The 69,751-nt window shown below is 52.1% G+C and overlaps 3 protein-coding genes and 1 long non-coding RNA gene across 8 annotated transcripts in view; 1 reads left to right on the top strand and 3 right to left on the bottom strand.

Annotated features, from left to right (window-relative positions):
• Positions 1–14,261: 14,261 nt before the first annotated feature.
• LOC113985117 (CMT1A duplicated region transcript 4 protein homolog) lies at positions 14,262–42,594 on the bottom strand. The gene is made up of 3 exons (XM_027715705.2): positions 42,522–42,594; positions 38,966–39,072; positions 14,262–14,723 (listed from the first exon to the last, which is right to left on the bottom strand). The coding sequence occupies exons 2-3, from the start codon at positions 38,991–38,993 to the stop codon at positions 14,347–14,349; spliced, it is 405 nt and encodes a 134-aa protein (XP_027571506.1). The 5' UTR covers positions 38,994–39,072; positions 42,522–42,594; the 3' UTR covers positions 14,262–14,346.
• A 15,469-nt stretch (positions 42,595–58,063) lies between these two features.
• LOC113985115 (Golgi apparatus membrane protein TVP23 homolog B-like) lies at positions 58,064–64,927 on the bottom strand. 2 transcript variants are annotated; one of them, XM_027715701.2, is made up of 7 exons: positions 64,853–64,927; positions 63,685–63,764; positions 62,610–62,754; positions 62,060–62,149; positions 60,341–60,472; positions 60,127–60,255; positions 58,064–59,380 (listed from the first exon to the last, which is right to left on the bottom strand). In XM_027715701.2, exons 1-7 carry the CDS (start codon positions 64,853–64,855, stop codon positions 59,348–59,350), a joined length of 612 nt encoding a protein of 203 aa, XP_027571502.1. In that variant the 5' UTR covers positions 64,856–64,927; the 3' UTR covers positions 58,064–59,347. The 2 variants fall into 2 exon arrangements, with proteins under 2 accessions (XP_027571502.1, XP_027571504.1); XM_027715703.2 differs by lacking the exon at positions 64,853–64,927 and adding an exon at positions 64,395–64,698.
• A 1,410-nt stretch (positions 64,928–66,337) lies between these two features.
• On the top strand, positions 66,338–66,916 carry LOC120325052. Its single transcript, XR_005566858.1, has 2 exons — positions 66,338–66,533; positions 66,625–66,916. It is a non-coding gene; the product is annotated as an uncharacterized LOC120325052 (long non-coding RNA).
• Positions 66,917–67,686: 770 nt separating this feature from the next.
• The window catches only part of LOC113985110 (F-box/WD repeat-containing protein 10-like), an 11,984-nt gene continuing 9,919 nt past the window's right edge, over positions 67,687–69,751 (bottom strand). For 3 of the 4 annotated variants that reach the window (XM_027715690.2, XM_027715696.2, XM_027715693.2), the window contains one exon: positions 67,687–68,806. In XM_027715690.2, coding sequence (XP_027571491.2) covers positions 67,959–68,806 — 848 coding nt within the window. In that variant the 3' untranslated portion in view covers positions 67,687–67,958. Of the gene's footprint in view, positions 68,807–69,241; positions 69,575–69,751 lie in introns of those variants that run through there. The other variant, XM_039390318.1, reaches the window with a different exon arrangement.

Below are 69,751 nucleotides of genomic sequence, written 5' to 3' on the forward strand. Positions count from 1 at the left end.
GGGGGATTGCATTCCACAGAGAGAAAACCTCGGGCATTTGGTCCCGTGACCCTACAGTGGAGGAAGGGTTGGGTTCTCCCAGAGCCCCATCCAGCCCGTGGAGAGGGATATATCCACACACACAGCCCAGTGTCCTCACCACTGCTCCCCAGGGGAAGGCAACCCAGCAGGACTTGCAAATATTTTGTGTTCTAGGAGAGCAAGCCCTTGCCAGGAGCTCTCATGAAGGCTCCGGCACGCTGGGATCTGTTCCCAGCTCTCAGTCCAAAATATCCCTTCACATTAATGCTCAAGGCATGCCACAAAAAAACAATTATGTGCTGGGACTTGTGGCAGGGACTGGCTCCCTGGGAGTGTTTTCCAGCCCATTTTTAGCCTCTATATGATTAGAGCTATATTGCTTTACACATATTCTGCCTTATCCTGCAACGTCCATCACCTCTTTAAGGGGAAGCTGCACGTAGATGTGTCAGGACTGCTTCACCTAAAGGCCTGAATTACATCCTTGCAAGCTTTCCCCAGTTGGGAAAATCTGCCTTTTGGAGCTCAGATACAAAAACGATTAAAAAAAAAAAAAAAAAAAAAGAGGTAAAATTAAAAAGAAGGTAGGAAAGGCAGAGCTGGAGCCCCAAAGGCTCAGGAAACACCAACAACCTGAGAAACCAAGCAGCCCCAGCAAAGTTTCTGGACAACAGAAGGGTGGGATGCTGCAGAAGAGAGGCAAAGGAAATGCACCTTAATGGCCAGAGGCTGCACATGGAGGAGATATTCCATTATCCAGGGAAAGCACTGGGCAGGAGATACTGGTCCTGATGCTGTGGGATACCCACAGTCTCACCAACAGCCACGGGAACCCCGGGTTTGCCCCAAAGGAGCAGGTGACACAACCCCATGTAAGGTGACCTCAGACAAATTATGAAAGAAGCTGCACTCAGTGCACCCAGATTGTCACCAGCCACAGGACCAGAGGGGCAACCCCACCAAGAGAAAGGTTGGGAAGCATGCAGTGGCTTTGGTTTGGAGCTGGCAAAGTGTCCCATAGCCCCTGGGAGACCCACATCCCCCCAGAAAGCAGTGTCAGCCCTCGGAGGGGTGAGGAGAGGAGGGGAGGTGGCTCTCCTGGAATTCAGGCAATGTGGCCATTAGTCTTGGAGGACTGTGCTGCTACAGGGAGGGGGAGGAAAGAGTTTTCCAGGGCAAAAGTGCTTATTCATCACCAGAACTCATCTGGAAATTGTCCAAAAGACGGCTGCTTGAAGAAGTGAAACTTCTCAGCACGTCCCTCCTGTGACATAATTCTGAAGGAAGGTTTGTCCTCCCTGCAGGATGTGGGATCAGGGCAGAGGTTCACCCTGGGACTGTCCCTCCCAGGCACAGCTCTTGGCTCTGCTTTTGGATCACAAAACTTGTATCAGCCTCAGCCTGACCTGCTGCAAGAAAAGAAACTGAGTTGTTGGGAAATACATTAGTTGGGAAAAATCTCTTCCTGTGTAACCCACGTCCCTGTCCCGGGGTGCAGAGAGCATGGGGCAGCTCAGCTATCAAAATTGCCACCAAACTGCTCCCCAGCACTGCAGGAGCACGAGCACAGACTTGGGCAAGGCTCAGGGTGGTGGGATGGAGGGATCTGCATGAAAAAAAGCAGCAGGATGCCTTTTATCCCAGGGGGAGTCTGTGTGTGGAGAACATCAGCTGGAATGTTTTCCAGCAAACCAAGAGGCTGGAACAACGCCAGGGGAGCTGTAATTTCCACTTTCTGTTTCAGAATAATTGATCTGCCTCATTTGCAGTGCTGGAAGCAAAGGGTCTGGCCAAAATTTGGAGTGAAGTTCACTTCTGTGTGAAGTCTCACTCTCTACCTACCTCGAAATCCTGCCTCTCAATCCCCGGCTGGAGAAACAGCTCTGTCCACTCTGTCCTGGGCCAGCTGCCTGCAGGCAGCAAAGTAGGGGCTGGATTGGACCCTGATGGGTCCTCAGCAGCTTGGAAAATGCAGCAGCTTCAGGTTAAAGTCAGCACAAGGCAAGTGAGACCTTAGTGCTGCTCTGCATGGCCCAGCTGAGTGTGACCACACCGGGAATGTGCCCAGGGGAGCCATGGCCATGTGTGGGGAAGTGTGGCCTACTGAGCTTTGGTTTTAATTAAACTGATTTATTTCTTCCCCAAAAAACAGTTATTTAGGTAAACAGAGGCATCTTGTTGGATGTTATGCTCTTGGATGTACCAATTCTATTCCAAATCCCTCAGAAATGAGGAGTTGGAAGCCGCACCCAGGCTGGGACTGAGGCTTTGGGATACCTTGTGGTTTCACAGGCAGCCCCAGACTGAGTCCCCTTCCCTCAGTTTGGGCCTGACCAGCTTCCCAGGAGCACCAAACCACTGTGTCTGTCTGTTCCAGTCCCAGCAAAGACTCTGCACCAGGGACAGGCCCAATGCCACCAATCTCCCCAAAGCCAGAGCTCATCCCAGCCAGCTGCACTGACACCACAGAAGGAACCGGCTCTGCTGCAGGGCAGGAACAGACTCAGGTTCCTAAACCATCTGACTTCACCCCAAAGCATTTTTCACAGGTGAAAGGCATTTTTAAGAGTCAGCTAAAGGCATGAATCTTCCCCTGCTCTACTGCACTGCTATAGGGGCAGTGGGGTTTGCATGGCAAAGCACCAAACTCACCCCAAAATCCCACTGTCCCACTGACAGGGAGCTCTCAGGGATCCACTTGGACCAGCTTGTCCAAGCAGGATGCATTTTTCCATGCTAAGCTACAGACAGATCCCTATGCAAAACAGCATCCTACAGTGGATTCTCCAAGCCTTTTCCAGCAGGAACTTCCCCTTCCTGGGAGCAATGTGACCCACCTGCCTTTGCATTCCTGCCATGGTGCAGATGGGCAGAACACCTCGGGTGTTACAGAATCACAGAATCACAGAATCAACCACGTTGGAAAAGACCTCTGAGGTCATCCAGTCCAACCCTTGACCCAACCCCACCTTGTCACCCAGACCATGGCACTGATGCCACATCCAGGCTCTGCTCAAACACCTCCAGGGACAGTGACTGCACCCCCTCCCTGGGCAGCCCATTCCAAGGGCTGATCCCTCTCTCTGGGAAGAACTTCCCAATGTCCAACCTAAACCTGCCCTGGTGCAGCTCAAGGCTGTGCCCTCTTGTCCTACTGCTGGTTCCTGGGAGCAGAGCCCGACCCCCCCCGGCTCCCCCCTCCTGTCAGGGAGTTGCAGAGAGTGAGAAGGTCTCCCCTGAGCCTCCTCCTCTCCAGGTTGAGCCCCCCCAGCTCCCTCAGCTGCTCCTCACAGCACTTGTGCTCCAGTCCCTTCCCCAGCCCCGTTGCCCTCCCCTGGACCTGCTCCAGCCCCTCAGTATCCTGACCTGCCTTCAAGGTCACTGTTACAACAAATCTCCTCTAACTCCTGCCTCGCCCAGTTTTACAGCCTCACCTGTCATTCCCACACCATTTCCCTATCGGATCCTCCAGGCAGGAGAGTTTCTGGTGGAAGTGCTGACACGAGTCTACGGAGCCCCAAACGACCTGGCTGTTCACAGAGCACCTTTCCCTGCCCACCCTGCTCCGTCTAGACATGGAGCATGGGCAGAGCATCCCTGTTTATCCATTAGAGAGTGAATCAGCAAGTCTGGAGCCCTGGATTAGCTCTGCTCTGAAAGGGCTCACTCTCGTTATCAGCGCTGTACTTTGCCATTACCGCGCCCGAAGGAGCCTGGCCAGCGGCCCAGAGCGGCTGGGGCAGCCACAGAGAGGTTCTGTTCCCCAGCATGTTTTCATCTCCGCCCCTCAGAGCTCCCCAAGGCCCTGCTAACAGCTTGGGCTCCCAGCACAGCCCACTTCCAGCTCGGGGGGATCGATGCTAATTTAATTGCCGGAGCATCTTCCAGGAAATGTGCTGCAGGATCCGTGTGGTTAGAAAGAAAACAGGGGAGTATCAGAGTATCAGAGCCAAGGCTTGCCTTGGCTGGCAGGCTGCTGTAAAGCACCCCAAATTCAGGTGCAACCTCTCTGAGAAGAAAGAAGTGTGGCCAGCAGGGGATTCTGCCCCTCAGGTGAGACCCCCCTGCAGAGCTGCTCCAGCCCTGGGGAACAGCACAGGGAGGACATGGAGCTGCTGGAGAGAGTCCAGAGGAGGCACCAAGAGGATCAGAGGGATGGAGCAGCTCTGCTGGGAGGAAAGGGGAGAGAGTTGGGATTGTTCAGCCTGGAGAGGAGATGCTTTGGGGTGACCAATTGTGGACTTCCAGGACCTGAAAAAGTGACAGGAAAGATGGAGAGAGACTGTTTACAAGGGTGAGAGGACAAGGGAATGGCTTCCCACTGCCAAAGAGTAGGTTTAGATGGGATATTGGGAAGAAATTCCTCCTGTGAGGTGGAGAGACCCTGGCACAGGTTGCCCAGAGAAGCTGTGGCTGCCCCATCCCTGGAAGTGTCCAAGGCCAGGTTGGACGGGGTTTGGAGCAACCTGGGACAGTGGAAGGTGTCCCTGCCCATGGTAGGGGTGGAACTGGATGATCTTTAAGGTTCCTTCCCACCCAAAGCAGTCTGTGGTTCTGTGACCTTGCACAGACAGAACACGAGGAGCCCTTTCCTGTAGTTCCAGGTGTTGGGTGTGGTGGCAGACGGGCACACGACTGACTGGAACTGCCCAGTCTTCTGGCTCCTTTAGCTGCCATGACCTCTGTGGGTGGCTGGAATGTCATCCACCTCCTGAGGCTCCTAAAAGGGAGCCCAGGATGCCAGCACCAGCAGGGAAATCCTTTAATCACAGAGGAGCTGCCACAGAGTGGCTTCCAGGCACCCCCCCAGGAGGCTGACAGGTGCTCGTGTGAGGTCTGGGCACAGCCACCAACACAGGAGTGCACCAGGATTGCTGACTGCAAATCAAAAGACTTTTCCCAGCTGCTGCCTTTTGTGCCATCCTCCACCACGGCTTTGGCATCTCTCTGGCTTTTAGGGAGTGAAGTTTGGAGAGCAGCAGGTCTGACCTGCTGGTTCCTGATGACTGTAAAAAATAATCTGTCCCATAAGAGAGGGCCATGGGCTAAAATGGAACTGCCACAACTCTGTTTCCTTGGCAAACAGTCAAGCCAAGAGCCTGGAGGTGGATGGGAAGAGGTGGAACACCAGTCCCCCACGAGGGCAGCTGATCCCACCTCTGTAGGCAAGGACTGAGTGCTCTGCTGCCTCCTCCCTCTGGCTGTTCATGTTTTAAGCTCCAAATCCCAGTTTTAAGCTGCAGCAGCTCCCCAGTTCTGTGTGGACAGCTCAGGTACCTCCTGAGCCCACAGCAGACCCACCAGCACATCCATCCCAGAGGATGCCTCTTCATCTCCACCTTTGCCACCACAGCAGAACCCACCTTCCTTGATCCCAGCAGAGGAAATATTGCAGCTGCTGGGAAAGGAAAGGACAGGAGATAAGGGAGGCAGATCCTTCTGCAGTTCTGCCCTGGACAGACACACGTGCACTCCTCCAAACAAGGCTTTGCCAGGGACATTCAGCTGCCCCTGCTCACACATCACCCTGGTGGGAGAGGCTGGGAGAGCTGGGGCTGCTCAGCCCAGAGAAGAGAAGGCTCTGGGGAGATCTGAGAGCCCCTTCCAGAGCCTAAAGGGGCTCCAGGAGAGCTGGAGAGGGACTTGGGACACAGGCCTGGAGGGACAGGACACAGGGAATGGCTTCCCACTGCCAGAGGGCAGGGATAGATGGGATATTGGGAAGGAATTCTTGGCTGTGAGGGTGGGGAGGCCCTGGCACAGGTTGTCCAAGAAGCTGTGGCTGCCCCATCCCTGGAAGTGTCCAAGGCCAGGTTGGACGGGGCTTGGAGCAACCTGGGCTGGTGGAAGGTGTCCCTGCCCATGGCAGGGGGTGGAACTGGATGGGCTTTAAGGTCCCTTCCAACCCAAACCATTCTGTGATTCTGTGACTTTATGGTCTGCATCTTTTAGAGGAGACATTACTTGTTTTCAGTGCTGTTCTTCCTGAACAGGTGACACAGACTCTCACACCAGCACAGCTAAAGGTGTAGGAGAAAGTCTCTCTCCTTGCCCAGGCTCAACGAGAAGAGATCTTTTATCTCTTTAGAAACTGAAAATCTGTGGTCAAAACCCAACCAAAATCAGTTTGTGGTTTTTTAACAAGAAACTGTAACACCTTTAAAAAAGCACCTACTGTGCATTAAGAAAAATTTTAAAAGGCATCTAAGTTCCATTTAACTACTGAGAAGTTTCCATTACAAGAAAAGTGTAAAAATCCCATGTCCAACACAGACTGCAAACTCAGAATTCCCACTGCAGGACTAAGGTTGGACTCAAAGTAGATGCCACCCACTGAAGACTGATAAAGGTCACTACACCTGAAGTTTTGTGAGAGTGGGGTGTGGGGTTTCACCCCGACATTTGAGCCAGGGAAATCTCATCCAGCCTTTCAGCTTTCCTCCTGTCCTGCTGTGCTAACAACCAGCTCAGCTGAGAGATGGAGCCAGGGGGGACAGGGAGAGAGAAGAAAGAAAAGGAACAGAATGATCAGTAGGGAAAGACTGAAATTACAGGGATTAGGTTCTCCTTCCCACGATCCCCACCCATGCTGGGACATCCAGACAAGCCTTCAACACAAATAAAACCAAGAACGCAGCAAAATTCCTCTGGAAGTGTTGGTTTCACTGGAGCAGATGGGTTTTGGGGGTGGAACTGCATTTCCAAGCTACCTCTTGGTACCCAGGGACTCAAACAACGCCCGTGACCCCCCTCAGAGGGTTTTCCTGCACCCAGAGCTCCAGAAATCCCATCAGGGCTGGGATACTCAAACTTGCTGGACTTTGCCTCTGCAGGGGAGGAATCAAAATGCCATTGCTGATGCAGCAGAGGCTCTGGCTGTTGGAGCAGGGCAGGGATGCAGGAGCCAGGAAGGCAGAGCCAACCTCAGAGCCTGCAGCGAGCGTGGGGAGCCTGATGAGCTGGCACATAGCTGGGCACTGTGAGGCAAGCCAGAGGAATGGAGCTGATTGTCCTGCTCCAGCAGCTGGGAGAACATGCCAGAGATGAGACCAAAAGCAGTTGGAGGTGAGATGGAGATCTCTGGCAAGGTTTTGGAGGGTCCCCCTCGGAGCTGCACAGTGAGCACAGCACAGCGAGCCAGGCTTTAAACCCACTGCTATCAGGATTATTTGTCCTGCATTTAAAGCTTTAAGGTGCAAAAGTGAAATCCCCCTGGATCCTAGAAGAGTGATCCTGCAAGGCACTGAATCCTCTCCACCTTCAGAGACTCTCAGGCATCACCAGCCCCACCTTCCTGCCCACCTAAGCTTTTCCTTATCACAAAGATCTGGGAGTTTTACTCCCACATGAGCCAGTGTTAACCCTCCACCAGGCTGCTCTTCAAAGGGTCACAACTGATCCAAAAACACAAACATATAAACCAGCCACTCTGGTGAGCAGCATTAACACAACAGAGCCCTTCAGGCACCATCCCTGTGCAGTTCAGATTGCAGAGTACTGCCAAAAACAACCAGCACTCCTGGCTGAGAGGCAGCAGGCAAACCTTCTTGGGAAATACAGTTCACACAGGTTTTGAAGAGCCAGTGTTGGCCTTTGAAAACCTTTTCACCTGCCACCCACATCCAACCTCCCATTCCTGCTGAAACACTGGAGACAACAGCAGCTAAAGAACCTTAACACACGAGAACTGACCCAAGACTCCTTGCAAGCAAGGTCAGAACTTGAGAGGTGGTTCAGCTGTGAAACAACACCCTGAAAAAGTCTCAAAGCACTTCAAAACTCTGTGGTAAAGGCCATTATCCAAATCCCACAGATGGAAAAACACATGTAAGGGGAAATGTAGTGATTTGGACCTTCTGCACCCAGCAAAGTGACCTGATAACAACCCCCCTGATCCCCATCCTCATTATGCTGCAGAGTTAATCCCAAAATGGGGGCTCAGACTCCAGTGTGATGCAGCCCCACAGGACAGCTTTGTTGCCAGGGATGCAGCCACTGGGCACCCCGAGATCTTGGTGGGTGCTTCATGCCTGGGCTGGAAACACTTCCAGCACTGTGCTGGGTACAGGGAGACAGAGGCTCCCACTGCCAGGAAGTCAAAGCTGCCTGGACCCATCCTGAGGCTGAGGGACTGAGGGGGTGATGTGCTGTATGTTGCATTTGGTAGCACAAAGAGAGCTTGTGTTTATGCACCGAGCTATAAATATTCCTTTTTGAAAAGACAAAACTGGAAAAATGTCTAAATGTCTATTTTTGCCTCCTCTGCTTCACCCACTCGAAACATTGACATCATACCAAGCTCCTACTGAGGCAGAGTCACTCTGAGAGCTGGAGTGGCACAACTGCACCCAGAGCAAAGGCTGGGACAGGAAAAAAAAGCATCTTTGTGGCATGAGAGGACAGAGCAGTGCTTTGGGGGGGAATTCTTGCATGAAAATGGCCAGTTTTCCACTGCTCTTTAAGTCCAATAAAAATGACTCAGCAAAGCCCAGGTCCAGACTGTCCCAGCTTTGCCCTGGACTCACAGAATCACAGAATATGCTGAGTTGGAAGGGACACAAAAGGATCATCCAGTCCAACTCCTGGTCCACCCCAACAATCCCATCCTGTCCCTCAGTGTTGTCCAAACCCTCCTGGAGCTCTGGCAGCCTTGGGGCTGTGCCCACTGCCCTGGGGAGCCTGGGCAGTGCCCAACCAGCCTCTGGGGGAAGAACCTTTGCCTGAGATCCAACCTGAGCCTGCCCTGACACAGCTCCAGCCCTTCCCTGGCTGCTGTCCCTGGTCCCCCCAGAGCAGAGCTCAGTCCCTGCCCCTCCTCTGCCCCTGCCCAGGAAGGTGGAACTGCACTGAGGTCTACCCTCACCTGTGGTCTGGTGCTGTTCCAAGAGGCTTCCAGCTACCCAGGTTCAGCCTTGGCAGCCAAACAGCAAGTGATTCTCTCCAACAGAATCACAGAATAGTTTGGGTTGAAGTGACCTTTAAAGCTCATCTAGTCCAGCCCCCCTGCAATGAGGAGGGACACCCCCCCAGTTTCACATAACCCCTCAGAACTCACTCCAAGCTACCTCTAAGGAAAGAAATCCACATCTCTGTGAGGATCAGACAGTTTGCAGCTGGCTGTGACCCCCGTGGCACTCACCACAGGCTTTGTGAAGAGCTGTGAAGGATCAGAGAGCAGCAGGACTGGCAGCTCCAGCACCTCCCCTCCACCTCACAGGGTGGTGAGGACAAGTTTGAACACTGCTGTGGTATTTGGCACGAGCCAAACTACTAGTAGTAGTAGGAACTACTCACTGTAGCTTCTGGCAGCAGCTCAGTTCCACCAGGGCTCAAACACGACCCCAAGGTGAGGGCAAGGCATGGAGCACTTCCCTCCTGGAGCTGCTGCTGGCACAGGTGGCCACGTGGTGACAGATGAGTCAAGTGGAGACTGCAGACAAAACAAACCAAAAACCAAAACAAAAGTGTTGAAAAAGAGCTGTTTTGGAACCACCTCAGCGTTATCTGGGCAACTCTTGGCTCTGGTCACAACCAACTCTGGTCTGCACCCGCTGTGCTCATGATGGTTGTAAAGCACCTGGAGATGAGGGTTCCCAGTGACAAACCCTCCAACAAAACACTCTGCTTCTGAAAGCAAAACAGTGTGGGTAACTCCCAAACCTGATCTAGGGACTGGGCCCAGCAGCTCCCGGGATCAGCCCCACATGCTGCTGAGGGTTTGTCACCATGTGCCCTGCCAGGGCCCTTCCTGCAGGGCAGGTGTCCCACCCAGAGACGTTTTCCTGGTCAACAGGACACTGGTGACCTGCTCAGGGAACACAGCACTGCTCTGGAGCACAGTAACTACCCCAAAACCCTCAGCAGCTCTGCATCCACTCCATCCATCAGCCACATCCCAAAGTGATACTAAACCCCTCATCAGGGGTCCCCAAGCCACAATGGCCACATTGTCCCCAGCCTTCTCCTCCCATCCTTGGGTACTGGCATATATATGACCACACTCAGTTCTGCAGGAAATCAGCTCCTATTTTACTTAAACAAGGCAGTCAGCACCTGGCTTGTGTCTGTTTAATAACCTGAGCATCTGGTTTCCATAAGCAGGCAGGGAGCAGCCACAGCATAATAACACTCATTTAGAGCTGCAATTAGCTCTGGGCCCCCACTTGGACATTATCATGATTAAGTAGGTGCTGCTACATCTGTTGACAGACAGAGGGGGGGCAATTCCACCCTACCCCCAAGAGACTCCCCACATCTCCTCCTGTCCTCAGATCCCCAGTGTTCCCTTGTGCCACATCCAGTGTTCCGTGGATGCTCTGCCATAGCAGGGATTCCTGCACCATCCAGCAAACGTTTGCCTGCCCAGTGCCAGGCTACAGAGCAAGGCAAGTGCCCAGGGCACCTTTATGGGTTGCTTTAGGGGTTTCAGCCTTGCCTAGAGCACAGAGCTCACCCACATGATGAGCCCTCTTGGTACCCACAGTGCCCCTGCACCCCCTCCAGCACAGCCCTGGGCTCACCAGCACCAGGCATTGCTGGACCTCGGGGCTCCAAAATAGCAGGGAATGGTTTCAGCTGGAGCTGAACGGGGCTCCAAGTATTTCATTACTGCTAATGGAAAGTACAGGCTGAAACAGAATTGCCATTCTGTGATTTGCAACCCTGGAAAAGTCCTTTTCGTCCTCAGTGACAACAGAAAAATAAACATTTCCCATAAAAGTTACTAAAAGCTTAATTTAAGAATTACCAAAGCCAGCCTGTATGGGTTTTGTTGGTGGTTTTTGTTTGTTTGTTTTTTCTCTTTTGCTTTCTTCACTGTGAGTTTTTCCCCCTTTTTTCCTACCAGTGCTTTTCACAACACTTGGTTTTGCCTGCTTCCATTTTACTCTAATTTGTCACAGAGAAGCAACGCTCCAACCTTCACTGAAGACATGACGCATTTTCAACTATTTTTTAATGACAAAATCATTCAATTCCTTGAAACTTTTACACCTCTGGCCATGTTGCTGCAGGAATCTGTACTGCCAGGAATCTGCAATGCCAAAATGTTCTCAAGACAGCTCCAACACACCTGAACTCCAGTGCACAGGCACGACCCAACCACATACCCCTGACCCTGCTGCAGGGAAACTGAGACAGAAAACCACCTCGTGTGAGGAAAAGGAGAGCAAAGAAGAGCCCACAACACCTCCACCAGTCCTAGACCTGGCCATGGGACAGGATTCCCCAGCTGGAAAGATGCTGTTGTGCCCTGGGACACCTTCCCTCAGCGAGCTCTAACGTGCTCCAGCACACGTGGAAACACTTGCACGTGCAAAAGGAAAACAAGAATGTTTTCTCAGTCACCTCAGCTACTGTTTCTGGCTCTCTAGGGATGATTTCAGCCTTTTTCTCTACCATTTCCCACCACAGAAGTGCCTGTAAATAACCTGAGGAAGGAGAAGGCCATTCCCCGAGGAGGAGGAGGTGGAACAGTGAGAATGGTTTCACACAGAGCTACGAACAAGACCCTGGCAAAGCCTCCCTGCGCCAGCAGGAGGAGGGGGATGTTTTCCTTCTCCCCACCCCTGAGCCCTGCAAGTGCAAACAACTCACACACCTCTGCATGGGCAGGGGTGGCTGACAGCAAACCTGAGGGGAAATCAGGGCCTTATCCACCTTCCCTGGGAATATGGAACTGCAGAGCAAAGCCTGAGAGGCTTGGACAGGGGTTCACATCACATCCCACACCTCCTGCACTGGCTTCAGCGCTGCCATGGGACACCATCCTGGTGCCAGCTGCGAGATGGCCATTAAATAGATGCCACCCTTACAGCTGTGCCCCCCACACTGGAGCTCTGTGCCAAGGGGGCGCAGGGGGACAGTGCCCACAACCCCCCCAGTCACCAGCAGGACAGACACAGCCCCAGCTGGGTCTCTCTCCCAGCTATTTCCACCACCACCCTGGCAGCAAGGGGGGAGCACACGGCACCTCTGCCTCCCTTCTCCAGGATCCCTCCCAGGAAACTAAGTCAGAAAGTGAGGTTTGTTTATTTATTCCCATTTCCATGGCTCGTGGCCAAAGCTGAGGGTTGGCAGGAGGGACAGGCCCCTGAACACGGGGCTCATGACGTGCTGTGGGCACGAGAGTGCCCGGGCTCAAAACAGGGCAGGGAACAAACTTATTTTTACATCCATGGAAAGAGGTAATTTCTCTAATTTTTTTTTTTTTTGGTCATATTTTCTAATTCTTCACATTTTTTCCCTGCAGAAACCCAACACTGTTTCCCAAAGCTGACGAGTGGCACCAGTCCCACAGCAGCCAAAAATCCCCCGATCTGAGAGTGCAGCTTTGGGAACACCATTAGGTGCAGCAGCAAATACTGCTGATTATAAGTTGTTTATAACTTCAGTGAAGTTTTCCAGGGCAAACATCTTCCTCAAGCAAATTTCATTTTGACAGGAAGAAAAAAACACCTGCCAATTCTTTTTTTACACCATCACAAGGAAAGTAAAAGTACTTTGTTTCAAGTGCTTTAAATGCTGAAATGATCCAGCACCAGCTCAGTCCCTGCAGAAGTGGTATCTGAAAGAAGAAGGGATCACCCCTGTGGGAAGGGGTGTCTTTTGGTGTTTTCATGACAAGAATTCCCATATTTGCCAGTTAGAAACTCCAGGGAAATGTGAGGTCCCATCCCCAGTAGAGCCATATGGGGAAACAGGTACAAGTGGCCAAACTGGGCACCTCCCTCCCACCTCTGCAGAGCTTCCTGCTCCCTCTCAGGTGTCTCCTCAGCAGTGCTCTTGCAGGAGGAGATGCCACCCCTCAGGAGTGCAGGCTGGTGTAGTTGGTCACTGAGTAGCCACTCAGCATTTTTGCCCAATTTGGACTTCACTCGAAGCACAGGATGGACCCATTGTAGCAGAGCTAGATACACTGTCAGAGGGGCCTGCAGGCTCTGCTGTGCCAGCTGGAACATCCTAAAGGAGGAAGGTGGCCACAGAGATGGTACCAGAACACTGGGTTCTACCTCTAACAGCCAAAAAACGATGAGGTGGTGCCTTTGCAAATGGTTTTTAAAAGCCTGGCAATATTCCTCAGCGCTGAGGGCTGAGCTGGTACACACCAGCAGCTGGACACCCAGGATGGGCTCTGCAGTGCCACACTGGGGGAAGGACTTGCAAAAGTTCATGTCCCCCAAGCTGCTTTAACCTCAGCTCATCTGTAAAAGTGAGAAAGGAGCAGCAGCTCATCTGCCAGCTGATTAATCAGCTTTGCTGCTGCATCACTCTGCTTTTAATTGACCTGTGTCCATGGATATCACAGAATGGCCTGAGTTGGAAAGGACCTTAAAGCTCATCTCATTCCACCCCCTACCATGGGCAGGGACACCTTCCACTAGCCCAGATTGCTCCAAGCCCCGTCCAACCTGGCCTTGGACACTTCCAGGGATGGGGCAGCCACAGCTTCTCTGACAACCTGTGCCAGGGCCTCCCCACCCTCACAAAGAAGAATTTCTTCCCAATATCCCGTCTATCCCTGCCCTCTGGCAGTTTGAAGCCATTGCCCCTTGTCCTGTCACTCCAGGCCCTTGGAAATAGTCCCTTTCCATCTTTCTTGTAGCCCCTTCAGGCACTGGAAGGCCACAATTAAGTAACCCCAAAGCTTCTCTTCTCCAGGCAGAAATCCCAGTTCTCTCAGCCTTTCCTCATAACTAAAGTAGTAAATGCAGCTTGGTCAGACCTCACACCCTAAGGACAGGCAGGCAAGGAAAAAAGGGACACAAGCACAAGGAAATGCCCGCTGTAAACTCCTCTCCCTTCCAGTCCACGCTCCTTCAGCAGGACACAACAGCTCCAAGGAGCTGGGACACCAATTCCCAGTGCACTTCTCCACTCATCCAACACTCCCAGCGGGTGCTGATGCACTGAGAGTCCCCAGAGGCTGTTCCCCTCAGCCAACCCCCCCATGGGTGCTGGCACTCTGTGCTGATGCCAGCAGGGTCACAGGAGCAGAGAAGGAGCCCTGTGTGTGGGGCTGTGTGGGCGTTCAGGCATCTCATCTCCATCCCCGGCCCTCGGGGGCAGTTCTGAGCAGCAGAGCTGCAAACAGCTCCTGCCATGTGAGGCAAGACCAGCAGCAGAGGTTCTGGTCTCCTCCAGACCTGAGAGCAGAGAGCACAGAATGCATCACCACCACCTCCTGTGCTCGTCTGCTTTCATTCACACGGGGTTTTTAGGAAAAGACTCAAAAAGTTAAATGCTGTTTGCATGGGTAGTTTAATGGACTCCAGAAAACACTGAAGAGCATCTTCTTTCTTTGCTTTGCTTCCAGCTGCAGGCAGATCAATCCTTCCTGCTGGCACACTCCAGGTTGCTCCATGGCAGCACACGGGAGGGAGGTCTCCTTGCAAAAATAACCCTGTTGTAAACACACTGTGATGGCAAAGTGCTCTGAGCCGGGGGCATTCCCACGGAGTCCTTCCCACTCCCAGGGCTGCTGCCTCTGCTCAGCACCTGGGGCTCCTCCTCAGGACCATCTCCTGGAGGCTCCATGTTTGGCTCTGTCTGTGCAGGGGGGTTGGATGGAGCCTTTCTCTGCTGGTCCTGCTCAAGGAGCCTCCTGACCAGGGGCCCTGTGTGGGTGACGTAGGCAGGCCCGGGGCGCTGGATCTGGATGAGGTGTCCCGGCAGCCCCACGTTGGCTGAGGGCAGCACAACCTCTGGAACCCAAGAAACAGATACCATGAGATCCCAGCCCGGTTTCTTCCCTCTCTGGGAAGGGTTACAAAGAAGGGTGACACCAAGGATGCTCCTTGGAGCCAAAGACCACGCTGGGATCAGCGATGGCCGTGGAGGGCCAGGCAGCACTAAGGGACAGCAGTGCTCTACCCAGAGCTACTTTGCATCAAGATCCAAATAAGCCACGCAAGAAACAGAGATAATGTCCATAATTTCTAGCCTTTGAGCCTTTATTTCTATCTTTGAGCACAGGAAGAGCTGCAGGAGGTCAGTGTTACACCAAGAAACAGTGGGAAAGAAAAGGGGGTGGGGTGGAAATCAGCAGTTCTTGTTTCTGCAGCACTGACCAATGGCCAAGGCAAGCCTGCACTGAAGACCTTCCCAGTCTCATCTTTCTGTACTAAACCCCTTCATCACTCAAGTCTTGCACCTCACACACAAAGCCACAAGGCTGGCAGAAATGGCTGGAGCAGTTAGACTGAGCCTACTTGGGAAGATGTCTGTCCGAGGGAGGCTTCAAAGCAGAAAATCCAGGAAAAAAGTCATGCAGGAAAGGAAGATGCATTCAGACAGATCTTGGAAAATGAGATCATTGGTATCAGTATTTTTAGATACAGAGTTTTCACCTGACACAAGGCTTGTCCTTACCTCTCATTGTGCACTATTTTGTTTTTTCAACTGGAGATAATTCTGCCCTTCTCTCCTGCAGGGGGCCAGTCCTTTGTGAGCCAGCTGAGCATGTCAGGGAAACACCCAAAACAGCAGCACACTGGGGTTTGTCAGGGCTCTGACATTCAGCTGCAATACCCAGGGTCCCCTCAAAAGTGCCAAAAAGCTTTGGGTGCTCAGAGGGGGGACGGCAGGGTCAGAGCTGGGAGTGGGGTTTCTCCCAAGGTCCCACCACAAATTAACACCAAAAGGCTCAGAGCTCCAAGACAGGGTTTTAGAGAAATGAGAGCATTTAAAGACTGTAGTAAAAGATAATCTGAAGCCTTTAAAGTTGTAGGGACAGAAGGAAGGAGGGAAATTGTATTTTCAGTGGTGTCTGCACCGAGCCACATCCATCAGGAAAAAATTTTTTGGAGAGAGAGTGATTAGACATTGTAATGGGCTGCCCAGGGAGAGGGTGGAGTCACCGTCCCTGGAGGTGTTTAAGGTGAGACTGGATGTGGCATCAGTGCCATGGGCTGGGAACCACGGCGGGGTTGGATCAGGGGTGGGACTTGATGATCTCGGAGGTCTTTTCCAACCCGGAATTCTATGAAATAGAATTCATAGACTCCATGTCCAACTCTATAATTCTATGATTCAGGCTTCCAAGCCTGAGATCGTGCACCACACTGCTCCTGCACCTCTGTCCGTGCCAGGGCTGGCTCCAGGTGGGCTCTGGGTGTGCGAAACGTCAGGAATGTGCTATTCCACAAGCCGTGCTCCCACCTGCGCTGCGGGAAGGCGGCCGTGCTGTCCCGCGGTCCCGGACACAGGCCAGCGCTCCCGCCGGCAACTGCTCCCATGGCAGCCCGAGGGCTGGGGTCTGCTCGCCTTCCCCGTGCTCTCCAGGAACAGCGATCCATCCTCCCCGCCGGGAGACGGCCGCGCATCCAGCCAGGACACCCCTGGGAGCACCGCCCGGCAGCGGCGGTACCGGGACGGTCAGGGCAGCCCGGGCTCTTCCCCGAGCTAGGAATAGAAACAGCCTGACGTGTTTGCAGGAGAGGGGGAAACAAACAAAAAAAAAAAAAGTTTCCATACCGAAAAAGTTTTAGTGCAGTGAAACTCTGTACCTACCCTGTGCACACACGCTCAGCCCGAGCAGGGGGAAAAGCCCAGCCAAAAATAGTCTTGGTTTAAATGATGAGATTTCGGACAGTGGCACACTCTGTGCTTGAACAGAATTTATTTTGACAGGCTGAGATAGTCCATGTCTCTTGGAATGCCTGTTCTGACTCACTGTTTGGAGTTTTTAACCCTTGTTGCAGCACTGTTTTACTGCTGAGTTCATCAGGCTGATTGGGCAGTAAAACCGCTACAGGAGGGTTTAAAAAACTCTTGTTAAAGGACAGTTTGACTATTTTCAAAGTGTTTCTGATGACTGGGGAGTTCTGGCTCAGCCCATTCTCCAGAGAGCTGGGAAGGACAGCGGGCCACCCCCAGCAGAAGGAATTGGGGTCCCAGGAGCTGCTCTGAACAGGGACCCATTGGCTTGATGATGAGTGTTTTCATGTGTGAGGTAGAGCTCTGCAACCTGGTAATAAACCAGCAGGATCAGACACAAAACAATGCTTAGTGAGGCACAAAAAGCTGATCTGGAGCCTTTTCCCCACTTTTATAGGCCGTTGTTCATGTCTTTGTAAAACGAATAAACACACAGATGCCACCCAGGGCTGAGCTGTGGGGATAACAGCAGAAGCACAGCCCATGGAAGGAGTTCCATATACCCCAGAGATGCAGCAAATCCCTCCCACCTGCTCCCAGCAGGACCCAGAGCCAGTGAGACGGGTGCCAGGGGGGACGGAGAGTGTGACAGTGGGGGCCAGAGCCAGAACAGCACCCCCAGCTCCTCACCATGCAAACACAAGCCTAACGTGGGGGAGAAGTTCCTGTTCCTCACCACCAAACAAAGCTCTCCCCATGTTCTGCAGAGCAAACAAAGATCCAGCTCAGTCCCTCACCCTGAACCACCAGCTGTGCACTGGAAAGGCAAGGAATGAGCACAACGAGGTGGTGGAGCAGGGAAGGACAAGGGTTCTGGTGCTGGGCTGTGGCTCCAGCTCCTCTCACTGCATGCCTGATGTTGTCCTTGGAGCCTTCCCTGCCCCGAGCCAAATGTTCCCAGCTCAAAGGGCTCCTGATGTGAAGACACTGGCTGAGCTCATGGGTCCAGGACAGAAGGACATGTGCATGCACCAGGCATGTCTCCTACATTTTGTTTAATCCTGGATAAATCCTGCTACTCCAGGGATATTCATGTAGGCTGGGGTTTCAAAAGAGCCCTGGGCTCAGTTGTGTTGCTACAGCATCATCTCACAGGGCTATAAAACCTGATGGACAGCACCCCCAGTTTGGATATTTGATGATGTGGGAACATTGGTGACAGGATAAAGTCTGGATACCCATGAGGGGAATTTACCTGTGCACTTGTGAGTGCTTGGGTGCAAAGAACCTCAGACAAGTCCACAAGGTCTGCCAAGTTGCCCATGTTGGAGTGATGAGACAGAGGCTGGTGCAAATCCCAGATATTTCTCCTCTGACCTTATCTCTAACCCTTCCCAAACCAGCAGTAACTAAAGAAGCTCCAGGGAAAGGACACACAGAGCCTGGATTCATCAACTTTCCTTGGATTACATCCCTGATGTGAGGCAGGCCACCCCAGAAGGGACTCCTTCACACCAAGGGCATGACAGGAGAGAGCCAGATGCCACAGCAGCACGGAGCTGAAGATGGGAATGCAAAGATGCCAAGGGAAAGCCCAGAGCTGACAACACCTCGGAGCAGAACAAGAGGGGATCATCAGCCACCATTTGTTATTTACAGCCTGTGCTTGGCTACTGGCCTGGAAGGGAAATGGCTCCACAACATCCCTGGGAATCCTCTCAGCATAACTGAGCGTGAGCTCCTCTGCCTCAGAAGCACCTGCCAGAGAGTCCTGTCTCCAGGACTGTCCTGGGAAAGGCTTCCCAGAGCAGAATTGGGTTGGCTTCCATCCCACTGGAGACAGAGGATTGTTGCCTGCCATTACCTCCCCCTGCCTGGGGTCTGTCTGAAGCTGTCCACACCAAGAGCTCAAATGGGAAGTGCTCCAGGCTGGACATGGCTTGGAGCAACCTGGGATAGTGGAAGGTATCCCTGTCCTTGGCAGGAATGAGATGATCTTAAAGGTCCCTTCCAACCAAACTTTCCTGGGATTCTATGATTCAGTCCAAAACTCAAATCAAAAAGCCTCCTTTGTCCACCACAAGCTCTGCAGGATCAGCAGCAGCCAGGCCAGAGCCAGGGACCCACCTGAGACCCTTCCCACTGGTTTGGCAGCACAAGCCTCCAGCCTGCTCTGTCCAGCCAGGCTATAAATCAGACTCAGGTTGTTTGGACACCAGAGGAGCCCACTCTGGAGAGCAGAGTTTAAAAGACTCAAACACTGATCCTTTTGTGACACTAAAAATGGGCAATACCAGAACTTTATAGTTAATTACAGAATTACAACTCCTGTGAGAATGGGGACGCACGTGGACAACTTTAAATCCACATCAAAGGCTTCTGAGCTTCTAGTGATTGACAGTGAAAAGTCCAAATTTCTCTGACTACATCCAAAACAGCACCACCAAAGCCAGGCACTTCCAAAGTGACACAGAAGAACTGTCACACAGAGAACACAGCTTGTCTTTATTAACCAGAACATAAAGCACATGCTAAGTCCTGTTCAGGCTGTCCCCAAATTTCAGATGTAATTATCAATTCATGGCTGTGTTATATACCTGCCATTGCATTAGGTCTCATTTTTTTCCTTTACCTCTCCATGATGAGGAGGAAACTCGAGACAAAGCCCTGTTGCTAAAAGCCTTGGTCAATAAACATCTCCCTCCTGATCTACAACTCTCCACTGATAGCACACAAGGGAGGCAGTGGCAGGGCAATAGCAAGGTAACAACCACTGCTTATTTTGTTTTTATTTTCTCCAACTGCAGGTCGAGATATTCCCTGTAATAAAAGGAAAAAAAATCTCCCCAGAGGAAGAAGGGAGGGTTGCTTTTTATGAGAGACATAAAGCACCCAGCACTTTGCTTCATGCTACAACTCATGTGAATTTGCAGAGAGTTGCTGGCACTGGGACAGTTTTCACACTCTTATATTTAGAGAGACTCGCCTGAAAAACAGCCAAAGCTGTCGCTTATAAATCAAGTTGTTCTGACAGTGCCCAGAGCAAGCAGTAAAAGCAAATAGAGGGAAATGAAATTACATGTTGCAGAGGGGACTCTGTGAAATAATAAGCTTTTATTTTCTGCTTTTTAAAGTTCAAGATAATTAGAACTAACTCTTTCCCCCCCCCTCTGTTCTCTAACTTGTTTCTAAGCCAGCCCCTGCTGTCGGGCTCTGGGCCCCCAGCCCCTGCTTCCCAGTCCCTGGGCTTTGGACATGTGGTTCCCATATTCTTGGCCGGGGTACACAGGCCTGCAAGAACTGACATCTCCACAGGCTGGGGTGGAGAGGATTCCACATGGGGTTCACTCTGGACACGGGAACCAAGGAACACACCCCTCCCCAGCAGCTCGTGGGCACCCAGATTGCTGCAGCACAGTCAGGCCACGGGACACCCAATCCAGTGGAAAGAGTCCTGAGAGGGAGACCCTGGCACCTGGGGACATGGTGTGGGTGGTGAACAGGGGGGTGCTGGTTCATGGTTGGACTTGATGATCTTAGAGGTTTTTTCCAACCTTAATGATTCTGTGATCTTCCACTGACATGGGATTTCTCACTGGAACTGAAGCATCTGTTTTTCCTACAACCAAACAGAAGTGTGGCACAGAAAACCCCTGAACTCCACTGGGAAGACATCAGGCACTACTGGGCACATCTTAACCCTCTGTTTTACAACCTTGGTTTAGCCTGCATTTCTGGGGGATCCTCAGGAGAGGAATTTCCTGCCTCCAAGGCTCCTGTCCAAGGGCTTTGCAACCTCTCAGCTTAAGCAACACAAAGAGAACCAAGTGCTACTCTGCCAGAAGTAAAATTCAGACCTTCCTCGTCCTATAGAGCTCAACAGTAGTTTGCTCTCAGCTTCAGCAGGACTTTAATTTGACACTCAGCAAGAAGCCAGAGAGAACAGCAATTGCAAGTTCAACTGCTGGGAATGAAATAAAGCTGATGAAAGGATAAGAGCAACAAAAATCCCCTTTATTCATTCATGTGATTTTACTGTTTGAAGTTCTCCATGAGCTGCTTCCAACCCAAACTCCTCCCCATCCATGTGAATTGGAGGCTGTGATAAAGATGGAGAGATGATCACAGGCTGTGAAAAGGGCAGGAGAAGGAATGGATGAACAGAAGAGGCAGCAAGACAGATTTGGGAAGTCAGGATCCCATGACAGATTCCAGGCAAGGTGAAAAACCTTGTCTAGGTGTTGAGGCCACAGTGAAAAGCCAGTAGGAGAAACAAATAGCTTGACAAGTGGTTTATTTCTGTTTATTCCAGGGTGGACTTGATCCAACATCAGGTGGAGTTGACAAGTGCCCATCCATTCCCTTCCAGGGGCTTTGGATCCACTGGACATTGAACCATGGGGTGAACTACGATGGTTCATTAGCCAAGATCCTGTCCCAGGCCAAATACTTCTAAATGGGTGCTGAAGTGAGGAATGAATCCATGTGGATCCCCGCCACTACCTCAGCCACCCCAGGATCCACTTTCCAACCCTGAGTTTTGAAAACTGCCTGAGGAACATGAGAAAAAACCATGAGGGCTTCCCCAGCAGCAGCAGTTTGCAGGCACTGCACCCCCCAGGTTATTTTGGGTTTGATTTTGTTTTTTTTTTTCCATGGGACATGTTTGACAATGCTCCTGGTGACAGCTCAGGTTTCATGGCACAGAACAGGACAGGGAGCAGCCCAGCTCAGTGAACGATACCCACAGGAACGCTGCTGGCATTTTTAGCCCAGCTGTGTTCTCTGCAGACACAACATTAGTCCTTCTTTCACTTCTAGTTTTTCTTCTCATAAAGGGGAAGAGAACATGGTGAAAAGAAAAAAAACAAATAGAAGGTGGAGTCCAGGATAGAAACCTCTGGTGCTACACCCGAGACGCTCCAGTGTGCACATGCAAACAGCAACCAAAATAGAAGGGGTGGTTTCTCAGCTGCCGCTGTTAATTTGACAGTCACTTTAAACCAGGGGAACATCTGACCCCAGGGTGGGATGGGTGATGCCCCAGCAAGAGATACTGGGCCAGGCTGGTGTAAACAGGGATGAGACACCAGGTCTATAAGCACAAGCTTGCCCCTGCTATCAGAAAAGCAGCACTGGCTCAAATTAAAAGCAGCTCAAGCTGCTGGTTTGTCTCCCAGCCTGCCTTTAGTCACCTTTCCTGCTGATCTCTGGCTGGTATCCCCCAGATATCCCAGCATCTCTGCTGGGAGGTGGTTGACAGGGACAGCTTGTCCATCCCATGGGTGCCGTGGAGCAGGGGGACACCCATCTGGGGGAGCAGCCAGAGCACAGAAATTCAGCTAAAAGTGCTTGATTATGTGAAAACACAAGGAGGCAAATAGTTGACATTAAGCTTTCGGGAAGGCTGTGGGACTGGGCAGTTCCTTTCAGCCCTCACACAAAGGCACCCTTTTTGTCTCACTGTAAAACAGAAATGAGATTGAAGAGTCTGTGGAATTCCTGGGCATTTTTTCCCCTGGGAGACGCAGTGGCCCCACAGTCCAATTCCAGTAGGATGGAAAGGACGAGATGTTCATGTGTGACTCCACATCCACCTCCTGCCCTGCTGCTGCCACAGCCCCCCAAACCCTTTACACCCCCAGAACCCCCTCCCTGCTTGCAGCAGATGGAGGGGCAGAGCCTGGAGGTGCCTCCCCTCGGGACCAGGACTCACAGCTACACCCACACCTGGAGGTGGTGGAGGGAGCCATTGCTGAATCCATCCCCTTTTGGAGAGGGGACAGCAGCTCCACAGCCAAGCTGCTGAGCATCTCCAGGCCAGCTGATACACCAGGTTTCAGGTGTGTCCTGGGAGCCAGGACAGGTTCCCTTGGACTCATCAGTCCACACAAACCTCCAGACCTTCCCCCAATGAGGGGCATCAAGCCCACACCACCTTCCAGCCTGCCCAGCTCCCCATCCACGTCCATGCTCCTGTCCCAGCAAGGACCAGGAGATGTCTGCTTCTCCATCAGTGCTGTTCCCAACAGGGCTGAGGATTCCTCTCTGTTTTCTTCATGGAAGTGTTACACAACAGTTTTGCCCCCCAAAGTTTTGTGCCCCAGAGTGCCCCCAGAGGGCTTGAACCAACCCAAACCCAGCATCTGGCTGTGGACAGGGCACCTGTGGAACACAGCAGCGCTCTTACTCCACCTCATCTTGCCAAAAGCACAAGGATTTCTCCAAGTTCATAAAGACATGTGGATTTGCCTCCTACCTGACCCTCTGTGAACATCTGCCACCTCAAAGACTAAGAATTTGGCACAGACCCCACCACCCTGCTCATCCTGAAGCTCCTCACACCCCCAGGGCACTTTCTGCCCATGTATGATGTTCCTGGCAGGCTCTGCCATGGGTGCTGGTAGAACAGGGATGGGAGCTGAGATCCCTCACCAGCAGGGCAGCAACACCTCCGTGCAAGTGAAATACTGGATAAATCCAACCCTGGCACAGCAGCCACAGTTTCATGGAATCACAGATTGGTTTGGGTTGAAAGGGACCTTAGAGATCCTCCCTGCCATGGGCAGGGACACCTTCCACTAGCCCAGGTTGCTCCAAGCCTCATCCAACCTGGTCTTGGACACTTCCAGGGATGGGGCAGCCACAGCTTCACACCACCCTCACAGGGAACAATTTCTTCCTAAAGAAGTTTATGGGATAGAAGTCCCATTAACACCAGGACTCAGTGCAACTCCTGCTGTTTGCAGCCATTTCCCCACCCTACCCAGTGAGCAGCAAGGGGAGAAACAGAGTCTTCCAAGTTCACTTGGAAATCCAGCACATTTTCCCCTTCCTGCCCATGCACAGCACACAGCCAAGGGCAATAAGGTCGTCTCAGGACAGCCCTGGTTCAAAGGCTGGTGACACAGAAAATAAAACCCCCATTCTCCTGCAGCATGACCCCCCCAGTGCCAGCAGAAGTGTGTCATCCCACCAAGCACAAGGAGGGAACAGCAGGGCATTGTGCCCACAGAACAGCCCAGCACGTGCTGGTCAGGGGGAGCACCAGGACCTCCCGTCAGGGCGGGCAGAGGAGTTGGCAGAAGAACATTCTCCCAGTTAACTGTGAGACTCCAAATGAGGAAAGAAAAAATACAGATGCACAGCCACATCTGATGGAGGCACTTTGGAGAATAACCAGTCCCAGCCACGCTGGGACTGAGCATCAGCTCCCATTTCCCCAAGGAACTGGGAACAGCCTCTCTCAGCCCTCCCTTCCCCACCCACCCACTGCACAGCACGTGCTTTACTTGAAATCATAGAATCTCCTGAGTTGGAAGGACCCACAGGGACCATCCCGTCCAGCTCCTGGCCCTGCACAGACACCCCAACAATCCCACCCTGTCCCTGAGAGCGTTCTCCAAACCCTCCTGGAGCTCTGGCAGCCTTGGGGTTGTGCCCTGGGGAGCCTGGGCAGTGCCCAACCAGCCTCTGGGGGAAGAACCTTTGGCTGAGATCCAACCTGAGCCTGCCCTGACACAGCTCCAGCTGTTTCCTTGTGTCCTGTCTCTCCTCTCAGAGAGCAGGGATCGGTGCTGCCCCTCCTGAGGGAGTTACACACAGCTATGAGGTCTCCTCTCAGTTCCTCCTGTCCAGGCTCCTGAAGCTTCCCCCATTCACTTTTAACTCCTGGAAAGGATCCCAGGGGTGAAGAACAGCCACCTCCTCTGAGAAGCCAGAGGAGCCCTTTCTGCTCCCCAGCATCTGGCCAGGGGCCACGTCCCCAGCTGGTTTTACACCTCTGATCCCTCTGGAGCACTGTGCATCCCCAGGGAGAACTGAACCTCCTTGTTGTCCACCAGAAACAAGATCAGGGTTGGGGTGTGGAGGAGGAAGCAGTGCTGGGGTGGACAATGGGCTCTTTGTCTGCCTGGGAAGGGAGACACAACAGCACCAGCAGTTCCATGCTGGGCTGGTGGGACAGAGCAGATCCGCCTGTTCCTCCTTCGCTTCCCGGAGGCCCCTGCAAGAAATCCTGGCATTGCCACTGCAGAGCAGGGCTTTGCTTGAAGGAAACTTGTTTCAAAGCTCCGAGAAAGCTTTCTGCTGGTTGGAGCATTCTTAACTCCCAGTTTGAGTTTCCCTAATAGATCCCAGATTGCTCAACTTCCACAGCACTGGGCTATGAGCTCAGGCAGCAGTTAACCCTTTGCAGCTCCAAAAGGAGGAATAACCTCGTGTTTTATTTGCCTTCAGTGACTTTTTTGGGATAAGCTGCTCACTAGGGAAGGAGACAAATACAGTATCCATCCCCAACCCAAAATCCAGCACCCCTGCAACACAGCACACAGATTTCCTGCAACCTGTACAAAGCACAGGGCTAAAGGGGCTCCAAGAGAGCTGGAGAGGGACTTTGGACAAGGGCCTGGAGGGACAGGACACAGGGAATGGCTTCCCACTGCCAGAGAGCAGGGTTAGATGCGATATTGGGAAGAAATTTTTCCCTGTGAAGGTGGGGAGGCCCTGGCCCAGGTTGCCCAGAGAAGTTGTGGCTGCCCCATCCCTGGAAGTGTCCAAGGCCAGGTTGGACAGGGCTTGGAGCAGCCTGGGCTGGTGGAAGGTGTCCCTGCCCATGGCAGGGGGTGGGATGAGATGATCTTTAATACCCCTTCCCACCCAAACCATTCTGGGGTTCCATGATTAAGGCACAGCTGTTTGTGGCAGGGAAGGGACGTATCCAGCATCGTGTCCTCACATCTCTGACCTTCTCCTGCACCTTCCAGAGGTGCTGCCTGGAGTGGCTGTGGAGAGACTTAACTGATCACAGCAAAGCAGGAAAAGCAGGGAGTGCTGCCCCAGAGCTCTCAAAGCACTGATGGCCATAAAAGCCTTCAAAACCTCTACAGAAACAGCCTCCTCAGCATTTTCCTCTCCATCCAGGCTTCCCTCCTGTCTCTTCCCACTGCTCCTTAGTCCAGTGCAGCAGGCTCAGCTCAGGAGGAGACACCAGCTCAGCAGAGGCTCCTCACCCTCCTGCAGCACCCAGCTCCACCAGGGAAGAGCCACCACCATCACAGCCCAGCTCAGACAGGCATGTCCTGAGGCCAAGGGGACAAATCTGGCCCCACAAGCCTCCTCCCCAGCTGCACTCCCAACCTGCCTCCCCTCATCTCTCCCCTGACTGACTCCAACCCCAGCAGTCTGGGGGCTCAGGCTGTGTTAAAATCACCCCACTGCTAATCCTGTTATCCACTGGGGTCTCTCATACCCCCACTTCAATTCTGATGTTTGTAAACACCCTGCTAATAAAAATAAACCCGGTGCAGCAGAGCCATGTACCTGGAATCCCAGCCAGAGCATCCCCCTTGGAAGCCCTATGGATGCTCCACTCCACAGTGAGGAAGAGCCAGGATACCTCATGTGTTTATGAATAAGCACATGTAGTTTGAGCTACACTTGGTGACTCAGCAGGATTTTCCCTGGAAATGAGCTGGCCTGGGGAGTTATTTTAGTGCAGCTTCTCTTTTTAGTGACTCTTGCAAGACTCCCACTGACTAAGCAAGGCAGCAAACCTTGCTGTGAGCTGGATCTTCCTGAAAGCTCCCTCACCCATGGAATTTCACCCATGGAAACCTTCCCAGAGGAGTCAGGGATGTTGCTCCCTATGTGCAGATCAACATGCAGAGTTGGAGCTTTCATAGTTCCCCTGCACTTGTGTCCTCCACTAACACAGGCATGGGACACCCCTGTGGTGGGTCTGCAGGAAAACATATCATAAATCCCAGTGTTTGTGCCTTTCCAGTCATGTGGGGCTGTGCTTTCTCGTGTTGACTCCCAATTAATCCCCCAGGAATGCCATGGCACTTCCCCAAGTGCTCTGGCTGGTAACCCAGTGGTGCCAGGGCAGGGAGAGCATCCAGACACGTGGTGACAAGGAGACCAAGGCCACCCTGTGACCACTCCCAAGGGATGCCTTATTTGTGACATCCAAAGGCCATGCCTTGGAAAGCTTTCCAGGGAAAGCTCTTCATCTCCCCGCTCCCCAGCCCCAAATTTCACCCTAATGTCCCTTAATCAGCAATAAGCTGATGGAAGTCATTACAAGCCTTCTTGGTTCAGCATCACCCTGTTCTACTTCAGCTGTCTGATGGTGGGGAAAATCAGAGCTAAGTAGGGTCTTAGTGCTACTGAAGAACAAGCTTTGACCACATTTTCTCCAGGAATCATTTTCCTAAGATATTATCCAGCATGTCCCTGAAAGAACAGTCAGTTTTCACTTCAAGGTGACCAGTTCAATGGAGCATTTTCCATCCTTATTTCTCCAGCAGACACACTGTCCCTTGCACAGGGCTTACAAGCACCTTAGTGGTGATGCTCCAAGTCTTGGAGTTGGAGCAGAGCACAGACAAGGGTCCTGTCCCACCAAGGGGGTCTGCCCCAAGCACAGCTTGTGTGCAAGACCCCAGCAGCTCCAAACCAGCAGTACAGGCTCTTTCCAACCTTTCCCAAGTAGAATCATGGAATCCCAGAATGGTTTGGGTTGGAAAAGACCTTAAAGACCACCCAGTTCCACCCCCTGCCATGGGCAGGGACACTTTCCACTAGTCCAGGTGTCTCCAAGCCCTGTCCAACCTGGCCTTGGACACTTCCAGGGATGGGGCAGCCACAGCTTCTCTGGGCAACCTGTGCCAGGGCCTCCCCACCCTCACAGGGAACAATTTCTTCTACAAAGCAGAAGTAACCAGATCAATATTTAGGTAGCAAACCCTGAGCTTCCTGCTGTCACAGCCACATTCCCAGGCTCCTCTTGCACAGGGATCACAAGCACATGGAGTTGGCTTCAGGGAGGCTGTAACATGCAGTCACCTGCAGTGTCCTCCCAGGCACTGACACAGCTCCAACACCTCCAGTACTCATACAAGCAGTAAAAAACACAGTGCTGACAGTTAAAACACACCCTGCAGAGAGGAGGGACTGGATTTGGGATGAGATGAAATCACAGACCTGAAGGGAGCAAGAGCAGGCTGGCAGCACGGGCAGGGACAGCAGCTCTGAGGATTAGTCAGAGAGTCAAAAGTTCATATTATTCCCACAGAAGGAAAGTGCTGTGAGGAAACTGCACTCAGGTTAAGGACTTAAACACAAGGGAAAGGGGATGTTCTTGGCCAGGGCTTCCCCCTCACCACACATCACTTGCCCTTTCTCCATGGGCATGAAGCCCCAGGGAAAACTTGACACAAGGCAAGGCCAAACCCAAAATCCAGGGAGAGATCAGCACCTCCCAGGCTGGGATCTCAGTCACCATGGCCAGAACACTGGGCAGCAGCCCACTGAGTCCCATCACCCAACAGCACATGGATGGGGCCATGCACCCAAACCACGTGGAACCAACCCTGCCTCCACACCACGAGTTCCACACGGAGCAGAGCCACGGGGATGGGACAACCTCAGGGATAATGCTCCAAATCCAGAGGCTGAACATAAAGCTGGGATGAGGCTGAAGACTGGGAGGACCCCCTGAAGTCCCTCCTCACCCAGAGAAACAGCTCAGCCCCCAGTTCAGAGGGATGTTTGCAAACCTCCAGCTCGCCCGTGGCCCTGCACAGCCCGGCTCTGAAGGGGCTGCCAGGAAGAGAACAGGCTGAACAAGGGGGATCTGGGGCAGAACTAGAGCTGACATCAGCCTGTGGTTCTCAGGCAGCAAATGGGAGTGATGAAGTTGTTGGGGTGGAGAGCAACAAGCCTGGGACACCCAGTGCTGCTCCCAGAGGGCCTTCCTGCCTCCTTCCCTGGGAACTGCCCACCCAGAGCATCCCTGTGTAAAAATTCAGCACATTTTGGATATGAAGACAGGCACCTTCTCCAACATTTAATACAAATTCAGGTACAGAGAGATGCTGAAGCACAACAAAAACTCAAATCCAGGCACAAATCTGACTCATTTACAGTCAGGTCTATCTATAGCACAATAAAAATTAAACCCACGGACCAACAGGAAGTAAAAGAGTGTTTTCTCCTTCCTCACATCCTCCTTACTGTTGGGTTGTCCTCAAACACCCCAGCAAATGCCTGAACAATGCAGGTTACAGCAACACAACAAGGAGACTTGGCCCAGATCCTCACCCAGCATAAATCAGCACTGTGTTAGCAGAGCCAGAGCTTTATGACAGCAGCAGATCTGGCTCAGGCTCAGCCCACAAAACCAGCTGCCACCAGGCTAATGCAACACAAATTAAGCATAAGGTTTTCCAATCGAGCCTCACATCAAAAGTAGAGCTATCTGATTTAAGTTACAGGCACAGCTCCCAGCTAATATTTGTTTTACCTTAATTACTGGGCTATTAGCCTCTGCAGCAAACTGAGCTTGATAGGCAAGATCCTGCTGGCAGCCAGCATGAACTGCTGAAGAGTCATTTCCACTGATGCTCCCCCAGTCACCCAGTGCCACAACCACAGTTGGCTCCATCTGCCCCGTGGAATTCAGATCACTTTTCCTGTGAAAAAGCTCTTGGCTGGGATCACATGCACCCACACATCTGTGGAGCCCAGCCCAGAAGGACCCAGCGCTGCCAAGGGGTCCATCCAGCTGTCAGGTGGTGCCTGTTTGACATGTAAAACACACACAGTGTTAATTTGAGCATTGCTGGGCTTCTGGCTGCTCCTGCACCACAGAGGAACAAGAAGGAAGCTCTGGGTTCCCGCTTTTCCTCCCTCCCTACTTTGGTGTCTGTGATCCCCACAGAGTTTCACAGAGAGGAAGTAGATGAGTCAGGGAAGCCACATATTTCTCCTTTACCAAGACATACTATAACATGACTCAGTAAACACAAGGGACAGAACATGTGCACCAGTCCAGAAAGGATGGGGGAGACTCCCAGGGTGGCTCAGACCCAGACTCCAAACTCAGCCTGATAACCCCGGGGGGTTCAGCTGGCTGAACACTCGGAGCTTGCTGAGGAGAGCCCAAAGCGTTCCCACTGTGTGCTTCATCAGCAACTCAAACACTGCTCTGGCAAGTCCCCACTCCCAGCTTGTGAGCAGCTGCTGGAGAAACCCTCTCCAATATCCATTCGAATGGACATCCCCATTTCTGTCTGGGAATGGCTTCTCACTTGCAAGCTGGACAGAGACCACATCAAAAGGCCTCACAGAAAACATGTCCCTCCTCACGCAGCAGCCTGGCCTGAGAGGCAGGGTGACACCTGCTCCTTCCTAGAGTGTCCCTCAAGGGGACACTTCCATCCTGTCAGTCACTCACAGCCCCTCAGCAGTGTTGGCTGCTGTTGTCCCATCAGGACATGGCACTGAAGGGGTCTGTGCTCCCACCACAGCCTGGCACCCCCCAGGGCTGAGCTGCAGCAAGTGACCTGCCTGCTGGGCAAGGCACTGGGATAGAAATCCATCTCAGAGAGGAAGGAATCTCATGTACCTGGGCAGGTTCAAGCAGGTGACAACTAAAGGATGAAGTTGCTCTTCCATGGATTTCCTGGAAGACTGAGACAGCCACAAAAATCAACTTCTCCACACCTCTGTGATGGGGAGCAGGAGGCAAAGCTTTCAGCCAGGCTGTCTCCTCTCTTCCCTGCCTACCCAGCCTAGAAGGAATTTGGACAAGGACTTGCACAGACCCCAACAGACCCCAACCCTGCAGCACAACACTCCACTTTTCCCAGACTGTTTTGGAAGCTCCATGAAGGAGCTGTGCTTGCAAACCACTATCTCCAGAAGCGGCCAGAAGGAATTTCACCGAGCAAGAGATCAAGCCTCTGGGGCTTCCAACACTTCCCTTCCACAGGGCAGCCCCTAATCAAAGCTCGTTGCTTTATGTGCAGTGGTTCACAGAACTGCTGAGGCTGGAGGTGCCTCTGGAGATCCTCTACTCCAACCTGCCTCCTCCCAGCAGGGCCAGCAGCAGGTACCTCAGGAGAGCCTGGGCAGATTTTTTATAACTGAGGACGGAGACTCTTCTGCTTTAGGTTTTTTCTGCTTTAACTAAAATCCCAGTCTCTGATCATGGAAAAAAGGTTTTTGTGTGAAGGCATTCAGATCAGGAGGCATCCAACCTCAACAGCAATAATGAGTTGAGCTGTCTGAAAGAGAGTTGGGAGGAAAAAAGCTTGAGCCTGAAACTATTTTGCTGGAATAAATCTGCTTTTCAGAGCTCTTGACTTTTTGACAAGATGAAAAACTCCAACTGGAAAATATCCACTTCACATCAAAAACCTGATCAGGCAAGAGAAGACTTTGCCTTTGAGTGAAAAGGATCTCTCCAAGTGGAAAATTCATACTGTTTGTTTTCATTTTGTCATTAAATCCTCCTTAGCACAGGAAAACATTCCCAGACAGTTCCACTGATTAGCAACTGGGCTGCTCTGCCATCCTGAGAAGTGACACCGTGCCCCAAGCACAGCATTCCTGCCACTGGGCACTGCTGGCCCCACGTGCCTCTGCTCCTGGCTGGGGTTTCTCATGGCCCCAGACTGCCTCCTGCTGAGCTGGAGGCCCACAGGACATGTCATTGCCCAAATATCTCCAGGGCTTCGAGCCAAGCTCTGCGCTCAAAAAATCCCTGCTCCAGTTCAGTTCCAAGCCCTGCTTTTGGCTTTGCTGGACCCAGAGTTCCAACCCCCCCAACCCCCCCACCCCCACACCCCCCCCCCCCCCCCCCCCCCCCCCCACCCCCCCCACCCAACCCCCCCCACCCCCCCCACCCCCCCCCCCACCCCCCCCCCCACCCCCCCCACCCCACCCCAAACCCCCCCACCCCCACCCAAACCCCCCCCCCCCCCCCCACCCCCCCCCCCACAACCCAAACCCAACCCCCAGCCCTGCATGAGCAACCTGGCCCTTTGAAACCACAGAATCAACCAGGTTGGAAAAGACCTCTGAGATCATCCAGTCCAACCCGTGACCCAACCCCACCTTGTCACCCAGACCATGGCACTGATGCCACATCCAGGCTCTGCTCAAACACCTCCAGGGATGGGGACTGCACCCCCTCCCTGGGCAGCCCATTCCAAGGGCTGATCCCTCTCTCTGGGAAGAACTTCTTCCCCATGTCCAACCTAAACCTGCCCTGGTGCAGCTCAAGGCTGTGCCCTCTTGTCCTACTGCTGGTTCCTGGGAGCAGAGCCCGACCCCCCCCGGCTCCCCCCTCCTGTCAGGGAGTTGCAGAGAGTGAGAAGGTCTCCCCTGAGCCTCCTCCTCTCCAGGCTGAGCCCCCCCAGCTCATGGATTCATTTGGGTTGGAGAAGCCTTCTAAGATCACAGACTCCAACCATTCCCCCAGCACTGCCAAGGCCTCCACTGAGCCATGTCCCAAAGTGACACTAACACAGCTTTTAACCCCCGAGGGATTGTGACTCCCCCACTGCTCTGGGCAGGCTCTTCATGGAGCAGGAGTGGATGGGCAAGGTCATCTCGCCCCCCAGCTGCCGTGAACGTGCATGTTGTGAGAGCCCAGCACACATCCAGGACCCGCCCCGCATTCCCTGGAGATGCCTGGCTGGGAGGAGCGGGGTGTGTGCCTTTCTGACACGAGCTGTTCTGGACACAGCCTGCAACATGAGCCAGGGGCTGGAACAGCAGCTGTTTTTAGCAGGAAGATGCTGCAGGGCTGTGACAGCCCTAAAAATGCGAGGTGGGAATGTTCAGTGTGCGGCCAAATCAGCCTCGGGAACCAAAACACCACTTGGGACAATTCATCTTCCACGGGAAGGGAACATCCCCCAGCCCGCCCTCCTGAAACCCAGGATGACCCAAATGGGGCTCCCCAGTCCCTTACTACTGAACAACAAACAAGAGAGAACAAAGACATAAAAGGAAACCCCACACAGACCCCCCACCAAATATAACCCAGGAAAGGATCAGAGTGTCCGAGCAGCAGGAGCTCTCCTGCTTAGTTCATCCACGTGGATTGGCACATTTATCTGCTCCAATGACTTTCTGAAGTGGTTTAGCTACAGCAGATCCTCACTTGCGTTTTGTTTTCCCCCACCCCAAGGTCTCCAGTGCTGCTGCTGGAGCAGCAGTCACTGCACACCATGATAAAGGTTTTACAGGTCCAGGAACGAAATTCCCTCAAGTAGTTGTGGTTGCTGAGTTATGGTGGGGTTTGTGTGTTTTTGGGAGCCTCCTGGAATGACCTGAGTGATTGAAGCACCTCCTTGATGATTCATTTTCCTACAAGTCCCTGATGGATGCTGCACACCCCAGAACAATTTATCTTCAAAAGGAAAATATAGGCCTGTATTCCATCAGGAATGTCACAGGAGCACAGCAGAAGGACCCTCCCAAGTGAACTGGGGTTTGTGCCTGAGCAGCCCTTCCCAAACCAAACCTTTCCCCTACGATCCAGGGCTGGGAAGTCAGTTTTAACAAGTGAAGCTGAGAACAGCTCTGTCAACAAGGAAATAGTCAGAGCACTTGTGTCACCGCTCGCGTGACCCTTTCTGTATCTGCCATCTGCAGCAACCTTCTGCCAACCACCAGCTTCACTCAGCACAGGAAATTCTCCCCATTTTCAGACCACAGCTCATCAGAAGGGAAAGCAGCTCTCCCAGAGCCCTGCAGCCCTCCCAGAGTCCTGCAAACAGGCCACGAAAAGCCAAAACAAATGCTTTCTCAGGACACAGGGTGCTCGTGCTTTTTGCCTGCGGCTTGGTAACTGCACACAAAGCTCCAGAAATCTGATGAATTCCCGCAAACAGACATTCCTGTGACCCTGCTCACCTACAGAGACCAGTTCTGGCTTTGACCAAGACTCCCCTGAGCACCATCTGATTCCTATGAACAAACCCAAAGCACACTTCAAACCTTTTTTGAAGCTAAAAGAGGGTCAGTTTAGGTTAGACATAAGGAAGAAGTGTTTTACAGTGAGGGTGGGGAGGCCCTGGCACAGGTTGCCCAGAGAAGCTGTGGCTGCCCCATCCCTGGAAGTGTCCAAGGCCAGGTTGGACGGGGCTTGGAGAAACCTGGGCTGGTGGAAGGTGTCCCTGCCCGTGGCAGGGGGTGGAACTGGATGATCTCTAATGTCCCTTCCAACCCAAACCAGGCTGTGATTTTCAGATAGCACAGCCACATTTGGACTGCCCCCAAATCAGCACAACCCCAGGCTCCTTTCCCTAGGATTGATGCTGGAACGTGAACAGGGACACACTGACCCAAGTGCTCACCACCTCCACGGTTCTGCAGCTTCAGAGCATCCTTTCAGCACCCTTTAGATGGCAGCAACTTTCTGAAAGCTGTGGGAACACTTGGATAAGGGAAAAAAGATTTAAGTCTGGGAGATCAATCTGGGTGAGCAGGAGGTCAGGGCTAGAGCTGAGTGTGCTCACACTGCCCAGACATACACACAGGCTTGATGGAGCTGGCCAGCAGTGCCAAATAAATGCAAGGAACACATCCAAAATGGTCCAAAGAGCTTTGTGGTGATTTCTAGAGGAACTGTTAATCCTTTTCTACACAAGTTGCTGTGTACAAGCTGCTCCATCAGCAGGACTCAGCCCTGGGCCCATGTGGGCTGACAGGGGCCACCAGGCAGCAGCTCAGCGGGGACAGAGGTACCAGCAGGACACGTGTGAGCTCACATTGAAACCTTCAGATCAGCCACCCCCAGTTAAAAATGTGCACTGCTTTTTCCACCAGGATGCCCAAGGGATTTGCTTGCAAGTTTGCTGCATCTCTCACACATTCCTGCAAGGAAGCTTTTGATATCATTTCCAAGAGAAGCAAACACCAACTCAATCTGGACACCAGCAACACAAGATTCCTAAGAAATATGAGTGTCCACCACTGAATTCATCACTTCCTGCATTCTCCTTCCTGAGCTGTGCTCAAGACAACATTCCTTTGAATTTCTGCTGAGCTGTCCCTGGAGAACAGCTCAGCCCTCCAGAGTTCAGCCTTCCACCACCCTCTGCTTGCTCCTGCCCTTATCTGCATTGCAGAAAACATGACAGTGAAAATCAGAACACAATCTTCCCGGGGCTGCAGAGACAGAGGGCAAAAGCCAAAACCAGTAGAACAAGTGGCCCCCACAAACCTGCCTTTTCCCTGAGCTGGTAGGAAAGGGATGTCTCAGATTAACACTTCATAAAGCTGGTTGAGTCAAAAAAAATGAGGCACCCTCAAATGAAAGAACAGGCCACTATGTCCAAAAGCATCCAGAGGTTTTTGTCGCCAGCTGTGACACACCCTTGGCTGGAGCTCCCTCAGCAAAAGGTTCAGCCCCTCTGAGGTGCTGGGCTTCCAGAGACAAGTCCCTTCCAAACCATCAGCCACATCCAGCCCATCACCTGTGGGACTCAACCCTGCACAGGAGACATTTGACACCCCAAACCACCCATTGGATCTTAGATCCTCCTTATTCAGAGGAGCCAAATCGGGGCATTTGGATCCAATTAGTTTTCCTAATCTGCCCTGAAAGTCAGCCAGGGCTGAAGCTGCTCCAGCTGCACATATGGCTTAGAGCAGGAAAGGCACAAGTCCCTCAAAACATCCTCTTCAGGATATATTTCCCAATAGTGCTGTTCCTCACTCCAAAAGCAAAATCACTCCACTGAAGTTTTCCTTCTCAGCAAAACTGATCATGTAGCAACCTTTGTTTCCCATCTCCAGCCACAAATTAACAAAACCCTTGGTAGGTTTGTAAGGAGAGCCTATGGCTGAGACAGAATAAAATTCCTTAATTGTTTTTTGGGGCTTTGGTGTGGGGTTTTTTGGGGGCTTTTTTGTTAGGAGCAAAGAAACTCCCTGCTGCAGAAAGCCATCCAGCTCACACAGACACCTCCCTGTGCTGCAGCAGTGTTCCTTTGGCACATCCAAGCTGCAGCCAGGAGCCAGAGCTGGGAGGAATGTCACACCCCAGGGGCAGACACAGGCAGCAGTGTTTGGAGCCAGCCTGGGACCACTGGTGCTCCACACCAGCACCAACCCAGCTGGGCTGGGCACAAACCCACGGCCCCTGAACATTTGGCATCACGAGATCTCACATTTTGGGGAGGAAATATTTCTTTGCCCAGCTTTCCCTGCTGCTCCTCCATGCCCTGAGGTCAGCAATGAAGGCAGCCTAGACCCAAAAGCCCAAGGCAGACCTGCTGCTCTCCCATTTTGGCACATCACTGCTCACCTGACCTGGCACAGGGCACCAGCAAGAGCTGGCACTGCTGTCCTGTGGGCAGAGCAGCTCTTGCACACCACAGCAGCACTGCCAGCACACCCCAGGGGCTGCATGGCCCCAGAGAGATTTTAATTAGGACCCTCTTTCATGGTCCAGATACATCCCTTCCTGTCAGTCCTCATGGTACAGGGAACAAGCATCAGGTGGCACAGCAGAGGACAAGTGAGATAATTCCTGCTCCTTGGCTTGTGGAAGTGAGGAAAGTTTGTGGAGCCCAGCTGAGGATCTCACCCATTTGGGTCTTTCTTTGGGCTGAAGTTCAAGGAGATCTGAAGGTTAAACCCTCAGCTTTTGTCCAGCTCTGGGATAGATGGAGAAGAACTCAGATAACCAATGCTGAAGATGGAAGAACTCAGATAACCAAGTGGTGTCTAAGGAATGGGTGGGGATGGGTCTGGCTGGGCAGGACAGACTCTCAGAGGAGCACCCAGCACACCCAGCTGTCTCCAGCTGGCCTGTGGGTACCTTAGAGCAGCCCCCAGGCTTCCTTGAGAATAGGGAAAAGCAGCCAGAGCATCTCAGTTTCCTGATCATGCTTCAATTCCTATTTAACCTGCCTTCTGGATCCCTTTTTCCACTATCCAAACTCCAAAATGAACAGACATTCCTTTCAGCAGAAGCAGCCAGGGCTGCACTGATCTGCCTGAGCCCCTGCAGAGTTACTGACTCCAGCTCTGGCCAACCCAGACCACAGAGGCACGGGAGGAAGTGAGGGCCCATGGCTTATCCAGCAGGTCCCAATCCAACATCTGCTTCCTATGTTCCCCTGGGCAGGGCTCCAAGTGCATGGAACACATACATCTGCCTGTCTGTCTGCATGCAGCACATGCCATTTGTCTCCTCCAACACTCCTGACCACCCATCCCAGCAAACCTTGGTGGAGAAGAGGAAAAAGCAGCTCCCCAAGAAACACACCTCATCCCTTGGGACAAAGTCAGGCTACCAAATCAGGCTACCAAATCAGGAACAAGCAGTGATCCCTGCCCAAGAAACAGGGCTGTAGAGCAGCTCAACCTCAACAGGCTGAAACCAGAGGCACACAGGGCATCCTTGCCCACAGCAGGCAGGGCTGGCATAACCCTGGCTGGCAACAGAAACCTCTGCAGCTGGTGTATGGACAGGGCTGGAGGATCCAGGGGAAGCAAGGAGCCCACAGGGAGCCAGTCCCACCCACCTTGAGATGTCTGGAGCAGGACTGCACCTCAGCACGTTGTTTGGCTTCAGGACAGCCTGACCCCTCATCCAGCCCCAGCCTGGGGGAGCCTGTGGGCTTGTGGAGTCCTGATGAAAAACAACTGATCCCCTTCAGGATGGCAAGTGTCTCACAGCCCAAGGCCAGCTGATCACACACACAGTCAGATGTGGTGGCCTCAGCTCAGAGCAGCCTCAGGGCTCAGCACCCCCAGGGCTCCCTGCACTGTCACTGCAAGGGGCACAGGGGGCTGTGAGGACCAGGGCAGTGTCCCAAGAGGGGACAGGCCTTGCCAGCTGGCAGGGGACGTCTGCACAGCACCCAGGGACACATCACCTGAAGCCCACAAGCCACCAACAGGCAATTCAAGAGCTGGTTGGAGCTCCTTGAGCTATTTTCTTCCACAGCACACAGGCTGAAATACCCTGTTAGAGGTGGCAGAGGAGTTTGGGCCTTCAACAGAACAGCATCAAGCCAGCTCCCAGTCCTATGGCAAAATTACAGTCATGGCCCATCCCAGCACCATTTTCCAGCTATTTCATACTCTTTTTGTTTGTATAATCTTCAAACTTTAGTTGAGCAACTCATGCAAAAAAAATATACCCTGGTGATCTGTGAGTTAATGAGTGAGCCCAGCTACACAGAACAACTACATACCCATTTCTCTGGGGGCAGAGAGAGCAGCACCCAGCTTTTTAAACCAAAACATCAACCTCTCTGGATGGAAATGTCCTTGTGCTGCAAATTCTGCTGGGAAAACAAGGAGGGCAGCCCAGGATCGTGGTCCTGCTTTTGCACTTGGAAACCACATGTAGCCCTGGGATTCACTGGCCAGAGATGGCAGGAAATGTTGCAGGAAGGTCCTGAGAGTGGGAGAGAGACAAGGATCTCTCAGAGGTCCCACTACAAGGCTGTGGCACAACAAGAGTCACCTGCAGCATCAGGGACCCTCTTAGGTGGAAGAGCATCTCTGCCTGCACACACAGCCCCACATGCAGCCACAGAGGCTGAGCCAAAATATTCCCACCCCCAGGTAGAGGTCTCAAGAGCATGTACAGATGTAGCAGGTACATGCAAATACATGGCTGCAAGAAGGTAGAAAACATCCAGGAAAATGCAAAACACCAAGAATTAAACTACAGGTTCCACCATCACTTAATTACACTGTAGACTCCATCATCACCTCCTACCCAGAGGTGTAGGAATTACACCCCGTACACCCACGGGCAGGCTCTGAGGGCTCTGCAGAGCCTGGTGAACACACAGAGTTTGATGTCCATACTACAAGTACCGCACCAAGCCACACAGAAAGTGATTTTTGTGTTACCTGCTGCAAAAACAAGTTCCCTGCCCATTTCCATTGCACGGGCAGCGAAGCCTTAAACGAGCCACTAATGGCTCCAATTAGCCACTAATCAACCTCAATTACTGGGCATCCCGGAGCGGGGAAGTTGCACCTCGGGAAGCACCTGCTACAAGAACTTAAATGAGCCTCACTGTTTTCTGCTGAGCTACCCGTAACAAAATCCGAGTATTTTCAGCTATTTCAGGGCACGCATCCCCCGTTTCCTAAGGAGGTAACTCCTGACTCCACTGGGAGCTGCAGGACACGCACGGCGAGGGCTGGCCCGGCACAACTAACCAGGGTCAAACAGAACATTAAACCTTATTTAGCACAGCAGAGCCCCCAGTTCCCAGCACAAAACCTTCTCCACGTGGGCAGCCACAGACACCAAAGGTGCGGCTTCATCCGCGTTCCTGCAGCCGAGTTTTAAGTTTCAGCTCAGTAGATATTTAAGACTGTAAGAAATCCCGGAGTTTTGCAGGAGACCAGCGTGGGTGAAGTGCCCTCGCTGGAGGGGCACACCGTGGGCATCCTCCAGCTTCCTCTGCTTTATCCCTGCCCTGGGCAACAACCGGCAGGATCCTGCCCATCGCCCCGGCACGGGGCACCCCCTCCCCGGGCAGCCCGTACCTGTGCAGAGGCTACTTACTGAAGGTGTCAGCAGGAGGTTGTTCCATCCGTGTCAAGTGGCCAAATTCATCCTGCTCTGACAGCTCCAGGATTTCCTTTAAAAAGCTCCCCTTTGGCTCACTGAATCTGTAGTGGGGGCACCAAGCAAGCAAATCAGCGTTTGGCGAAGTGGCCAAAGCTTTTCTTTCCCTTTCCCCCCCCTCAGGGCCACGGGTGAGGAGCAGAGTGCAGGAGGTGCCCTGCTGCCAACAAACAGGGTTACTGCAGAGATGTTATGGTGCTCTCCCTGCCCGGCCTGGGAGTGCAGCTCCTGCCTGAAAGGCTTGGAATGGGGCTTTGGGTGCTGGGCAGTGCACACAGAGCTCACAGCGCTGGAATAGCACTGGGCAGGTGGCAAAGTCATGCATTTTAAAGGAAAAAAAACAGCACAATGAGAGAAATTTCGGCCTCACCCTCCAGTGCTGTGTGTTCCTTAACACACTCCACACTCAGACTGGCAGTGCTGGGACCCAAGTCCCTTCAGAGTAGGCAGCTCCAAGTGACCCCCATGGGTGTCCCCCTTGACTCCCTGCACACCCCACACTCACAAGGTTCCCTCACCAACCTGGCCCCAGGTTTCCCACAGCATAGTCACAGAATCCCAGAATGGTTTGGGTTGGAAGGGACATTAAAGATCATCCAATTCCACCTCCTGCCAAGGGCAGGGACACCTTCCACCAGCCCAGGTTGCTCCAAGCCCTGTCCAACATGGCCTTGGACACTTCCAGGGATGGGGCAGCCACAGCTTCTCTGGGCAACCTGAGGCCCAGACTTCTGGTTTCTTTAAGTCCCTTCATTGTGGTGCAGTGATACAATAACAGCTCGAGCTGGTGCCTCCAGGGAGGGACCCCAACCAACAGAATCCCTTGGCTTTTGTTCCCTGACAATCAACATACCCATTCCAGGGGTTATTTTTGTGTCTGGGGTCTGTTCCCTGGCTCCTGCAGAATCCCAGGGTGACTGACCAGCCCTCAGCTGGCACCACAGGGCCTTGGTTGGTGCCAGTTCCCAGTTCCTTGCCTGGGGTTCCACAGGCAAGTGCCTGGGCACACACCCAGCTGCCTGCACTGGGGGTGCTCCTCATCTCCAGTTACCCTATTGCACTCACTTTTCCACCTCTCCTTACCCAGAGCACTTGGCTTTGCACCACCAAAAAAACAAGCATGTAAAGCATGGGACTGCTCTGAGAATCCCAGTCTCACCCCCTGCCAGCTGGGAGCTGGGCAGTGGGCACAGGCAGGGGCTGCAGACACTCCTTTGTTTTCCTTTTCAACACCCTCCCTCCGGGCTGCTGATCCCTCAGACCCAGCTCACCACTCCCTTCTCTAAGTCACCTTCCCTTGCTTTCTCCTTCCAGTCCCAACCTCACCCATCCCCATTTTCATGCCCTCAGCCCCCAGTACCTGTGGATGCTGCAGCCAAGCCTGGAGCAGGGCAAGTTCTGCTGGAATTAGGCCCCAGGACACACCCAGGAATCCAACCGTTGTTGGGTGCCTATGACAGCACAAAACTACTTCAGCAGCAGCACCTGATGAAGTGAGAGGTGGAAGTCAGCCCAGCTGCTGGAGGTGCTTTTATCCCCCAAAGCCACCTCCTCAGTCAGAGCCATCAGCTAAGCCCTACTCCAGCCCCCACTGCACACCTTTAAAAGGGCATTTGAAATGTCTTGGGGAATTTCTCTGCTGGGTTTCAGCTGGATCAGCCAGCTGGATAAAGGCTACCAGGGCAGAGGCACTCAGTGCACTGCTACAGAGCTCATTTCCTTAGGAAGTAACCCTAAAATCAGCCTGGATGTCTCCAGTTGTTCCTGTTGGCCTGTACATGGCCCTTGTACAGCCTCATCTGTCTCTCCAAACTTTTCTTTCTCCCCTGGTTACCTCCCCACAAGGACATGCATTTGTCTGGGCAGCTGATCCAGATCCTGTGTGCACTCCTATGGCAGTGCAGGGGCTGTATCACCATCCTCCTCCCACACCAGCTCTCCAGAAACTACAAATCTTGACTAGAAAAAGTCCTTCTGGTCACTTCGGTGCTGCTCCCTCTGTGACTCTGCTCCTGAAGCCTGTGCTGCACACACAGTTCAACTGATACTGAAAGAGGACAGGGTTAGATGGGATATTGGGAAGAAATTCTTCCCTGTGAGGGTGGGGAGGCCCTGGCACAGGTTGCCCAGAGAAGCTGTGGCTGCCCCATCCCTGGAAGTGTCCAAGGTCAGGTTGGACGGGGCTTGGAGCAACCTGGGCTAGTGGAAGGTGTCCCTGCCTATGGAAGGAGGTTGGAACTGGATGATTTTTAAGGTCCCTTCCAACCCAAACCATTCTGAGGTTCCATGATATGATGCTATGATATCATCCTTCCTACATCCTGTATGAACAAAATACCCACATCCAGCCCTCTCAAAGCAACACCAATTAAATGCCTAAACCAACACTGGCCCATGCACACCCTGGAGCAGGTCACCAATCCATGGATATTGCCCCCCAGATAATTCAGGTGAGTCTATCCCATGGTTATCACACCTGCCTGAGTGTTCAAAAAGCTGGAATTAATCTGTGGCTCCATCCAGCAAACATCCTATTTTGCTGACAGATTGGAAGTTTAATTAATAGCAGGAATGTATGTTAAGCTGCTCTGCACAAACAGGCTTGGTCCATCAGGGGTGATACATCCAGAAATGCCTCTGAGATTTGAGGCAAGAAAAGAAACCTTAAAAAGCCCCAGATGTTCTCATGTTATGAGCCCGTGCTCAGGGACTGCTCATGCCAGGTGCTGCTCATCAGCTCATTCCTTTGGCTCCCAGAAATTCGGGATCTGAAACCCAAATTAAACCCACCGTTAACCAGAACCTGCTCATTCGACACCACGTGTGCTACAGGGAGGGAGGGAATCCCACCCAGAAACTCCTGCAGCCTCAGGAGACCAGCTGGCCCAGTTCTCCCAGCCTCCAGCAGCATTTTATACCCTTCTGCAGGCCAGTGTGCACCAAAGTCAATCCCAAACATCTCAGCTTCCCCTTTCTGGATGCATTAATTACATGAGCATCCAGACAGCTCCTCCCACAGTGCCCACTGGCTGTTCTAGTCTTGGGAGAAACCATGTTTGCTGTTGGAGACTGTGGAAAGGGAGGCTTTGAGGGGCTGTGTGGGAAGGACACACATGAACACCTGACTATCTTACATCTCCATCACACACTGGTGTAGGAAAACCACTATAACAAGGAGAACATCCACACAGAAGCAAAGCTAATACATATTTTGGGACAAGACAAGTTCTGCAGGCACAGGGAGCTCGTCTTGGGTCCTGTAAAAGCTGGCTACTGGTCTAAACCATGAAATAACAGCCCAGCTGCTGCCTTTAGCATGTCTTTGCATCCCCACATGCTGGACATGGGTGGGTGTGTCCATGCAGAGGGTGCAGAGCAGCACCAAACCCCAGCACAGCCACGGAGCACTGCTGTGGATCAGAGCCTACCTGGCTCAGTGCTGGTTGTGTATCAACTCACAGACCCTTGGGACTTCTAAATATTCTGCTTTTACCTCCATGTACTTAAAGAATATCCAGCCTGGCCCCAGGAGCTGCAGCCTGCTGGAGCAGGAGATGGATTCAGGGCAGATTCTGTCTTACACTGAAAAGCCACAGAGGGGAATGTTTTGCAATAGGAGGAGCAGGAACGGGGTGACCTCATAGATACTCCCTACACAAAGCCTTAGGGAGCTTCTGATTCCTGCCAGAGCTTCCAGTTTGCTTCTTATGACAAACTGGAGCTTGTGATTCTTCCCAGAGCTTCCATTTATCTTCCTATGACAAATTGCAGGAGAAGTGGAGTCTGTGGGAGGAGGCTGGGCAAGAGCCCGTTCACCAGGGAGTTACAGGGCTTTCATCCTGTCCCTGATCCTCCTTCCCTGCTGCAGTGCAGGGATGTGTGTGCTCTGAACCAGAGCTGCTGTGCTTCCCTTTTCCTGGTCCCTGCATGGGGGACAGGAGGGGACAGGAGGGAACCACTTCCCCTGCAGCCCCTCACGCTGTCTGTGATGTCCCACCAGGTCAGTCCCCCCCCACAAGTGCCTTTAGGCACAAAAATAGATGTTTTCTGATGTTTTCTCTCTGGAACACGTTGCTCTCATGGAAGGAGTTGATTTGCACCTGCAGCAGGTGGGTGAGGGCTCCCTGCAGGAAGCTGGGTGTAATTCTTACCCGATTGCACATGGGATAGGGATTTGGATGCTCATGCTGTGTCTGGATTGAGTAATGTCTCTGGCAAGAAGCAGCAAGTTTGGGAAGTGTGTAATGGTGCCTCTCGTGCCATGAGAGCCTCGAGGGATTCCTGGCTGTGGAGGGAGGAGAGGACAGACCACCCATGCAGCCACTGCCCGCCCCAGGGCTGGGCAGGACTGGTAATGCCAGGACAAATCCTGCACCCAAACCCGTGGATATGTCTCCTCCCTGCTGGCCTCCCCTCCCATGGGATCACCCCTGAGTGGCCAGAGGAAGCAGCAGTGTGACCTCTCCATGTCCTCAAAGAAAGGGTGAAGGCTGAGCCAGATGGGGAGGAGGGAGAGCAAACCTTCATCTTATTTTTGGGCAGATTTTAATAACCACAATCCTGAGCAGTGCAGTCAGACAGAGGGAGGGGGACGCCCATGGCAGGGGCAGAGGGTGGGAGCCGGAAGGGACCGAGGTGGGGCAGGATGGGGAGGATGCTCCCAAAGACAGCAGGCAGAACCCAGCAAATTCAACTGAGCCCAACAATTCCACCTGAAACAACCCCAGGAGAGGGGCTGGTTATCCACCCAGAGCAGCCCCTCTCTGGGACAGGCAGTGGTCAGGGATTACACGAGCTGTCACCATCCCCATTACCAGCAGCTGTGCCTGGATACAGTCTGGCAGCTCTATCCCTCCTTCCAGGGAAGCTGGGGGCTTCTGCAGCTGAGCCTCTTTGGTAGTGACAGTAACTGTTTTCATGGAGCATGGTAAATAAAGAGGCGTTTGGTGAACACCCAGGGGCAGAGCCCTGAGGCCCAGCCAGGAGTTTCGGCGCTGAGGTCACCGCTGTCCCAGCCCCAGCGTGTCCCAGCCCTGTGCTGGGAGGAGCAGGGAGGGAGGCAAGGAGGGCTGGTGGGTGCACCCAGCTCCCCCCAGCCCAGGGGAGAAAGGGTGAGGGGAGGAAAAGGGATTAGAGCTTCTGATGATGTTGTTCCACCTGAGAAAGCTGCGAGTCGCCTGCACTGTGGATGTTGTTTGCCCATCCCAGAGATGACAGCAGAGGGGTGGCTGAAAGGAACAGCTCTCCAAGGCAGCTGTGATGGAAGAAAAGCAGGTCTCCATCCTGCAAGGTCATATTAATGAAAGTAGGAGGATGCAGTTTCAGAATAAGCAAAAGGAGGGTTTTTTTCAGTGTGTAGTTAAACTGCGACAGGTCCTGTAGGTGCTGAGCTTGTGCTGGTGTAAGAGCAGCAGAGAAGTTCAGGGAAGAGTTTCCACTGGGATGATTTATCTACACTCCTGGAAACCAGTCCTTGCCCTGGGAGAGCCTGTCCCTGTGGAGGAGGAGTTGGCAGCTCTGCAACCACCCACCTCTGGCCACTTTGGGACAGTGCTATTCCAGGGATCAGCCCAGCCTGGAGCTGCCCAGGCAGCCTGGATGGCACCAGGCAGTGATGCCAAAGGGTTCTCTGGCCCCAAAGGACACAGAAGTCCAGCACTGAGGAAACACATTGACATCAAGCACTAAGGAGGTTTCCAGGAGCTCTCCCTGGTTCACACATTCCTGGAAATGAATAATCACTTCCTCTGGGAGCCCCCAGCCCCGGGAAGAGGCGCTCCAGCCTTGCTCTGGAAAAAGCAGCATGAGGACAATCTGAGCCATCGTGGCTCCAGGCTGGGCTCTGGCAGGGCAGGGAGCCAGAGCCCCTCCTGGTGTGACACGGATCCGGCCCATCCTGGCCAAGCTGGGCCACATCACTTCCACTAAACCCTGTCCCTGCAGAGCCGGATCCACCACGCAGCACTGACCCACACCATCCTTCTTCCCCGGGCTGGGGCCCTTTCCAGATGCCTTTGCAGTGTGCAGGAGGGATGTAACCACTTCCAGGATTTACTGTTCGTAGCCAGAGGTGCTCATTCTGTGCACAGCGAGGGGGATCCAACAGGGCAATGCCTGTAGAGCCAGGCTGGGTCCTGCTCAGGATCACATCCCAGAGGTCTCACTCCAACCCAAAGGTGGGTGTGGTGGGATGCTGGTGTGATCCAGACTTTCTGAAGAGGGGGAAAGCACGGTGGCATTGTGTCCAGCACAACACTGTCCCTGTGTGCCCTCTGCTCGTGCGAGGTAGGTACACTGGTAGCTCTGTTTGGGGAAACTGAGGCAGGGAGCCAAGGCAGCCCAGTTCCTCCAACAGGGTCAAGACTGGAGCTGTGGTCAAAGCCTGGAGATCTTCTCATGGTCAGAGAAAGTTGCAAGTCAGAGGAGTTGAGCTGAGGACATCCCCAGCCCCAGAAAATCCCTTTCTGTCCTGCATCACCTGCATTCCTCCTCCTCCATCTGGTTACAAGACCCTCAGGGCTGGGCTGACACAAAGAAGGTCTCCAGTCACAGGGAAGGGCTGGAATCCCACATTTGAGGGTGTCCCCAGCAACAGGAAAGTGCACTCACAGTGTCAGAGACACCAAAGCTGCCTGGTGGTAACGCTGCCAGGTCAAGATGATATTTTGTGTGTGTTTGGTGGCGTTTTTTTCCTAAATTTGTGCATTTTGCTCATTTCTCACACACCTTGACCTGTCTAGATGAGGTTTGCCTCCAACACAATGGGATAATTTGGGGCAACATGGAGGATGATGGCCTGATGTCCTTGTGACTGGTGAGAAACCATCCCCCCCCTCTGGGCAGGAGCACAGCAGCCAGAGGACAGGGACACCATGGCAGAGCTCCAGGTGGCAGGGAACGTCAGCAAGGGATTGGAGAACCCAAATGTCACACTGGTCACATTACAGGGAGGAAAGAAAACAACTGGCCACAGATTAAAAAAAAAAAAGGAAGCCATGAAGAAAAGTGCAAAATTCTGGCCATGGCCACAGATCCTGACACAAGGTCTCCTGTCAGCCCAGAGCCCTCCCCATAGTCCTTGGTTAACACAGAGAGCAGACCCCCACATCCAAGAAAATAAGAAAATAACAAGGGTAATAATTTGATGATAATAGTGTTGGCTATCTGCTTTGATACCCAGGCCAGGCCTGGCAAGGCCAGGTTGGACAGGGCCTGGAGCAGCTTGGGATAGTGGGAGGTGTCCCTGCCCATGGAAGGAGGTTGGAAGTGGTTGGTCTTTAAAATCCCTTCCAACCCAAACCATTTGGGACTCTACGATTCTGTGACACTGAGTTTCTCATCCTGGCTTTCCCAGAGCTCCAGCAAAGCCCTCAGCATTAATTTCCACAGTGTGATGGAAAAATGATGCCAGAGGGGTCCCATGTCACGACACACTCATGGAAGTGTCCCGGAGCTTTCCGAGGGGTTTCCAGGACTGGGCAGGATTATTTGGCCATGCCCAACTGAACATGTAACTCTTTGCAGTTCCAGCTTCTTCAGGAGGGGCAGAGGAGGGGCAGGACTGAGCTCTGCTCTGGGGGGACCAGGGACAGCAGCCAGGGAACGGCTGGAGCTGTGTCAGGGCAGGCTCAGGTTGGATCTCAGCCAAAGGTTCTTCCCCCAGAGGCTGGTTGGGCACTGCCCAGGCTCCCCAGGGTAGTGGGCACAGCCCCAAGGCTGCCAGAGCTCCAGGAGGGTTTGGCTGATCCTCTGGGGCACAGGGGGTGACTCTTGGGGATGGGCCTGTGCAGGGCCAGGAGTTGGACTGGATGATCCTTGTGGGTCCCTTCCAACTTGGCATATCCTGGGATTCTGTGATTCCCTGCTCAGAGAAGCTGAGCTGGGACACAGACCTGCACCGACCTCGGAGCCCCCCAGGTCACTGTGGCCCGGGATGTGCCACATCCCCCCAGCCCTCCCCAGGAGCGGCTCCAGCGGCTTTTCCAGCCCTCGGGGGGTGTGGGAGCCGCCGAGCCAGGAAACCCCAGCAGGCTGTGAAAGGGCAGAGGGCAGCCTTTCCAAGGGCCTTTCCAGGGGCTGCTGCTTCGCCCTCACTGCCGAGCGAGCGCTGGGCAGGACGAGATAAGAGGATCTCCGGGAAATCTGAGTCACCCCCGGCCGCTCGGCGGGGCGGGAGCGGTGGGAACACGCGTCTCTCCGTGGGTGTTTCGGACAGTTCCAACGCCTCTCCCGACACATCAAAACAACTTCTCGGATTGCCAGGGGATGGGGGAAGTCAAGGACCACTTTTCCTGTCTGTGAGCAGCGTGAGTAGTGATAAACAAGCAGCCTCTCCAGGGTGATTTCCTCCCCTCCTCAGCTGCCTCATTTATTCCCTGTAGGAAACGTTCCAATGCAAATCAGCCCCACTCCCCCTCTCCTCATTCATGGCTTGGACTTTTTCTTGGAGGAGCAAAGTGCCAATTTGAGACTCAAGACCTCATCTTGGCAGTGGCATCTCCAGAGGATGGAGGCTCAGGAGAAGGTCTGGGAGATTTAACCAGGGCCCTGGCACCCGCTGGCACAGGTGGGGAGCTTTGTCACCCAGGATGGCTGTCATGGCCTTGCTCTGTCCACCCATGGCCACATTGGCCTCTTGTCTTTCACCTTGTGCACCCAAACAAAGCCTGTCCCTTCACCCACATTTGGGCAGTTCCCAAATAAAAACCCAGGATAAAAGCCTTCAGCTCCGTGGCTTTGGATTGGTCCAACACAACGAGCCCATGACGACCTTTCCTCATCATGGAACTACAGGAACTACAGCCAGGGCTTCCCCCAAAGATCCCATCCCAGGGAGCAGAGGCAGAACCTTTTCTGGAAGGCTGGGATATACCCTGGTTTATTGGCACATCCTCAGCTTGTGTTTGTGTTGGTGGGAAGAAGAGGTGCAGCCAGGAGATGCACAGCTCTGTCCTGAGTAATTAAATATTGAGAGTAATATTCTATTCTGTTGTAACTGGGGAGAAACAGGCTCTTTGGGGAGTGGTTTGTCACATCTGGAGCTGGGCACCTCAAACCCATCTGGGGCACCACAACTCCTTGGGTGTGGGTGGGTGCTCGTGGGTGGGTGTTCATGGGTGGTCCATGGGGTCAAAATTCGGTGAATTTGACTTCACCTGTATGGGATTGGTTTAAACCAAGTGACTAAAATGTAAATCAGTGAATTTTAACCTTCTGCTGTGGTTGCTGATGGCTGATACTGTTCCACTACCAGCCAATGTATGTCATGAACTGCCATAAATTGCCCATCTTAGAGTGTCCAGCCAGCACTTCCACATGGATCCATGTCCATGCTTTAATCTCTCCAGACACTGAAATCCTTCCCATTTCCCCTTGCAGCTGCTGAGTCCTGCAGACTTGCAAGGTTTCAGCCTTTCACTTGTGCTCATTTTTTTTTTTTGCCCTTTCCTTGAAGGACTGTGACACATCCCACACATCCCACACATCCCCAGCCGTGTGCCTGCAGGCCCCCGAGGCTGCTGGCTGCGCTCACTCGGGCGTTGCTAATTCATGTCTTAAAAAAATAGCTCACAGTGTCCCCACACAGGGCTGTGAGCACCAATATTTGGCTTTTTATTCCGAATGACACGGGAAAAACGGAATGTCTCCCCCCTGACCCCGGGAAGGGTCACACAGATGGCTTCCAGGCCCGGCAAAGCTTTAGGACATGGGATAATTCCCAGGCACATGAGCTGTGCTGCTTCCTCTTGTGTAACTACAAGATATTTGCAGCTGCAAGTCAGAGGTCCTGCGTGCTCAAACCACAAGAGCAGAGCCGAGAGCTTTGCCAGGAGGGGCCTGAGCTGGAATTTCCTTCCAATGCATATTTAGACTAGGAGAGACCTGAGTTCCTGTGGAGTTCACATCTGGGGCTGCTCCCAGCCAGGAGAGGATGCTCAGGAGGCAGAGGAGGGCTGTGTCTGTAGTTATCCACCCGGGGAATTGCAAAGCTCCTGGTGCTTCCACACCTTTGGGTGTTGTTGAGCCTCAGTTAAAGCAGTTGCTGACATTCAAAAAATGGATGAAATCCCTACCAAATCCATGCAAGCTGCACAGGGCCATGAAACCCCTCTGCCCAGGGGCTGAGCAGGTGAGGAACAGGGGGAAGGTGATTTCAAACTGAAAAACAGCTCCTGCTGTGAGGGGAAGTACCCCAGAGCCCTGTTCTGTGGGGCTCCTCTGCCTGGCTCTCCCAGCTGCAGATGGACACATAATCCCATGGATGATGTGTTCCCACCTTCCAAACTTCACAGAGACATGGACCTATTCCCAAACCCCCTTTTCCTGGGAGAAATCCTGAGTGCATGCACAGGGAGGAGAGTGAAGGGATCCCAGACCCTCGATACCCTCCTGCAGAAAATGTGCGGAAAGTCGAATTTCTCCTGCTCTCAGCAGCCTCAGGAATTTATTTTATAAGGGATTTTTCAACATGAAAAAAAAAACCCAGGCAGACTTTTTGGTGTTTCAGAAGCAAAGGACACCAAAGGCAATTCCACTGCCTTTCGTGGTCCCCAGCACGGCACAGACCCCGTGAGCCCCCTCACTGCTGCACACCCTCCCCTCCCAGCCTGCCAAAGAGCCAGCAGAAAACAGGGAAAAGTTGTATATTCCTAAGAAATCTGCCTTCACTCAACCAGATTTGCATAGGTCAAGGTGGAGCCAGGCAGCCACAGCCAAACTCCTTGCAGCTCGAGCGTGGATCAGCCCATGGATCAGCCCATGGATCAGCCCATGGATCAGCCCTTTCCTGCCCTTTCCCATTAGTCATTCCCTGCCTGGGCTTTATTCTTTTTTTGCAGAAATACTTTGAGGATGACAGCTCTTCCTACAAATGCCTATATTTGCTTGCAAACTTGGATACAGATGTAAAATCCTCCCTTAGTCATTTGGACTCTCGTTTTAATGGACTTTTCGACCTGAGGACATGAATTTGAAGATGTTCTTAATACAAATTATGAAGCGAGGAGGGAGTGATTTATAAGCCAGCTGGGCTTGCCTGAAAGCAGAGGCTTGATTTGTAGTCCAGCTTGGTGAGTTTTATGCTTGAGCCACTTTTAATTTCAAGGGCTCAATGGCATGGTGTGTTTGGCTCAGGTGTGGGGCTCTGATTTTCCTCTGTGAAAGGATCTCACTCAGTAGCAGGGTGAAAAGCAGGATAACAGGCCATTGTGCTATTCCCTGCCCAGGGAGTCAGGCTGTGAGCAGGGAATACCTGCTGCTTCTGGTGTTTGGGGGCAGGGGGGCAGGTGGGATATCCCTGAGCTCTCTAGTTGCTTGTGGAGAAAAAGCCACCCTGGTCTTTGTCAGGCCATGAAATCACCTAATTCCAGGAAGAATCATAGAATTGTTAAGGTTGGAAAAGCCCTCTGAGGTCACAAAGTCCAACTTTTCTCCCAGCACCACCATGTCACCACTAAACACGTCCCCAGGTGCCACATCCACATGTTTCAGTGAAAATATTTTCCCTAAGAGCCAATCTAAACCTCCTCTGCCACAATTTGTGGCTGTTTCCTCTCATCCTGTCACTTGGTAGAAGGGACCAACCCCCACCTGGCTCTACCCTCCAGTCAGGGAGTTGTAGAAGAACCCTGGGGAAAAGAGAGTCTGAACTTTAATGTGATACAAACCAATATTGCAAAAAGAAAGTCCTGTGAAATGTAATCCTTGCAGGGCTCTTTCCTCCTGCCCAAGCAATCAGGACTCACTTTCTGCTCTTGCCACAAGCCTTCTTTGCTTTGCTTCCAGTGTCTGTGGGGTTCCCACGTGCATCACACAGGACTGGGCTGGCAATAAAGCTTACACTGAAAATCTGGGCACAGGACAGCCTTCCTCAGCTTTGAGGAGGGAATGGATTTTCTTTCCTCTGCCAGGGTTGTCCTATGGCCCTGCAGGACGTGTCCACTGAGCTCCAGGTCTCAGCCTGCTCTGCAGGTCCCACCTCAGTGCCTGCAGCAGCTGGAGCAGCTGTACTTTGGGGTCAGTCCCTGGTGGTCATCTCCTGGTGGTCACGGGGCTGGTGAAGACACCACAGCAGGGATCCCAGCACAGGCAGGTTTCGGACAGAGAAGGTCCCAAGCTCCTCTCCACCTGTGCCAGCAAGTGCATCAGCCCAGCCTAAAGATGGCAGCTCCTTCCTTGCTCACCCCACATCTCCTGGGTGGCTCTGGACCCTCCACATGACATCAGTGCAGCCACCCAAAATCCCCAACGCTCAGCAAGGGCAGTGAGCAATGGGATGGGCAACAAACTGCCTGGGCACAGACATAAACTGGATGGAAATCTTGAAAAGTCCTTGGCTTCTGATGTAGTTTCCTCCCTGCTAAAAAAAAGAGACCTTAAAGTTGCGAATGAAGAGCAAGAATTCAGAGTTCCCCCTGTAGTGGTGGGAGGAGGGCAGGGAACGCTGTTCCATCAGTGCCAGTGTTCACAGCCATCCATGGGCACTGATGGCAACAGGTCACAGGGGAGAGGAAATCAATTCTTGCTGCTTTTAATAAAAATATAAACCCCCAAGCCCTGCTGAGGCCAAGTCCTGTGTTACACACATGTGGCCCCAGGCCTGGAGGGGGACCTGAGTGAGCAGCAGCCACGAGACACACGTGGTCGTGGTGCTCATGGTGCTGGTGGGGGATGAGGATGAGGATGAAGGTGCTGCAGGGCTTGGCATGGGTGGGGGTGGCAGCTGGGTGAGGCTGTGGTGTGCAAACTGTGGTCCCACCTTGTAAAAATGAAATGCAAGGCCTGGATAACAGGTTGGTTGTTGTGTGGATGCCCTAAAATCATGTAAGAGAACTGCAGGGTCTGGTGGGAGCGAGGTGAGGGGAAAGCAGCCACATGGAATGACAAGTCCTGGCGATGGATCTGAAGCCAGAAACTTTGACATTGCCAAAAATTATCCTGAGGATGTTTGTACTTGATGGCTCTGGGTGAGACCACTCGAGTAGGGGGGCTGAGCTGCTTGCTTGGAGCACAAGGGATGAGGAGCAACTGGAAAACCACGATGGATTTGGGAGCTCATGGGTTGGAACTGCCTGTGGCAGAGGGGTGTGCAGGCCTGATGAGGGGTGACAGCTATTCCTCACCCATCATCAAAGACAGCCACACCCAGTGCTGTGAGGGGGAGGCTTGGGATTGACCTGAGGGAGCCGAGTCCTTCCCAAGGACCTTCTCTAGCACCTTGGAAAGGACTTGAGGGAGCCAGGTCCTTCCCAAGGACCTTCCCAAGGGCTCTGGGGACCCAGGCTCAGGGCTGTGCAGTCCCATGGTTGCCAGCTGAGGAAAGCCACTGAGCTGGGACAGATGTGCTGGGAGCAGTGTTGCACCCACACTGAGCAGGGCTGGCACATGGGATGGGCTGGGAGGGAGGAGAGGTGCTGCCCTGGCTCTTCATCACCCATTCATGGATCATGGGAACATCTCCCCCATCCCTTCCCATGCAAAACAAAGCTGAATCTGACACAAAAAAGACCAGGGTTGATGTGCTTTGTGTTGTTGAGCCAGGCTGAGTGCCCCAACATGACATTGCTGCACCTCCCTAGTCCAGGGGCCGTGACCTGGCAGCCAGCGGTGCCAGGTCATCTTATCCCAAGTCCTCTCATCCCAAAATGTCACCATTTGAATGGCAGGGAAAGCATCCAATTGTCACTTTGTAGCACCGATGGCAGGTGCTGGAGCCTGGAAGCACCTGAGACAACTTTTTTGTGGTGTCCAACAATTAAACCTGCCCAGCTCCCACTAAACCCGACGGTAAAATTCCCTCCTGGTTTCTGGCAGCAAAACTGGGGAGATGGTTGAGTTTTGCCAACCTGGGCAGGTGCCAGAGCGCTGGATCACTGGGGGAGGTGGAGCAGCACTGCCCAGCTTTAGCAGTTCAAATCCTTGCCAAGGTGCTTCCAAACAGGACAGTCCCTGGGATCTGGAGCAGGAGGCTGCGCTCGGAGCTATGGAACCAGGAGCAGGGGCTGGCAGACCAGGAGCTGGCCCGAACCCAGAGGTGCTGCTCCAGGAACACCCAGCCCGTGTCCCAGGAGGGGTGCTGGACCCACAGGGGTGCAGTGGGGCACCATGTGCCCCTAGAAATTTGGGAACTGGCCCCGGAGCTGAATGACTTCCTCGGGAACACTGATGGAAATCGGGACGGCCCCGACGCCTGTTCGAGGAGACAGCCCCGCCAGCCGGTCCCACACACACGGAGCTGGCAGTAAATTCACTTTTTACTTGCTTTTTCCAGCTCCAGTGGTTGCTCACACCACCCTGTAACACCAGGGCGGTGAATCATGTTCCCGTTATATCCCGCTCTATCCCAGCGCGGCCCCAGAGCGCTCCGAGGTGGTTTTGGTGACCGTTCCCCTCTTCGGAGAGGAGGGGTGACACCCGGGGAGGTGACACCCTTCCCACCGCAGTCCCACGTTCCCAGGGGATGTGTCGGGCTGGCAGGTTGCTCCTGGAGCTTCTCACACGCCGCAGGATTGATCCTCGGAGGCGTTTCCAACCAATCCTCCCAGAAAACTTTCATTGTTCCATTTTTAAGTTATTATTTATTTAATTATTCTTTCAGAAAAAAAAAAGGAAAAAAAAAGAAAAAATAAAAAAGCTTAAGAGCTCCCTCTGCCGGGTTTGGACGGGAGAGGGATGGGATGGGAGAGGATGGGCTGAGGTCTGTGGGAGGGACTCGAGGGCAGGCTCGACTCCAGGGCCGTGGGGGTTGAGGAGGTTTTGTCCGGGGGATCGCTGGTTGACAGTTCTCTAAAGGCTGCCCAGGGGATGCTGCTCCACAAGCGGAGAGAAAAATCCCCCAGGGATGTTACAGATCCTGCGGTTTTGTCCTGTTGTGCTGAGGCTGCTCTCGGGAACAGCAGGATTTGGGGTGTCCCACTCACAGCAGCCGCAGAAGAGCTCGGGGGGATCAGTCTGAGTGTGGCTTGTGATGCCTGATGAAGGTCCCACATCCTGGGTGTCAGTGCCAGAGCCCCCAGACTGCCCTGGTCACTCTCCTGCCCCAGCTCCTGGCTGAGCCCCATCAACAAGGATCTGCTCTGTGAGCCAGGGATGGAACAGGATCCAAGCAAAGTCCCCATCCCCTCCTCCATCCAGTCCAGATCCCAATTAAACCAAATTTCTGGGCACAACCCCGCTGTTTAAAACATGAGAAATCAGGTGCTCACGTACCCTGGAGTTGTGTGAAAAGGGGGGTAGTTTTGTCCTCATCCAGAGAGATTTTAGGTGATGTTTTGGGTCAGGACCTCTGCCTGCAGGTGGGTTTGGGCACCTCCAGTGGGTTCTCAGGTGTTGGGAAGTGCATGTGGGACCAGAGGTGACACAAATTCCTTCTGCTACAGGGTCCAGATGTGAGGGAGGGCTCCTACAAAAGCAAAACATCGTCCAGCTACTAGTGAAAAGAAACTGGTATGAGTTTTAAACTTTAGAGGAGAGGGATGGATGACAAGCATGGGAGGTCCCAGAGAGGTTGAGGATCTCTCTCTAAGGGGGAAAGTTACACAGACCATAAAAAAGGGCCGGACTCAACACTGGTACACTCAGTAGGAAACCGTGAGTAACTGTCTCCTTTAATCTGGAAACACAGGAGCAGGCAGGAGCAAGGGAGTATGTCCTGTGGCAGAAAAGCTGAATGACTCATGTACTCCAGAGGTTACTATGGAGTTGTTTACATGTTGCTTTGGGATTGAAAAAAAAATTAAAAATAAAAAAAAAAAAAAAGAGGGGGGAAAAAAGCTAAAGAACTCACTCAAAATGAATTAAATAGGAGGAGGTTTGTAGCTGGTAACACGAAAAGGAATAACTCAGCAGGCCAAAGAGGTTTCCAGCAGGAGTCCAGAGGGCTCAGGGATGAACTCTCGGAGTAACTAATCCCCCAACCAACTGCTGCTCCTGGTGCCAGACGGGTGGAAGGTGGCAAGTGTGATCCTGGTGTGTCTTTAAGGATTCTTGAAGGAATATGAGGAACAGCAGACCAGAAGGCCCAGCTCCCATGATGAGCAAACTGGAGTTCTACAGAGCAGGATTCACAGAGAGAAGAATCACAGAGAGAAGAGTGTCAATGTGGCTTTTGCCAAGTCCCACCTGGCAAATATTAAAGCTGTTTGAAATGTGCAACGAGCCGCTGGGGGATGAGATGATCTGGCTTGAACAGCCATTAATTGGATAATGTACAAATTAATAGTTTGGGGGAAAAAAATCCAAGCTGCTCCAACGAGCAGATCCAGCAGGATCCCAGCAGCAGTTTAAGTCTGTTCCTGGAATTTCAAAGCCCACGTTTAAAGCAGTGCAACCCCACACAAAACTCAGTGTCTCTGCCATATACAGCTGCAAACACAGAGGACCCCTGGCCTTCCCTTCCCTCTCCAGATGGGCACCAGATTAGGTGGGAGGCAGTTACCACACGAAGGAGACGCAACACATCTTTCCATGGACACTGTTATCTGTGGAGCTCGCTGCTGCAAGACACTGCAAATACCAGGAATCTCTATGGGCTTGGAAAGGAATTGGCCAAATTAATGGCACCAAAATCCACCAGGTGACGTTGAGGGAGCCCCAAACCTGTGGAGGTACAAAGGTGCTCCTGGGAACGTGGCCTTGCTTGCCATTTCCACACAGCTTTGCAAGGCACATGGGATTAGCTGCTGCTCGAGGCAAGCCTTGGGTTTCAGGGGTGCACTGTGACCCAGGAGACATTCCTGCAGCTTCAGGACACGGCTGGGAGCAGGGAGAGGGTGCTGAGAGCACCACAAGTGATGCTTTCCCTGAGGAAGAGGAGTGGAGTTCAAGCCTCTGAGCGCTGTGGGCGAGTGGTGGAAACCAGCACAGCGTGTGCCCAACACCAGCCACACACTGGCCCTGAGGAGGAGAGGAAGGAACTGGAATGGCATCCAACACACCCAGGGTGCTGCCAGCACACACTCTCAGCACACACAGGCCCACGTGGCCTCTGTGGCACGAAAATGCTGCTCTCAGTGACACAGAAATAGCATTTCCTTTCTCTCTGCCCTTCGCTGCCTTATCAAGGCAGTGGGGAGGCGCTTGGCTGGCGGTGGGTTTGCAGGGTGGGAAGGGCTGCCTGCTCCCAAATTGGGGTTGTTTGCTCAGGAAAGGCAGGAGGGAAGCGAGAAATTCCTTCCTACAAGGAGCCCTGGAAGCGGGGCTGGGTCCTGGCCCACAGCCACCCTCCTCACGGGCAGCTCTCCCCAGAGGTCACACTCCCTTTGCTCTCCCAAAGCTCACACGGCTTTTTGTTTAGGAAATACCAGCTGGGATGTCCTGTCCCTTGTGAGCAGGGCTGATTGTGGCCTTGCCAAGCTGCTACAATAGACCCCTCCCCTGCAGGCCTCCAGCCCCAGCAAGTCTCCAAGGAATCCATGGAGGAAAAGACAGGCTCCAAGTGCCCGGGGCTGCCTGGCACACTCAGCATCCTCCTGTGCCCTTCCCCAGCACAGGGGGAGGGGAGATGGGAAAAATCTGCCTTGAAAGCTTTTGTTTTAGAGCATCCAGGTGCATAATGGTAACATGTTAAAGCACAGGGCTAGGAAAACCACTGCTTGTGTCCCTGAAATCCTTCCTTGTGTCCTGGCACCTTCCCAGGGGGATCCAGCACCCAGCTGGCTGCACGGTGGGGGAGGGCACACCACAGGTCCCTGCTGTGACCAAACAGCCCCAGAGCAGCTCAGGACACACAGGAAGGGTGAGACTTTGTGCACCCCAAAAGCAAGTGTCCCCAGGGCCCAGTCTGTCCCCAAGCTCCTCGCTGGCCCAAGGCACTCTGCTCCAAGGACTCAAAAATGGAAAATGAGGATGATTTCAAGCCCACCTTTCCCCCGTGTTCACAACATCAGAGGTGTACTTTGCTATGTCAGAGCAAGGAGTATTTTATTATTATTGTTTTTGGAGTATTTCTGCTCTGTAAAGCCTCAGAGTTCAGCCCCCACCCAGCTCTGGAGGGCTGAGGTGGGGCCAGCATTACACAGCTAATGCTCAAGGAACTGGCTTGGTGTGGAGTCCTGAGGCTTGTGGTAAAAAAAAATTAAAAAAAGCACATTCAGAGAATTTCTCTGCTCTGTGGCAACTCCCACTTCCTGCTCCCCAGGAAACCCCAGCACACAGTGAGTGAAAATCAAACAGGACTCACACCCAAGTGCAGCAGCGATAAGAAATTTGGTTCCGATCCACACTGGGAAGAAATGCAATTAACTGCCAGTTTCTCAGAAGCCAAAAGACTGAATGTTTGCCAAGAGGCTAAAAATAAACCAAAGAGGGCTCTATTTAAAGGCACGTCCTAAGAAATGCCTCTGTCCTTGATTAAATAAACTGCGACTTCCAGTAAAGCACTATTTTCCAGCAATTTGGGGGGAGCTTTGGCAGCGGGAGAATAAACATTAAGTCCAAAAATTTTAACACTTTTGAAAAGAACGACCTCGTGGCTGGAGCTGGGCCAGCGCCTCTGACCAGCAGCAAACTGGGGCTCGCTGGCTGGAGCAGGAGCAGGAGCAGGAGCAGGAGCAGGAGCAGGAGCAGGAGCAGGAGCAGGAGCAGGAGCAGGAGCAGGAAGGATTCCTGTTCCATCACGTCCGACCAGCGGCCCCGTGTGGCTGGAGAAGTGTCTTTACTTCAGGGTTTCACTGAATTTTGCCTGTTTACATAGAAATAAATGATCCTTTCCATGTCAATGGGGTCTAAAAGTTCCCACATCGTGGTGCCACGAGCATTTCCAGTGACAGGCCAGAGACCTGAGCAGGGGGCACCTCTGACTGCTCTCAGAAGGAGCATTTCAACCTCTCCAGCCAAGCCTTAAGAGACTCCAGCACACTCAGGAAGAGAGTGTTTCCACAGGGAAAACTTTCAAGACCCCTGGGTGAAAGGAATTGTGCCCAGAGCTCATGAAACAGCACCGTTTGACTTAAGAGTTTTAACCCCTGTTAAAGCTACATGGCAAGAACATGGTGTTAGAAACAGAGCTGAGCCATGAACCACAGAAGGAATGTCTGCTCTGGTTAAACAAAGCATTATTTTAATTTCAAGATTTTATAAATACTTATTTACAAAAGGAAGGTATCAATCCAAAGAGTTAAATGTACAGCTCCCAAGTATTGCTGGAACACAGGGAGAGGAACCATGTGAATGCAATCCCACAATTTACAACACCCACTATTCAAAGAGAAACCCACATTCTTCATTTAAAATACCTCATCCAAAGTTTTCAAGCACAAATCCCACAAGAAGGAACAGACCCTTTTTGTACAGATTTTTAACTCCACACACTGAACACACCACTCTCTGCCATCCCAGTGAACACTGCAAGCCAACGTCTCATGAGCCTACAAAAGGCTTTTTTGCCAGCCCACAGACTCCTCAGCACACCACATGGATTCCAGGAAGGTAAAACCCTGTCAGTCACATTCCCTGCTGATCCCTACACCCTCCTGGCCTGAGGAAAAGCCCTGTGGCCCCAACACACACTCCAGGACAGCCGATGGCCTCGCTGTGACAGGTTGGTCAGACAAGGGCTGCTCTCACTCCCCTCACTGCAATGATGTGTGCAGCCTTCCTTGGAACTGCTACACTCTCCATACAGGCACAGGCCCACAGGGAGAACAGGGATTCCCATAAATCCAGGGCTTTGGGATGTTACTGAGATCTGTGAATGCTTCACATAAACCAGGGCCTGGAGCTGCTCAGAGTTCACTTTCTGCAGCTTCCACGAGACTTCAGTGATCTTCCCACTAATCCAACAGCTCCAATTCCTTTAGATGTCCTTCACTGCAACCTCTCAGTGCTGTTCCAACCACGGAATGAGGGATGCAGGGCCAAAAGGTCACTACCTAAACTGGAAAAGAAGCAGCAGCAACCTCCGAGAGCAAAACACAGTGATGTCCACGACAAACTATCTGAGGCACCAACTGCTGGAGGAGTTGAGGAGTTCCCAGGTGACAGAAGGCTCAGCTTGTGCCTGGTTTTTCTGAAGAATCTCCAGCAATTATCTCTTAATTCATCCAGTAGCTCTAAACCTGCAGGAAACCCACCTAGGATGTTTTTCGATTTAAAGTCTAAGCGAATTAATTCTCATTAACCAAACTAAAGAAAGGACTTAAACACAAACTGCTAGTGGAAAATGGAATATAAGTTGCCAGGAGCGTTAACCTCAAGTCTTGCACAGTTTATTTACTTCTTTTGATTCACACCTCGTGTGCAGCTCCCAAATCTCACGGTCTGAGCAACGTTCTCTGTTGGTCACTGCTGTGAATCCAGCCTGGCTTGAGGCTTCCACCATGCTCAGGATGCTGTTTGGTCCTCTGTAGCCACAGTCTGCAGGAGGCAAAATAAAAGAAGAAAAGGACAGGAGAACTATGAGTCACTGCTGTGATTTTGGGGGCAAGACATTCATTTCTGCCAGAGACTGAGACGGGGCTGGGCCTCTGGGTAACCACTGCCATGGTATAAAGGAAGCAAATCAAGATTTTCAGAAGCAAATCAAGCTACAGAAGAGGATGATCCCAGCACAGAGTGCCAAGAAAGGTGATCAGTGTTTGCTTTTCTGATCATACTGGTGACAGTAATTCCAGCAAATATTTGTGAACTTGGGGCAGCCAAACCACCTCTCCCCAGAGTCATCTAATACAGCCAGAAAAACCAGTAAAGCTGCAGTTAAATGAAGTGGGACAGGGATGGTTGTTCCTACAGCTGCAGGGCCCCATGGAAGGAAGAAAACCCTGTGCTGGGGCAGAAAAGGAGCTGTTGAGAAGAGCTGGGTGGAAATGAGAAAGAACATAAAGGGCAGTGGCAGCCCTTTTAGCTAAGAGTCTTTTTTCCAGTATACCAGACATATCCCAATAAATCCTCTGGCACTTGTCCATGGCACCAGCAAAATACACAGTGCTGCAAATGGGACTTGATGACAATAATTAGCAAGAGACTCTGACTTAACTGAGGGAGTCCAAATTCACAAGGAGGCAACGTGTGAAGGGTCCCACTGCAGAACCCTAAATAACAACTCTTTTCTGGAGCCACACTATTATTTTTTCCCAGGGTTTCCAAAGCCCTGGGAATCTTACCTGCCGCAAGAACTGCTTCCCAAGGTAGCTGGTTGCCATGCTGGTCAGGTTCTTCCTGCTGCCAACTTTACACCTGATGTAACCATAAAGGTTGGCTCCCTGGAGCACCACCCCCATCACAACCACTGCCTGTGGCACAGGAAGATAAAGTCAGAGTTCCACCACCTTGTTTGTAGGGTGCAAGATCCGTTATGGAGCTGAGGAGGGAACTCACCAGCCACTTGACTTTGAAAGAGAAGAGAGCACTGAAGGCAAATATCACCCAGATCATGGGACAGGTAATCAGGCCTAACCAGAAAATTCGGGACTCTGCTTCAGATGAGGTTTTACTCCCTTGTGCTGATACCTAAAAACAGGAATGGAGGTCACAGAAGCACAAGGATCATCGAGTCCAACCCTGCACAGCACCATCCCCAAGAGTCACACCATTGCCTGGGAGGACCAACAGGCTGCTCCACTGTAGAGACCTCATTGTCCTCAAAAACAGTGCAGAATCCCTGTGCTCCTTGGTTTTTGCCTCCACACAACAGCGCTGGGTGATTTCAAGATTAATTTCATTATTAGTCACATAAAGACCTCTCAGCACCAGAAAGTGTTTCCATTTATGGGATCCTTTTGTCAGTTTTCTATCAGACACAGTGGAGGCTGCAGCCTCAAATCCTCTTGTAATGCCTGGGGCTAAAAGTTTGGGAAATGTGAATTTACTGCATGGTTCGCTTACAAAGCTTAGAAACAGGCACAGGGGGAATCTTCTACCTCCAAAAACACAGACAAGCAGAATTTCACTAATCCTAGCACTGGTAGAAATAAATAGTAATATTTTTAGGCATCCAAGGAGGGCAATTTTTCCTTTACAAGCACAGAGGTCTGACACACACTGTTGATTTTATAAAGTCCGTACATGGCAGGAGACCTCAAGCAAACACCTCCTGTAACAGCTAAAAAGTCTGGACTGGATTAACATCTCATAGGCAAGTTTCCACCACCAGTTCACACCACCAGCAGTTCAGCTCACTTTGCCCCTCTCCCAATGTGTTTTAGCTGTTCTAAACTAGCACTGTTTTGAGAAAGAGTGTGCCTGCAGTGAGTGCACAAACCGAGCTGGAGAAAGGTTTAGGTTCAATCCCTAAACCACTGCAGTGCTCCCATGGGATTTAGGAAAGGATGTTTATTGCACTCCAGATCTGCTCCATCCAGAGATCAGGGAATCCCAGAAGGGGTTGGGTTGGAAGGGATCTTAAAGTTCATCCAGTCCCACCCCCTGCCATGGGCAGGGACACCTCCCACTGTCCCAGGCTGCTCCAACCTGGCCTTGGACACTTCCAGGGATGGGGCAGCCACAGCTTCTCTGGGCAACCTGTGCCAGGGCCTCCCCACCCTCACAGGGAACAATTTCTTCCTAATATACAATCTAACCCTACTCTCTTTCAGTTTGAAGCCATTCCTCTATGTCCTATAACTAAAATAAGGATCCAAAGTGGCAAATATGTGACATGTCTGACAGATGTGACACCAGAGAGGCGTCAGGAACACAAAGGCAAAGCAAAGCCAGGACCAGCTGTGTGTTTCTTCCTATTTCCAATAGTTTTCCAAAGCAGCAAAAAGCTACATCAGCTGTTCCAAGCTCACACTAGAAAATTTGTAGGATACTGATACAGCATGGGAACCTTTCTTGCCTCTCATGTGGGACTTTTAGGTTACTACCATTAAGCTCAATACATTATGAGAACTTTTAAATAACTCAGCAATCCAAAAGCTCATCCAGCAGCCTTTGGGAAACAAGCCCATGGTGACAGACCTGTGGCTGGAAGTAAATGTAGATTGTGCAATCTACCTTCACAAGCACAGCCACCAATTAATAGGGGGGTTCATAAAACAGAAACAATTAAAAGATTACAAAAAAGAAAAAAAAAAAACAAACAAAGGAATTTACCTTCCTGGCTTCAAACACCCAGTGACTTCTACCATCATCATCCACCTGGTTCCACCAGCGAAGGCCAACCATCAGTCTCCCTGTGACATTCTGAAACAAGAAGAGCAATCAGCTTGGTGTCTCCTGCTAAAAGAAACCTCTTGCCAAAGTTCAGCTGCCTGGGTTGCTGTTTTCCATGGTGCTTGTGTGCCTCACATTTGGGAAAACAAGATTACAAGGCCCTTATGCCCACAGCAATCTGTTTTCTAGGATGTCCAGTACAATGTCAAATGACTGATTTCTGCTGCTTCAAAAGTGATGTGATAACAAAGCTTGTGCTGCCTCAAAAGAAAGTCTAAAACATATTCCCTATTTGGTTTTCAAAATGAAACCAAGTACACAGACTTATTATTTCATAACACTTTGCAATCCATCACAGAATTTGAGGGTATTTTTGGGCATCATTTTGCAGCAAAGGCACAAAGAAGTTACTTTTTTATGACATGAATATCACTGTCAATTATTTTTACACAGTAAGGCAAAGATAACAAAAAGCATAAGAGGAACTTACCTTTACAGCCCAAAAGTCACAGGACAAGAGGAGGATAATGGTCACCATGCAGGCAATAAAGCTGCTAGTTAAGAGCTCACAGAGCAGATAGACAACTATGGCACTGACTCGGAAGAATAAGTGGAAAAATGATGCCACTGGGTGCCTGGAATGAAGGACAGGACAGTCACAGCTCCTTCAGACAAATGACATTGCCAAGAGATCTCCCAGCATAAGGATCAGCATCATAACATGAACCCAGCGTGCAACAAGTTCTGAAAATATGGGACACAAACTGAGTGGAAAGTCACCACAAGGAAGAGACATTCTGCATGCAGGGATATCCCACATGCAGGCAGGATTTGGGGTGGGAGGGGACAGGGAGCTTCACCTGGTGTTCCACACATGGCAGTTTTTATGGGGTAAATTTAAAGAGGTTCTGACAGAGAAAACTCCTCTGAAGGAAAGATGTCACTTCCCAACACAGCAGTCGCCCTCCTTCCTGATTTCATAGAATCATGGAATGGTTTGGGGTGGAAAGGGCCTTAAACTCATCGAGTTCCACCCCCCTGCCATGGGCAGAGACATCTTGCACTAGCCCAGGTTGCTGAGTTTCTCTGGTTTCCAGGTCAGAAACGAGAGCCGAGGTCACAGCACGAGGGATGGACAATGCTCCAGGGGGGTAATTTTGGGCAGAACAAGGAAGGAGCCAGCTGGACTAACCAGGCCAGGACTTGGCAGAGAGCAGGGCAGCACAGAACACATTTGGGGGGAGATAATGGACCAGCCCAGACCCAGCAGCTGACACGGTGAGAACCCCCCGTTACACAGAGCTGTGTCACTGTGGTTTCCTCACACACGGGGATTCAAACACAGATCAAGTGTGGGGGCACCCAAAAACATGAAAACACAGATCTACAGATTCCAACTGAGCTTCTGGAACTGGTGAACTCAGTTATCCAGAAATTGCTCTCCATAACTTCTACATCAATGAAGAAAGTATTTGCCATTACATATTTTGATGCAACATGACAGCCCTTCCTTCCTCACACTTCTGCCCAGAGCTCATCTAGAAACTCCCTCTGTGGCCACTGACCTTATTTTTGACTTTTTTGATCTCCTGGATAAATCATCATCTGCATCAAAGAGAGACACGTCCTCAATGTCATCACTGTCCTGAAGAGGGGAACAGAGAAGTTACATGAGAAAAATGAATCCATTTCTAACTTCAAGTAGGGACAGTTTTGATCACCCAGAAAATCAGAGGCACCTCAGGATCAAAATTAGTTAAGGAAGAATGTGAAGATTTAACCACATACAAAACAAAAAAATGCATAGAATGGTAGAATATCCTGAGTTGGAAGGGACCCACAAGGGTCATCCAGTTCAACTCCTGGCCCTGCACAGACACCCCAACAATCCCACCCTGTTCCTGAGAGCGATGTCCAAACCCTCCTGGAGCTCTGGCAGCCTTGGGGCTGTGCCCACTGCCCTGGGGAGCCTGGTCAGTGCCCAACCAGCCTCTGGGGGAAGAACCTTTGGCTAAGATCCAACCTGACCATGCCCTGGCACAGCTCCAGACCATTCCCTGGTGCTGTCCCTGGCCACAGAGAGCAGAGATCAGTGCTGCCTCTCCTGAGGAATTAGTGTTTTGAGCCCCTCGTGCCCCCACCAGTGCCAGCCCAGTCCTGCGGCTCTAGAGCTCCTCACAAACACTGACTGTTCCCAGTGCTTAACCAGCAGCCTCGGAAACCTGTTCTTCTTGCCTGAATAACAACCCAAGTGGAAGCATATTCCGTTACTGACCCTCCAGAGAGAATTCCCGACCCGAACTGCGGCCAGGGTGGGAAATTGCTGTGACTAAAGCCCTGCCTCTTGTGACCCTGTAAACAGCGGGCCAAAGTGATGCCTGAAAACCTACATAATATAGATTTTAAGGCATCATATGTGACACCCCCGAGCTCTCCATTCCCATATCAGGGAATGTGTGTGTGTCAGACCCCGGGCGGCAGCGCAGCACAACAAGGGCTGTTGGTAACAACCAGGGGCTGTTGGGATGAACCGCCTCGGTGTCCCGGGGCCCGCAGGCTGCCGCCCATATCCCGGTACCGCTGCCGGGCCTGATCCCAATCCCAATCCCGATCTTGGTCCTATGCCCAGGGCCCCCCTCCGATCCCGATCCTGGTTGCGGCTGCCCGATCCCGGTCCTATGACAAATGCCGAGGGCCCCGTTCCCAATCCCACCCCGACCCCGATCCCGGTACCATGGTCGGAGCCGCCACTTCCGCCCCTCCGCGAGCGTCACCTCCGTGGACCAATCGCGGCGCGTCCCGCCCCGTGACCCCGCCCACACCCCGGTCTGGCACACTCGCAGACCAATCGCGGCGCGGCCCGCCCCCGTGACCCCGCCCCTCCCAGCCCGCGCGTGCGCGCTGACGGGGGCCAGGCGGGAGACGTGTCCGCGCGCCGCTCCCGCCAAAGGCCCTGAGGGGAACGGGCGGGGGGGCGGAGACGGCACCGTGTGAGGGACCGCCCGGCCCCCGATCCCAATCCCGGACCCCGATCCCGATCCCGATCCTGGCCCCGATCCCGGTCCCGATCCCAATCCTGGCCCCGATCCCGGCTCCCGTTCCCGACCCCGGCCCGTTATGACGCGACGCAGCAGCACATAACGTTCTGTGTTAAATTATCCGGAAGTCAAAAAAAAATAAAAATGTAAAAAAAGTCAAAAATTCCGCTGAAAAAGATCTCAAGGGAACAATCTTGCCTGTTTGGGGTTTTTGGGGGGATTTTATTGGATGGAGGTTTTTTTGGAGGGTTTTGGGTTTGGGGGTTTTTTTGTGGGTTTTGTTTTTTTTTTTTTTCTTTTTACAGCCTGCGGCCGAATGTTTGCTTGGAGGACAAAACAAAAAGAAAATGAAACAACAAAATAATAATAATAATAATAATAATAATAATAATAATAATACAATAAACCCCTAAAAACAAACAACTCAGAAGTACCCCTGAAAAATATCTGAAGGGGGCAGTCTTGCCTCTTTGGGGGTTTTTTTGGAGGATTTTGGGGTTTTTTTTATTCTCTTTGTGAAGCATCAGGTATTTCTGCTGAAATGGAAACGCTTCCAGCTCTGGCCAACACACGTTGTTCAAAAACACCTGTGGAGCTGCACAGACAGAATTGCTGTGACATCAACGCTGTGTCATCACATCAGGGTAACATCCACACTTTGTGGGTGACAGGTACAACACGAGTGACACCCGATTTTGGCAAAACTTGCATGAAAACTCTCTTGGCACCCCTCTGAGTGGGTTTCTCTGCTCGCAGGGGTGTCACATCCTGCACGACCCAGTTCTGCCACTGCACCCCGGGTTGTCACCTCTGCACGTGTGAAGGTTCAGGGGACAGGACGGGACAGTTTAATTCGGGAGTGAGTGGTTAATGTAGTAAAACTGATGGAGAGTAGGTTTAGATGAGATATAGGGAAGAAATTGTTTCTTGTGAGGGTGGGGAGACCCTGGCACAGGTTGCCCAGAGAAGCTGTGGCTGCCCCATCCCTGGAAGTGTCCAAGGCCAGGTTGGACGGGGCTTGGAGCAACCTGGGCTGGTGGAAGGTGTCCCTGCCCATGGCAGGGGGTGGGATAGGGTGAGCTTTAAGGTCTGTTCCAACCCAAACCATTCTGGAATTCTATGAAAAACCACCTCCTCTCATTTACCTCTGTGACTTCACCTGCCACATGTGACATCTTGCCACAGGTTAATTCCCTTCCAGTGCCTCTGTGACAACCTCTCCCAACTTTGCAGCTGCTGTGCTGAGCTGAAGCTGATCCCAGGACTTGGTCCAGCACTGCCCTGTAGGTGATCTCACAACACCTCTGTTGGCTGTAGCATCTTCCAAGTACCTGAGTCCACACCTCTGGAGGGAGGTGCTGATTTATTGACTCCAAGTAGGAACACAACCCTCTGATCCTCCTCGCTTCAGCACAGCTAAGAAGGCATCAGCCTTTCTGCAATATTTTCCCATCACTCTCTCTCTAGGAGATGCTTTTTTCCCAAGGGGGTTGTGCCAAAGGACCTCTGGCTGGACTGACGCCTGATTTCTTTGGAGAAAGTGCCATCCTGTGGCTGCCTGTGAAATCCTTGCTGCTTCTTGCCTGGAAAGCAGAGCCAGGCAAAGCCCCTTCAGGCAGTGACAGTCCCAGTGGCACAGATGTGCTGATCCAGGCCACTTGCCAGCCCCCCTCTTGTTATTTTACACAATTGCAAGGTCTGGCTTAATCCCAGGCTTTGGGAGTTGAAGATGACATTAAAATAAACAAATCAAAACTAATCACGACCCCACTGTATGGAGAGTTTCAGAGGCTTTCATTTCAAAGCAGAACTGCAGCTGAAAGGTCCCTTGGTATGTCCGTGGGCAGGAGTGACCTGTCTTAAGCCTCTAATGCAAGAGAATAAGAAATTTATGGTATGCTGACCTAAATACTCAAAGCTGGACAACTAGAGAGGTTTCTGTCTTCCTGACTCAAGGCAATTTAAGTCCTGAGCATTAGTGGAAATCACAGAATCATGGAATGCTTTGGGTTGGAAGGGACCTTAAATATCATCTAGTTCCAACCCCCCTGCCATGGGCAGGGTACCTTCCACAACCAAGTACAGTTTTAGGCATTTATCAACAAAAATGGGGAAATAGAAACTCTAACCTTTATTTTATACTTAAGAAGAATTAAGTTTTAAGCTGATTTCCAGTCGGGTCCTGGTGCTGTGGGGCTGTTCCTCCCCAGGGCAGTACTTGGTGTTTCCCCTTGCTGAATTCCCCCAGGTCTCTCTCAGCCCTTGTCTCCATTCTGTCCAGGTCCCTCTGGATGGCAGCACCTCTCTGGGATAGCAGCCACTCCTCCTGGGTGGCTCCTTATCAGCCAGGGCATTAATTAATGAAGATATTAAACAAAATCAGGTCCAATATCAACCCCTGGACTACACACTAGTTACTGGCCTCCAACTAGACTTCGTGCCACTGATCCCACCCCCTGGGCTCAGCTGCTCAGACAGTTTTCCATCCACACACTGTCATCTTAGACACTCCAATCAATCCACATGAACTCTAGTAAGATATTTTTATTATTATTTGCACACAGCTGTGTTAGTGTCAAACAGTGTCACATCTCTTGTAACAGCAGGTGTAGCAAGTTAAATCCAGGACAGAGCTCGGTCCCTTTGCTGCCTTGAGAAATAGCTGGATATACCAGTAATATTTTGCAGGAAAACTTACACTGGGGATGTCTTTTACCTTTAGAAAGCACAAGGGTCTTGACATGGCAGACTCAGCTGGACACCAAAATCCTCAGGCAGTGGTTGTTAGTTGGACTAAGGGATTATACCCACACATTATACCCAAGTTCAGGAACAGGTGTTTTCCCCTCCCCAGTAAAAGAATCCACAGGTAGGCCTTTAACTTTCCTTAACCAGGCTTTCTGCCTTGCTCTTTGCTGATCTTCTGTGGGCTCTGTCTGCTGTGCCTGGCACTGAGCTGCAGCAGCTGCCTCATCTGCCTGCTTTGCTGTCAGAAGCCTGAACCCACCATCCCTCCGGAAAGGGTCTGGATTATATGAACGAGAGGGCTTTGTCCTCCTGGAAACTTCATTTCTCGTTGGTGTTGGTTTGATCAGCTCAGAAGAAGCTGTACAGAGATCAGTGAACTGAACCCTGTCTCTGGGGAGAGGAACAGCTTTACCATGGCCCCCGGGAACTTTGTTTTCTCCCAGCAAAGCCTTGGGACGTACAACACAGGGAGCAGGGATGGAGGATTTCACACCGGGGCCATGCAAGGAATTTTTCAGCTTGAGCCGCAGCATTTTGGTTTCAAAGGGTGTAGAAATTGTTTTCATAGTCAGAGAGTCACTGTGCAGTCTCGCTCGTTGGAGCTGCTCTGTCTGATCCTTTTTGTGTTGCAGAGGGGTTTTGGACATTGGTACCTTTTCAGGGCCTTGTTGCTGACGTTCCCGTGGACATTTCCATGATTCCCTGGCTTTGGCAGAGTGCTCAGTGCTGGAGCTGACTAGGGCTGACTTGGAGGTGTTCTGCAGTGTGCTGATTGTTAGGAGGAGCTTTGAAGGGGACAGTGGATGACTTGGGCTTCTCCTCTTTACAGGCTGCAAAGTGTCTTCTGCCTCTTCAGGGTGTGCAGATGCAGGGAGAGAAGGGCCGTGTTCAGGTTCACCATCTGTGTCCAAAAATAAAGCAATACATTTGGAGCTGGGGATAGTTTTTGTGGTAGTTGTTGGAAGGGCAGCACTTGAGTGAGACCAGGGATGGGGACTGGATTGACACACGTGGGCAGGCCACACTTATCTGCAGAACAGGCAGCGTAGGAAGCTGCAAACCAATGGTGCCATTGCTGTTTGCTCATCCTTGGCCTCACTGTGACACTGCCAAAGGAGGGAATTCTGCCTTGGATAGCTGTGAAGTGTCCCTTGCCATGAACTAGAGCCAGATTCTGTAACAGGCATTGTGTTTGTGTGTGGATGGTTTGGTGCCCACCTTGTTTGAAACCATGGTTTCTAAAAGCCGTGAGGTTCCCCATCACCTCTCCCCGTGCACCCCCTTCTTGTCTGTGCTTTGGGAAAAGGCTTCAAGACAAGTCAGCTGCTGGTAGAAATCTTTGATCAGCCAGCATCTGGGAATCACTTGGAACCATCACGACTCAGAGCTGCTCTTGGGAATCACGAGAGTTTTCATAGCCCGGCTCTGCTGCTCAGGGGGTGAGGGAGTGACCTGTGCTGTGTGACACACGCCAGGATGGACTGTGTGATGATGTCCTCGGCTAGGAACTAACTGTGGACAATGACACAGACTGTGTCAGACACTCAGACCCATGTCTTGCCACAGAGATTCATCTGTCATTTGGCTTTGCAGTGTCACGCTCTTCACGTAGCATTTCTTCACAGTGCAAGTCTGTTCCTCCAGACCGGTTACCTGAACCTTCTGCCCTCTAGAAATGTATTTCAGAGAACATTTACAGTGCAGAAAGGCAGAATGCAGCAAAAAACTAATGAAAATCTTGCTTGTTTCTCTAAATTAACAGAATTTAGAGCTGTTGGTAACTGTGTTACCCACCCCAGGAGTTTGGGGCTAGAGCCTTTCAATGGGTACAGCTCTTCTGAAGGAA

Source organism: Pipra filicauda, unplaced genomic scaffold (genome assembly GCF_003945595.2).
Source record: "Pipra filicauda isolate LSUMZ 115617 unplaced genomic scaffold, ASM394559v2 scaffold80_size11013439_pilon, whole genome shotgun sequence".
Classification (NCBI taxonomy): domain Eukaryota; kingdom Metazoa; phylum Chordata; class Aves; order Passeriformes; family Pipridae; genus Pipra; species Pipra filicauda.

What these genes read in the sequence shown, in the direction of transcription:
- LOC113985117 (XM_027715705.2), bottom strand. Translation starts at nt 38,993, where the DNA reads ATGGAACAACCTCCTGCTGACACCTTCA. An exon ending in ACCTCCTGCTGACACCTTCA is followed by an intron (nt 14,724 to 38,965) that starts GTAAGTAGCCTC and finishes CTTGGGTTCCAG; the next exon opens with AGGTTGTGCTGCCCTCAGCC.
- LOC113985115 (XM_027715701.2), bottom strand. An exon ending in TCAAAAAAGTCAAAAATAAG is followed by an intron (nt 62,755 to 63,684) that starts GTCAGTGGCCAC and finishes CCTTCATTCCAG; the next exon opens with GCACCCAGTGGCATCATTTT. An exon ending in GTGACTTTTGGGCTGTAAAG is followed by an intron (nt 62,150 to 62,609) that starts GTAAGTTCCTCT and finishes TTCTTGTTTCAG; the next exon opens with AATGTCACAGGGAGACTGAT.